General features: G+C 46.3%; 1 protein-coding gene across 1 annotated transcript; it reads right to left on the bottom strand.

The window, feature by feature from the left end:
• Positions 1-17162: 17162 nt before the first annotated feature.
• Positions 17163-54478, bottom strand: LOC124690287 (phosphoenolpyruvate carboxylase kinase 1-like). The gene is made up of 2 exons (XM_047223689.1): positions 53646-54478; positions 17163-17218 (listed from the first exon to the last, which is right to left on the bottom strand). The coding sequence occupies exons 1-2, from the start codon at positions 54460-54462 to the stop codon at positions 17163-17165; spliced, it is 873 nt and encodes a 290-aa protein (XP_047079645.1). The 5' UTR covers positions 54463-54478.
• Between the last annotated feature and the right edge of the window lie 17611 nt (positions 54479-72089).

A 72089-nucleotide genomic window follows, 5' to 3' on the forward strand; every position in this document is an offset into this window, starting at 1 on the left:
GTGACCATTTGCGTTATGGGTATCTTCGGCCCAACCTATTCTTTTCCTGACACCGTCAATCTCGGTAACGGCGGTTTAACGTCTCGTCGAGACCTGCCGCCGGTAAATACCGGTTCCCACGCGAGGTGTTGGTTCCTACGCACGACCCATAAACTGGCATGTTTCGCCGCTGTTACATGTGCGCGGGATGCGGCTTGCGTGTGTCGGCGTTTACCTCCATGATGTGGCTATATATGGTCGACGTCGGCGGGCGAGAAGGGCACAACTCAACATTAGAAATCATCCATGGCCGAGCACAACCGCGCCGGGGCTCACCATGTTCGGATGGCCCATCGCGCCTACCACGATGATTTGGACCTTGCCGCCCTCCACGCGATGGATGTGTTCGCGGAGGAGCAGACAACTGCGTACGGCCGCCAGGCCGAGAAGCTCAAGGCGGAGGAAGCGGCGATGGCGGAGGTTGCGGAGGCCAGGGCGAAGGCGGTGGTGGTGGATGCGGAAGAGTGGCAAAGGCCAGGACGGAGGTGGCAGCGACGATCATGCCCGACCTCTAGGCGAAGCTTGCGTAGGCTAGGGTGGAACTCGCGGCGGCGAGGGCGGAGATAGCACGGGCCCTGCCCGCCGATGCTATCGTCCACGACTTCAACGATGAGGACATCGACTTCCTCCCCGACGATTGTTGCGGTCAGAAACCCACCGGCGGGCAGCGACGGGCAACACCGTAGAGCCGAGAATCTCCCAGGACTGCGGCTGGCCCTGGTCCCTCCGAGCGACGGCCCGCAAAGCCTTCTGCACACACGTCCGATGCTGATGCAAGGGCGTGCCACCTGACCTATACCTGGTCGGAGAAGGTGTTGGATGATGCCTCGCGTAGTTTCTCGCATGGCATACACGTAAACGTTAAATACGAGCCTCGATCGGCTCTCGGGTTATCCCGTGAATCGGCTCAAAGAGCCGATCCACCCATGATGCGTACGAGGTGTACGATCGGATGGTGGTCCTGCTTGATCAAGATAAAGCTGAAGCGACCTACTACGATTTGGGGTTTTCACCGCACAATCGGAACGTCCTACTCGTGATTGGGCCTCGCGACCGCGCACGGTGATCGTAAGCCGATCCTAGACAGGGCCTAAAAACCAACACGAGGTTGATCCTCGGAACGTCCCGTCTAGGGCTAGCAAACGACACCCTACACGCCGCTGGATCCTCCAACCCTTTGTAAGGCCTAACAATGCAGATATTAAACTAATCCTTGAAGAACAAGGAGCAATCATAACGGATCGGATCTACTAAACAATGATCAAGCGGGGTGCCGCCCTTACACCCGTGACAGGCGTAAGGGCGGCTAGATGCCTAAGGGTTGCACGACGATAGCATATGATACGAAGAACAATGCTAACCCTAAAACACCTATGATAGCTACGTTGCTCGCCATCAAAAAGGCTTCAGTACGAGCAACGCATGGAGGACGAATAAACGTGTGCTGCCTAGATCGCAAGATGCGATCTAGGCAGCATGGTGCTTACCCGGAAGAAACCCTCGAGACGGGGGAGTTGGCGATGCGCCGAGATTGGTTTGTGGTGAACGTTGGTTGTTGTTTATTTCATAAACCCTAGATACATATTTATAGTCCGGGGGACTTTCTAATTCAGGCGTGCACCTAACCGTGCACGGGTAAAACTCTAACTTCTTAATTAAGATACGATCTACTATGTTACAGATACACGGGCAAACTAGCCCAAATTTGGTATAGAAGGCCGATTCATGTATTTCTTCCATGTATATTCTTCAAGCCTATCTCCAATCACGGCCCACCTCTGATCCGGTCAAATTCTGGTGATAACACATGCCCCCCTGGTTTTGGAAATGACATTTCCAAAATCATTACGCTTTTCCTTCGTCGGGTCATGTCGTGGTAGAGCAGAAACCGCCGCAGAATCCTTCATCATGATGCCTTGCCTCCTCCACTTCTCCGCGTGGCCTGACAACTTATTTTTTCTTCTTCTGTTGGGCACCACTTCCTCGGAAACTACTGTGGCATTGAACCTCCATTGTATCCTTTATTCAACCGCGTCGAGCAGTTCGCCCTTTAACCCTCCTGCTCCGTACTAGCCATCGGCAAAGAACCCCCATTCCTCCGTAGCCATGTCTTCTTCCTCCTCCTCCTCAAACCTCTCCGATGTATCATCTCCCTTCCGTGAGCCGACGCCAGAGTGGGGCTCGCTGGCGGCGCACGACGTCCTCATCCCAACAACGTGGGACAAGGAGGAGCACGGTTCCTCCATCTGGTCCGAGGATGACAAATCCTTGACCGACGGAGAGGACGACCTCCTATTCCTCGTCGACGGGGAGGAGGAGGCGGAGAGCGGGGACGAACGTTTCTCCTGGGACAGCTACACCTCCTCTGAGGAAGAGGTGGAGGGTGACGATGACGACTCCCTCGAAGGTTACCCACCGGCGAAGCGCCTCCGCGCCTGGTGGGACGACGACAGTGATGACGACGATGAGGAAGACGAGGCTCCCGTAGAAGGCTACGGGAGCAGCGATGAGGAGCCTATCAGCCAGCGCTGCCGGCGGCGGCAGTGACGATGGCGACGAGGGCAGCAACGGCCCTTAGATTAGGGACTAGTAGTAGCAGTCGGCTTTTGTTCTTTCTTCCCCGAGCAATCGGCTCTTTCTTTGTAAGAAATCCCACTATTAATGAAGAGAGTATTCCCCAATTAGTCTTACTTTCTTGTCGACGTCGCCGATTGTCAAAACGAAGTCGCTGTACAAAGAGCCGATGACAGGGCATCAACTTGCACTATAACCGCGATTGGAGGCCAAGCCGTTGCCTATCCACGCGGTCCAACAGGTCTAGTTTCCGTCCAAACCATCTCAAACGTGCAGATTGGACTCCTCAACAACCACCAGGATGACTTATCCCAAATATTATGATTGAGCTTGCCCCTCTACAGTCGATGACAATGCATCGGCTTTTATTATTCTGAAGTCGATGCCCGTGCATCGGCTGTACGCATACTGTTGTCCCTTCATGCTTGTATACTGAAGTCGATGTCTGTTCATCGGCTGTGATTTTTTTTACTGGCCGATTTTAAAATCGGCCTCCATATCTCACTGCCCATCCTCCCACATGCTTGGGAAATACTTCTTGAGATGTTGGCCATTGACGGCCACTGGGAACTTCACACCATCCAACTGTTCAAGCATGTAGGCATTGCCCTTCAGAACCTGGATGACTTTGTAAGGACCGTGCCAATTAGGAGACCATTTGCCGTATGCTTTATGTCTAGTTCCTAGTGGCAACACGGCTTCCCATACTAGATCACCAACTTGAAACTCCTTTGGTCTTACCTTTTTATTGTATGCCCGAGCTACCCTGGCTTTGTTCTCTTTAATCTTCTCTAACGACCAAAGTCTAAGTTCCGTTGCGTCCTCAATAGTGTCACTCATCAGGGTTGCATATTCCTCAGGTGTCAGGTCATTCTGAAACGTGACACGTCTTGACCCAGCCGTAATCTCCCAAGGTAATACGGCCTCCTGCCCATAGACAAGCTGGTACGGCGAAGTCTTTATAGCTCCATGGCATGACATGCGATAAGCCCACAAAGCCTCCGATAACGTCTCGTGCCACACCCTCGGGGTTCTCCTCGATCTTCCTCTTAATTAGCTTGATCAGGCTTTGATTGGATGCTTCAGCTTGCCCGTTGGCTTGAGCGTAGTATGGAGACGATCGGATTAGCTTAATCCCCATGTCATCGCAGAACTTTCTGAATTCTTTGGAGACAAAGGCCGAACCTCCATCGGTCGTGATGGTTTGGGGAATCCCGAACCTATGAATGACGTGTTCTTTGACAAATTGGATAACATCTTCCGATTTTACTTTCTTCATGGGTACGGCCTCCACCCATTTGGTGAAATAATCTGTAATGGCCGAATCCACTCGTGGTTTTTGCTTGACGGAGGATGTATCTTGCCGATCATATCCATGCCCCAACCTCGAAATGGCCAAGGTTTGATGATGGGGTTCATTGCCGACGCGGTACCATCTGGATTTTCCCAAACATTTGACACGCTTGGCATCCCTTGTAGTAGTTGAAGCAGTCTTCCAGCATGGTAGGCCAATAGAACCCTGATCACCTAATTAACCACTTCATCTTATGGGCCGATTGGTGAGTTCCACAGGCGCCTTCATGCACCTCATGTAAGAGCCGATTAGACTCAGTTGGTCCCAGACACTTAAGTAGTAACCCTTCCAACGTCCTGTAGAACATGTCATCTCCTATAAGGACATATTTCATAGCCTTATATCTTATCCTTTTGGGTGCCCCCGAGCCGAATCCTTCAAATAATTGAAGATATCGGTTCTCCAATCATCCTGTTCCAGGAACTGCACCTGAACTTCTGACCCGTCGGGTATGTCCTTGTATCCTGACGCCATCTGTGCGAGATCATTGGCATCGGTATTCTGAGACCTTGGGATCCAATTGAAATTGATGTACCGAAAATGTGTCATCAGCTCACGACACTCCACCCAATATGGAAAAAGTGATTCACTCTCGCACTTGTATTCTTCCGTGAGTTGAGCGATCACCAACTTCGAGTCTCCAAAAAGCTCCACTGCCTCTGCCCGGCTTCCAAAAGCAACTCCATCCCCTTGCGCACCGCCTCATACTCAGCAACATTGTTGGTGCAAGGGCGGATAGCTCGATGGCGAAAGAATATGTTGCCCCCCGAGGCTACACGAGCGAATGCCGATGCCACAACCATCGTCACAAGCCGATCCATCGAAGAACATAGCCCACGCACGTACGGATAGTGCCGCTATATTAGTGTTAATCCGCTCAGCTATAAGATCGGCCAACGCTTGTCCCTTGATCGCTTTCGCTGGCTGATACCGAAGGTCGAACTCCGTCGGCGCGAACATCCACTTACCAAGCCGGCCTTTCAAAACGAGGGCCGACGAGCATGTGCTTGACAACGTCCGACTTGCGGATGACGATGATCTCTGCCGTCAAAAGGATGTGGTGGAGCTTGGTGCAGGTGAAGAACATGCAAAGACAAAGCTTCTCGACCTCAGGATACCTTGTCTCCGCGTCCAACATCCTTCTGCTGAGGTAGAAGACGACCTTTTCAACACCCTCATGAAGTTGCACCACCACCGAAGCAATGGACGTGTCAGCTACTGACAAGTAGATATAGAACGGCCTGTCTTGTTGGGGTGGTGTTGGCGTCAGAAACCCACCGTCGGGCAACGACTGGCAACACAGGAGAGCCGGGAACAACTAGGGCTGCGGCTGGCCCCAGTCCCTCTGAGCGGCGGCCCGCAAAGCCTTCTGGTCACGCGCCCGATGCTGTCGTCGCAGGGCGTGCCACCTGACCTATACCTGGTCAGGAAGGTTTGGATGATGCCTCGCTTAGTTTCCTGCAGGGCACACACGTAAACGTTAAATACGAGCCTCGATCGGCTCTCAGGTTATCCTGTGAATCGGCTCAAAGAGCCGATCCACCCATGATTCGTACAAGGTGTCCGAATATATGGTGGTCCTGCTTGATCAAGATAAAGCTAATCTGATCTACGACGATTTAGGGTTTTCACCGCATAATCGGATCATCCTACTCACGATTGGGCCTCGCGCTCGCGTACGGTGATCGTAAGCCGATCCTAGACAGGGCCTAAAAACCAACACGAGGTTGATCCTCGGAACGTCCTGTCTAGGGCTAGCGAACTACACCCTACACGCCGCTGGATCCTCCAACCCTTTGTAAGGCCTAACTATTGCAGATGTTAAACTAATCCTTGAAGAATCAAGGAGCAACCATAACGGATCGAATCTACTAAATACTGATCAAGCGGGGTGCCGCCCTACACCTAAGATAGGCGTAAGGGCGGCTAGACATGCAAGGGTTGCACTACGATAGCATATTATACGAAGAACAATGCTAACCCTAACATGTCTAAGATAACTACGTTGCTCGCCATCAAAAAGGCTTCAGCACGAGCAACGCATGAACAACGGGGATAGGCTTGCTGCCTAGATCGCAAGATGCGATCTAGGCAGCATGGTGCTTACCGGTAGAAACCCTCGAGACGAAGGAGTTGGCGATGCGCCGAGATTTGTTTGTGGTGAACGTTGGTTGTTGTTTATTCCATAAACCCTAGGTACATATTTATAGTCCAGGGGACTTTCTAATGTGGGCGTGCACTAAACCGTGCACGGGCCAAACTCTATCTCCTAATCGACACGTATCCTAATATGTTACAGATACACGGGCTAACTAGCCCAAACTTCGCGCATAAAGGCCGATTCACATATTTCTTCTATATAGATTCTTCACGTCCATCTTTATCGCGGCCCACCTCTGACTCGGTCAAATTCTGGTGATAACACATGCCCCCCTGGTTTTGGAAATGACATTTCCAAAATCATTACGCCTTTCTTTTGTCGGGTCATGTCGTAGCAGAGCATAATGTTGCAGAATCTTCCATCATTTCGCTTCGCCTCCTGGGTTCTCTGCACGAATTGATAATTTCGGCACCACGTCCTCGAGAACCGTCACGGCATTAAATCCCCAATACTTCCCCTTTATTTATCTGTGCCGAACGGTTCGCTCGCTTCAACCCTTTGCTCTGTTCTATCCACCGGCGCCCCAAAAACCCTCCTCTTCGTAGCCATGTCTTCCTCTTCCTCCTCTCGCCTCGGGCCTCCCCCTCCAATCGTCGCCGAAGAACAAGAAAGAGGATGACCTCCACTCCGGGGCGAACCCCATCTCCTCCGACAAGGAGAAGAAAGAAGGAGAAGAAAAGAAGACCAAGGCCTCCCCTCCGCCGGGCTCCCGTCGAAGAAGCGCTCCCGCATGTGGGCGGACAGCGAGGACGACGATGACGACGAGGAAGGAGAAGAGGAGGAGGAGGAAGATGATTCCTCCTCCTCTGCTGGATATCCGCCGACGAAGCGCTTCCGCTCTTGGGCGGACAGCGAGGACGATAATGATGACGAGGAAGACGAAGCCCCGACCAAAGGCTGGGGCAGCAGCGACGAGGAGCTTCCTGGGAGCAGCGCCGACGACATAGACGACGGCGATGATGAGGACAACGACGGCTAGTAGAGCAGGACTAGTAGTAGCAGTGCACTAGGCACCAGATCCCTCTTTTGAGAGCCATCGGCTCTTCCTTGTAAAGCTGCTCCTTTGAACTAATGAAAATTGTTCTCCCGATTTGTCTTTCAATTAGTTCAATTTCATTCCTCCGTAGCCTTAGCAGTCTTCCTCCGCAAACAGCTCGGCGTTTTTGGAGAAGGCCGCGATACGGGGTCGGCCCGATGGAACTCCAATCGGCTCCCGAACAGAACATCCACCGGGCTCGCTGCCCCCCGAGTCTCGATCCGGGCGAGAAGGTAGTAAATCAGCCAAATGTGCCGCCATTGGCCTCGGGTCATAACGCGGAGCCAGCCGATTTTATCGTGAATCGGCTTCCCGCAGCGAGAGAGCCTTCAAGGTGAGCTGCCCCCGAGCTTCTTCGGTTTACTTCTGCGCCTTGCCGGCCGGATCGACTCCTTTCCTTTGGCGGATCTAATGCAATCCATCCTTGACCTGATCTGCACGTCCATGCTGCTCTTGGCATTGTTCTTGAAGAGAGGATCTGAACCATTAAATCACTCCATGGGGGAGTTCTTCTTCTTGCTCCATTGACCCTCTGCGCATAACATTTGTACCTCTGGAGTCGATGTCTGCTGCATCGGCTGTGCTAAAAAAAAAATTGAATTACGGCCGATTTATGTATCGGCCCCCATGCTTCAATACCCATCAAAGATTATCTTGAACTGCTGGGTATTAGGAAGACACTTCTGCTGCATATCCTCGTGTTTTGTCCACTCGGGTGCCCCCGAGCCGATTCACGCCGAGTAGCTCGCGAAATCGGCTCTAGACTAGCCAAGGCACTCTATATGAACGTCGGCTCTGCTAGGACCAGTGTGGCCTTCCTCCAGCTCATCAGCCGGCGTAAATCCATCTCCTATTAGGATGGCGTTGAACCAAGGCAGGACGGATGGTGAGGATAATTTTGGCCGATTGCTGGAATCGGCCTCCACGTTGCTTGTTCGATGAAGGTTTTGTAATGTTCCTCCATGAACTTTTTGGGGCCGATCACAAGGATCAGCCTCGCCATACTTGCTCATTGTTTTTGCTCTTGCTACTCGGTCAGGCCGGTAGATAAAACCAGCCCAATCTCTGACTTCAACATATTGGTGCGCTTGCTGTCGTCCACCTTGAGTGCATCGTGTAATCGTGGAGCACTAAGCATCGTCGGAAGGACGAGCACCATGTTTGTGCCAGCCGATGTCTCATCATCGGCTTTCTTTTGCTTGGGGCGCCACTCCTTTCTCTGTGGACGACCCTCTTCATCCAGGGTTCACTGAACTTTCGCAGCCAGATCAGGTCGTGCCTTCCTTAGCGTATGCAAGTATAACCTTTCAGCTTCCTCTAGGCCGCGCAATCGCTGAACCCTGCGCTTTTGGGAACGGCTGAGTCCGTCGGGGCACCACCTTGGCCGGTGATACCTGTCTTCTTCTTCTCCCTCGTCTTCCGAATCCTCGAGATCTTCCAACCGAGGTGACTCGAGCACATTTGCTTTGTGGCGGGAGAGGCCCTAGGCGCTTGAACACGGACATGTTGGCTGCCTCCTTCTTCTTCTCGGTTGCATTCTGGGCAATTGCCGATTGTGGGCAATCGGCTCATTCCTGAATCCCAGCGAGTGTACCGAAGAAGGGACTGTCCCAGTGCCTGTCCTCGTCGTTTCGTTCCCCTGATTTTTCCTTGGCACGGCGCTCGTGCTCCTCCTCATCGCGATCGTACCGCCGATGTCTTCTGGCTTCTCTAGCCAGACGATCTCTTTCATTATCAACGCTGGATCGTCGGCGCTGGTCATACTGACTCACATACTTGTTGAGGAGGTGATCAGAGAGAGGTCGCTGATATCTTATGTTCTTCACTTCTCCCTCTGTGACGTAGCGCTTGCCATCTTGACGGAGCCGATCGCTTGGAGCGGCTTCCTCTGTGTCTTTGCTATGAGAGCAGCTGCCCTCATCTCCGTCCTTACCAGAGTGGTGCCCAAGCTCTACCATGTTGATATTGCACGAGAAATCTGGCTGGCACCCTCCATGGTAAGCATACTCCACCATGTTAACGGCAGGAAAAGGGTGTGTGTCGACCTTCATGGCGTACTGGTTAAAAATCAACCGTCCATTTTCTATCGCCATTTGGATCTCGCTGCCGCCACACCCTGCGGTCGTTGGTGGTGTGGGAGAACGTGTTATGCCATTTGCGGTATGGCTTTCCGTTCAGCTCTTGCGCCGTGGGGATCTTGTGGCCTTCGGGTACCTTTATATGCTTCTCCGTGAGTAAGAGATCGAAAATCTGCTCAGCTTTGGTCACGTCGAAGTCGAACCCTTTTGGAGGAACTTGTGGTTTCACCCATTTACAGGACACGGGGTTTGTCGTCCGAGTCCATTCAGCCACTACTATCTCCTGATCTCCCATAGCACCTTCGTCTTCGTCTGCCTCAACCAGGGCCACCGCACGCTTGAATTTGTCCTGGTAAACATCTGGGTGGCGCTGTTCATATGCTGACAGCTTCTGCACCATGTGCGCCAACGAAGGGTAGTCTGCTTGGGAGGCCACGTCCTTAATCGATGATGAGAGACCCACCACCGCCAACTCGATTGCTTCTTTTTCACTTACGTGAACCGAAAAGCATCGGTTCCTAATGGTCCTGAAGCGCTGGATGTATTCTGCCACTGTTTCCCCGCGCTTCTGTCGTACTTGTGCAAGATCGGCAATGCAAGCCTCGGAAGCTTCTGAGTGGTACTGTAGGTGGAACTGCTCTTCCAACTGCTTCCAAGTCCGGATTGAGTTCGGTGGCAGCGATGCGTACCACCCGAAAGCCGATCCTGTGAGGGATCGTGCGAAGAACCTCACACGCAACTCGTCCGATGCTGAGATAGTGCCCAGCTGTGCCAAATATCGGCTCACATGCTCGATGGAGCTGGAACCATCCGATCCACTAAACTTTGTAAAGTCAGGGAGCCGATATTTGTGAGGTAGCGGAATCAATTCGTACTCGTTGGGGTACGGCTTGGTATAGCCGATTGTCCTCCTTTTCGGCATCATGCCGAATTGGTCTTTTAGGATCGTACAAATCTCATCCGCGGTGATGGCCGAACGCGATGGACCCTGAAGATTCGCAGGGGTGGCATACTTGGCCAGCCATGCTTGCTTTTCGAGTTCTGAGCCAACTGCAGGAGCTAAGCTCTGGAGGTTCGTCGGAGTGGCGTACTTAGCTAACCATGTTTGCTTTTCAAGATCTGCTCCTGACGTTCCTCCTGCTGTCCCAGAGGCCCTCGCTGTCGCAGCCTCGGTTCGAGAGTGCCCGAGTGCTGCCGTCCGGTATGTATGCGCACGCGTATCCGTGCGGGATCTCCTTAGGCGCCTCGGGCAGGAATTGGTAGTCACTAGGATCACCACCAATTTTGTAGACGACGTATGCCGATGAGTTCGGCACTCCTGGTGCTGCCCATGCGAGCGGCAGCGGTGGATGGGGCTGGAGTGGCATCTCCCCCGTGAAAGTCCCCAGAGCTGGCCCCGACGGAGAATACCGGTGGCTCATGATTTCCTGGACCACGCGCAGAGCGACACGCTCCAAGGTGTTCACCAGGCTTTCAGAGTGGCGGTGCAGCGAATGAGCAACCATGTAGTTGATCTCCTGACGCAGCGACCTGGTGCGTTCCTCTGACGGAGCGGATAGATCCACTCCATCGAGTGCGCCTTCAGGTGAGAACCCCTTCCACCTGACGCCATGGGAGCGGGTTCTGTGGAAAGAGCCGATGAGTTCGGCTTCGAGGACTGTCTTGATCTCGTCATGCTTCTTCTTGAGCTCATCAGGCAGATCCTCGTACTTGACCGGAGTGCTTTCCGCCATCTCAGATGTAGATGGCGATGCGGTGGATGTAGAAGATTGTCCCACCGGGCGTGCCAGAATGTGTTGGCGTCAGAAACCCACCGTCGGGCAACGACTGGCAACACAGGAGAGCCGGGAACAACTAGGGCTGCGGCTGGCCCCAGTCCCTCTGAGCGGCGGCCCGCAAAGCCTTCTGGTCACGCGCCCGATCGCTGTCGCAGGGCGTGCCACCGACCTATACCTGGTCGGGAAGGTGTGGATGATGCCTCGCTTAGTTTCCTGCAAGGCACACACGTAAACGTTAAATACGAGCCTCGATCGGCTCTCGGGTTATCTCGTGAATCGGCTCAAAGAGCCGATCCACCCATGATTCGTACAAGGTGTCCGAATATATGGTGGTCCTGCTTGATCAAGATAAAGCTAATCTGATCTACGACGATTTAGGGTTTTCACCGCATAATCGGATCATCCTACTCACGATTGGGCCTCGCGCTCGCGTACGGTGATCGTAAGCCGATCCTAGACAGGGCCTAAAAACCAACACGAGGTTGATCCTCGGAACGTCTCGTCTAGGGCTAGCGAACTACACCCTACACGCCGCTGGATCCTCCAACCCTTTGTAAGGCCTAACTATTGCAGATGTTAAACTAATCCTTGAAGAATCAAGGAGCAACCGTAACGGATCGAATCTACTAAATACTGATCAAGCGGGGTGCCGCCCCTACACCTAAGATAGGCGTAAGGGCGGCTAGACATGCAAGGGTTGCACTACGATAGCATATTATACGAAGAACAATGCTAACCCTAACATGTCTAAGATAACTACGTTGCTCGCCATCAAAAAGGCTTCAGCACGAGCAACGCATGAACAACGGGGATAGGCTTCTGCTGCCTAGATCGCAAGATGCGATCTAGGCAGCATGGTGCTTACCGGTAGAAACCCTCGAGACGAAGGAGTTGGCGATGCGCCGAGATTTGTTTGTGGTGAACGTTGGTTGTTGTTTATTCCATAAACCCTAGGTACATATTTATAGTCCAGGGGACTTTCTAATGTGGGCGTGCACTAAACCGTGCACGGGCCAAACTCTATCTCCTAATCGACACGTATCCTAATATGTTACAGATACACGGGCTAACTAGCCCAAACTTCGCGCATAAAGGCCGATTCACATATTTCTTCTATATAGATTCTTCACGTCCATCTTTATCGCGGCCCACCTCTGACTCGGTCAAATTCTGGTGATAACACATGCCCCCTGGTTTTGGAAATGACATTTCCAAAATCATTACGCCTTTCTTTCGTCGGGTCATGTCGTAGCAGAGCATAATGTTGCAGAATCTTCCATCATTTCGCTTCGCCTCCTGGGTTCTCTCGCACGAATTGATAATTTCGGCACCACGTCCTCGAGAACCGTCACGGCATTAAATCCCCAATACTTCCCCTTTATTTATCCGTGCCGAACGGTTCGCTCGCTTCAACCCTTTGCTCTGTTCTATCCACCGCGCCCCAAAAACCCTCCTCTTCCGTAGCCATGTCTTCCTCTTCCTCCTCTCGCCTCGGGCCTCCCCCTCCAATCGTCGCCGAAGAACAAGAAAGAGGTTGACCTCCACTCCGGGGCGAACCCCATCTCCTCTGACAAGGAGAAGAAAGAAGGAGAAGAAAAGAAGACCAAGGCCTCCCCCTCCGCCAGGCTCCCGTCGAAGAAGCGCTCCCGCATGTGGGCGGACAGCGAGGACGACGATGACGACGAGGAAGGAGAAGAGGAGGAGGAGGGAGATGATTCCTCCTCCTCTGCTGGATATCCGCCGACGAAGCGCTTCCGCTCTTGGGCGGACAGCGAGGACGATAATGATGACGAGGAAGACGAAGCCCCGACCAAAGGCTGGGGCAGCAGCGACGAGGAGCTTCCTGGGAGCAGCGCCGACGACATAGACGACGGCGATGATGAGGACAGCGACGACTAGTAGAGCAGGACTAGTAGTAGCAGTGCACTAGGCACCGAGATCCCTCTTTTGAGAGCCATCGGCTCTTCCTTGTAAAGCTGCTCCTTTGAACTAATGAAAATTGTTCTCCCGATTTGTCTTTCAATTAGTTCAATTTCATTCCTCCGTAGCCTTAGCAGTCTTCCTCTGCAAACAGCTCAGCGTTTTTGGAGAAGGCCGCGATACAGGGTCAGCCGATGGAACTCCAATCGGCTCCCGAACAGAACATCCACCAGGCCTGCTGCCCCCCGAGTCTCAGTCCAGGCGAGAAAGGTAGTAAATCAGCCAAATGTGCCGCCATTGGCCTCAGGTCATAACGCGGAGCCAGCCGATTTTATCAGGAATCGGCTTCCCAGAGCAGAGAGCCTTCAAGGTGAGCTGCCCCCCGAGCTTCTTCAGTTTACTTCCTGCGCCTTCAAGGTGAGCTGCCCCCCGAGATCGTGAAATATATAATTCATGGCTCTTTGATACGTTGCACCAGCATTCTTCAACCCAAAGGTCATGACCACATATTCAAACAAGCCTACTGCCCCTGGCACTCTGAATGCGGTCTTGTGTATATCTTCCGGAGCCATGAAGATCTGGTTATGGCCGGCGTTGCCATCCATGAAGCTTAACACCTTGTGGCCAGCAGCTGCATTGATCAATGTTTCGCCACGGGCATCGGATACTCATCTTTTGGAGTGGCTCGTTAAGATCTCGGAAATCGATGGCCACACGCCACCGGCCGTCTTTCTTTTCTACAGGAACGATATCGGAGATCCATTCAGCATACCCGCATGGCCTCGATGAACCCAGCGGCCAACATCTTCTCGATCTCTTTCTTGACCTCTTCCAGGATTTCGGCCTTCATCTGACGTGCTCGTTGTTGGAACGGCCGAAACCCTTTCTTAAGGGGAAGCCGATGTTCAATGATGCTCCTGTCCAACCCGGCATCTCCGTGTAATCCCATGCAAAGCAATCTGGGTATTCTTTTAGCGAGCTATCATCCGACCCCTAAGATGTGGATCTAACTTCTTGCTGATAAAGGTTGGTCGCGGCTTATCCCCAGGACCGATGTCGACTTCCTCTAGTTCGTCAGCCGATGTAAACCCATATCCTAGCTTTCCGTCCCCTGCGAGGTCGACATCAAATACAGGGAGAGCGTGTGGTACGGGTGATGCGGGCCGAACGCTGGAATCGGCCTTCATCTTGATTGTAACCAGGATTTTTTGGAGGTGTCGGGGCCGATCGCGTGGAACAGCTTCCTCCCGGTCTTCGCTGTGAGAGCAGCTGCCCTCGTCTCTGTCCTTACCAGGGTGGTGCCCGAGCCCTATCATGTTGATGTCGAACGAGAATCTCGGCTGGCACCCTCCAGGGTAAGTGCGCTCCACCATGTTAAAGGCGGATGCCGGTGAAATCGGCACTTCTGGTGCTGCCAACGCGAACGGCAGCGGCGGACGGGACTGGAGTGGCATCTCTCCTTGGTAAGTCCCCAGAGCTGGTCCCGATGGAGAATACCGATGGCTCATGATTTCCTGGATCACGCGCAGAGCGACACGCTCCAAAGTGTTCACCAGGCTCTCAGAGTGGCGGTGCAGCGAATGAGCCACCATGAAGTTGATCTCCTGACGCAGCGACCTGGTGCGTTCTTCCGACGGGGTGGACAGGTCCACTCCATCGAGCGCGCCATCAGGTGAGAACCCTTTCCACCTGATGCCATGTGAGCGGGTTCTGTGAAAAGAGCCGATGAGGTCGGCTTCGAGGACTGCCTTGATCTCGCCATGCTTCTTCTTGAGCTCGTCAGTCACATCCTCGTACTTGACCGGAGTGCCTTCCGCCATCTCAGATGTAGATGGCGATGCGGTGGATGTCGAAGATGGTCCCACCGGGCGTGCCAGAATGTGTTGCGGTCAGAAACCCACCGCCGGGCAGCGACGGGCAACACCGTAGAGCCGGGAATCTCCCAGGACTGCGGCTGGCCCTGGTCCCTCCGAGCGACGGCCCGCAAAGCCTTCTGCACACACGTCCGATGCTGATGCAAGGGCGTGCCACCTGACCTATACCTGGTCAGGAGGTGTTGGATGATGCCTCGCTTAGTTTCCTGCATGGCATACACGTAAACGTTAAATACGAGCCTCGATCGGCTCTCGGAGTTATCCGTGAATCGGCTCAAAGAGCCGATCCACCCATGATGCGTACGAGGTGTACGATCAGATGGTGGTCCTGCTTGATCAAGATAAAGCTGAAGCGACCTACTACGATTTGGGGTTTTCACCGCACAATCGGAACGTCCTACTCGTGATTGGGCCTCGCGACCGCGCACGGTGATCGTAAGCCGATCCTAGACAGGGCCTAAAAACCAACACGAGGTTGATCCTCGGAACGTCCTGTCTAGGTCTAGCAAACGACACCCTACACGCCGTTGGATCCTCCAACCCTTTGTAAGGCCTAACAATGCAGATATTAAACTAATCCTTGAAGAACAAGGAGCAATCATAACGGATCGGATCTACTAAACAATGATCAAGCGGGGTGTCGCCCTTACACCCGTGACAGGCGTAAGGGCGGCTAGATGCCTAAGGGTTGCACGACGATAGCATATGATACGAAGAACAATGCTAACCCTAAAACACCTATGATAACTACGTTTCTCGCCATCAAAAAGGCTTCAGTACGAGCAACGCATGGATGACGAATAAACGTGTGCTGCCTAGATCGCAAGATGCGATCTAGGCAGCATGGTGCTTACCCGGAAGAAACCCTCGAGACGGGGGAGTTGGCGATGCGCCGAGATTGGTTTGTGGTGAACGTTGGTTGTTGTTTATTTCATAAACCCTAGATACATATTTATAGTCCGGGGGACTTTCTAATTCAGGCGTGCACCTAACCGTGCACGGGTAAAACTCTAACTTCTTAATTAAGATACGATCTACTATGTTACAGATACACGGGCAAACTAGCCCAAATTTGGTATAGAAGGCCGATTCATGTATTTCTTCCATGTATATTCTTCAAGCCTATCTCCAATCACGGCCCACCTCTGATCCGGTCAAATTCTGGTGATAACAACGACATCGAACGCCGCCGGCGGGAGGAGGAAGCCTCCGGAAAGAGCCGCCGACGCGCCCGGTCCAAGCAGTCGCCTACCGGATGCGCTCCAACGACGGCGCCAACCCCTCAGGTCACGCCAATGGCCAGTAGTAGAACGCGTGACTCCGAATAACTCGGCCATAGTAGGCCGTGCAACGCCGAGTTGGTACGGGTTTAGGTTAACTCGACTAATCATCTCCGTAAATATGGTTCTTTAAACTTTTTGCTTACCTGTGTCACTACTATCAGCCCCGCGGATCCGGATACAATTTTGGACGTGACGCACGACCGTGCAGACGCAAACGTGGCCCATATTTGGGGTCCGTTTATGTATCGGCGCTATACTCAGATCGCTGGGTCTAAGTGCAAATACATTTTTCGACCGCGCGGTCACAAACGATCACTGCTCGTCTGTTTGCTTCGAAACACTGAATCTGAATGTTGACGCATTTACTGAATCTGAATATTGACGCATTTTTCGTTATAAACGATCGCGCGTCCATTTGCGTCAGGCTGCTGGCGATTGCCTGAGTCTACCCTAGAGCTTGAGCAGCCTCGTAGAGGAGAAGGCTCGCTGTCTTTGCATAGGATGACTGAAGAAGAATTTGCGCAACTTTGCGACCTCGCGAGTGGTGAGTGCGAGTGTTTACCATAAAGCTATCACCCGTACGGCGCGGGCCGGCCGAAAGTCACATGAGAAGCTCGGATTAATTAGAAGGGAAGCAAAGCATAAGCTAGGCTAGCTCATCTTATTCCAACACCGTTTGTACAAGACGTACATAGGTTCGAATATATACATACGACCTCCTGCATCATCTTCACGATTCTTGCAGCAACACACAACAGAAAGAAAAGGAGAAGGCGCTCTCTACATAAAGCTGGAGCAGAGCCTAAACCAGGGGTTAATTAAACACAGCACAGCACAGGACACCAAGAGCAGCTGCTCCTGCTCTTCCTCTACTACGATCACTCGATCTACCGCCGTAGCACGATACTGCAGCTGTATCTGCGCGGTGTCCTATTGTACAAAAACCGTATGAACAGCTTCAGCCGGCCGGCCGGCCGGCCTGTGTGTCTCGCCACTGATATCTCTTCTTCTCTACGGGCGGGCAGTCCAAGATCCGCGACGTCAAGTTCGCAACTGCTCTGAATCTCAGGTTGGCTGCTCCATGGCTCGGGATCCTCCGCCGCTCACGATCCACGGGTGGCCTGCATTATACAAACAAAAACAATGATTAATTCCAGCATCAAAACACAGATATACTAGAAAGTACGGCGCCCGGGTTTCCCGCGCCAGCGAGCTGGAACCAAAGGTTGGAGATATGGTTTATTTAAAAGTTATCCCAATGAAAGATCTACAACGCTTTGGAGTCAAAGGAAAGTTAAATCCGAGATACATTGGACCTTTCAAGATTCTAAGCCAGAACCGAGGATTAGCGTTTGAATTGGAATTACCCGAGAGGTTGGCCTTAGTACACAATATATTCCATGTTTCACAGCTTCGACAATGTCTGAAAGCACCAGCTGAACATGTGTCACATGAAGAATTGGATCTTCAATCAGATTTAACTTATGTGGAAAGACCAGCCAAGATTTTGGAAGAGAATTGGAAGCAACTTCGGAACAGAGCAATAAAGCATTACAAAGTATAGTGGAAACACCATCCCGAGAGGGAAGCTACCTGGGAAAAAGAGGAAGACCTGATAAAAGCATACACAGAGCTATTCAGGTATATTAACCCCAACTTCGGGACGAAGTTTTCATTAAGGGGGAAAGACTGTAATATCCCAGGATTCCAGACAATTGCGGGGTAGATTTAGGAAAGGGATGTGCATCTCATCATAAAATATGGGAAATTTCACGTTTTATTGCATATTACATCAAAAGGGGATCAAGTTTCTCTCTCGACACCATCTAGCGTTTAGGGTTTCGTGAGTGGGATAAACTTTGACATGATCTCTTTGCATTTAGGTTTTGCATATTAATTGTTCATCAACTTGTTTGGAATTGAAGCATGAAAAGGAAATGAGTTTGAATTAAAATTCAAACTCAAACAATTCAAATTGAATTAAATAATATATAATTCAAATCATAATATATAAAAATAAAAATAAAAGATAAATACATATATAATATAAAGCTCAACATAGAGAAAACTTGAGCTTTATTAATCAACACACATGATACATTGTCAATTACAATATTCCTTATATATTACAATAAATCAAATAATAATGAAAGAGATGAATAAAAGAAAATTACAAGTATCTAAAACTAAAACCCTAACTACTGTTCATCTTCTTGATCATGAAGATCATCTTGATGGTCTTGAAATCTTCCAAACCTGCACATCAAGAAAAACCACAGAATTACATTGCACCAAGTGGCAAAGCCACTTGGTACGTTAGAAATAAATCAAGCCATATATAAGCCTTGATCAGCCGAGCTGATCCACATCCAGGGAACAAGTCCCAACCAGCCCAAGAACACAGCTCACAAGGCTTGGTGCATGTCCAACACCACACATCCATTTAGGCTAGTCACCAAGTTAACAACACTTGCTGTCGACCAAGGAGCTCACCACAAGATGGTATAAAAGCTTTACATCTCCAAAACCCTAAAGTTCATCGACACAAGCACCAGGAGAAGTAGAACAGCAAGAACAGTAGAACAGTAGAGAGTATCATGTGCTTATTCCACCAAGAACAAGCAACTGTTGAGAAAGAAAGGGTGAAGCAGCTCACAGCAGTTCACAAACAAGGAGGACAAGGACAAGCACATCACCAGCCAAGCAACCACAGAAGCAAAACCTCTACATCAACAAACATCTAGGAGGTGGAGTGAGGTATACCAAAGATTCATGGGCAAGCACATGGTTTTGCTCATATTACACAACATATTCACAACACACACAAGCCATAGGGTAGAGCTGCCTTAATGCATCATCACTTGGTCCTAGACCATGTGATGCTCGCAAAAATAGGGAGAGGCCAGAGAAACAAATCCCAAAGGACCCAGGGTATCCTTGAAGAAGCTTGACTTGTCGAAAAGTTGTTTACGACAAAGTTCAAAGAGTTGACTATGATAAGATTAGATCTTCCGTAGCAATGCTTATAGTCTATGTGGATTATTCTAGTAATCACTACATATTTCTTTTATGAGATATGTTAGTAAGATGGCAAAATACATTACTTATCAGAAGTGTGTACTAAAGGTGTATACAAGATACAACCAAGAATTTTGCTGATCCATGGAATACTAGATAGGTATACAAACTTCAATTGGATGAAGTGAGTATCGCGGAGTTGGAATCTTCACCAGATGAAATAGTCAAAGAGTTTTTGATTTCATCAGAGACGATGAAGAGGCTTGCATTTGCAAGAAATTAAGTGGGAGCGCTGAGACATATTTATAATACTTTATGTAGATGACATATAGTTGGTTATAAATGATGTAATTATATACTTGATTAAAAAGGTTTCATTGAGAATTAACTTCAATGAAAGGATATGGACTGAAACAAATTTAGTGTCAAGATCTATGAAGATAGATTGAAACACATAAATAAGTTTAAGTCAAAGTACATATGATGGATATTGAAGTAGTTCAATATAGAAATATTAAGAAAATGTTCTTGTCATGTGTGTATCTGACACTCAATGAGTAAAAACACATGAGTGATTATAGATCACGAATAATATGTACACAATCAGATATCATGTGCTATAAAGTGTTATGAGCATATACCAGAATGATTCATATGATGATCATTGGACGACAGTAAAAATACCCTTGAGTACTTTAGAAGAACTAAGGATATATATATTTTTTTGTATGAAGAAATGACAAACAAATCGCTGTAAGGTGTTACACCGATATTGGTTTTGTCACATATAAAATATAATTTCAATCTCAAATTAGACTAAGTGTTGTTTAAAAGGTAGCACAATGAGCTAGAAGTTGTCTATGCTAGATTTAGAAGAGTTCTAAATATTGTGACGGATTCTACAAAAGAAGGCGAGTATGTCATTATTTTGACAATGACAAAGGATGTTAAGTCAAGAGGTTCTTTGAGAACTTGGTGAAGTTCCGACAGAGTCGAACTTTGAAGCTATATTGTGTGTGACAATATTAGTGACATATTTCGGATAGCGGAATTAAGGTTCCACCGGAAGATCAAACATATTTAATGCCGACTCATTTGGAAATGAGTGATGCGTTGAGACGCAAATGAATTACAAAATACATACGTTTCTGAGCGTGTCAGATCCGTTGACTAAAACCTCTCCCGTGAGCAATACATGATAAAGCACCGGAAGGCCAAGGTGTTATATCTTTACAAATGTAAACTAGATTATTGACTCTAGTGCAAGTGGGAGATCGAAGGAGATATGCCCTAGAGGCAATAATAAAGTGGTTATTATTTATATCTTTGTGTTTATGATAAATGTTTATATATCATGCTATAACCGTATTAACCGAAACATTAGTACATGTGTGATATGTAGACAAACAAAGAGTCCCTAGTATGCCTCTTAACTAGCTTGTTGATTAATGGATGATTAGTTTCATAATCATGAACATTGGATGTTATTAATAACAAGGTTATATCATTGTATGAATGATGTAATGGACACACCCAATTAAGCGTAGCATAAGATCTTGTCATTAAGTTATTTGCTATAAGCTTTCGATACATAGTTACCTAGTCCTTATGACCATGAGATCATATAAATCACTTATACCGGAAAGGTACTTTGATTACATCAAACGCCACTCGCGTAAATGGGTGGTTATAAAGGTGGGATTAAGTATCCGGAAAGTATGAGTTGAGGCATATGGATCAACGAGTGGGATTTGTCCATCCCGATAACGGATAGATATCCTCCGGGCCCTCTCGGTGGAATGTCGTCTAATGTCTTGCAAGCATATGAATAAGTTCATAAGAGACCACATACCACGGTACGAGTAAAGAGTACTTGTCAGGAGACGAGGTTGAACAAGGTATAGAGTGATACCGATGATCAAACCTCGGACAAGTAAAATATCGCGTGACAAAGGGAATTGGTATCGTATGTGAATGGTTCATTCGATCACTGAAGTAATCGTTGAATATGTGGGAGCCATTATGGATCTCCAGATCCCTCTATTGGTTATTGGTCGGAGTGAGTACTCAACCATGTCCGCATAGTTCACGAACCGTAGGGTGACACACTTAAAGTTGGATGTTGAAATGGTAGATCTTGACTATGGAATGGAGTTCGAATATTTGTTCGGAGTCTCGGATGAGATCCCGGACATCACGAGGAGTTCCGGAATGGTCCGGAGAATAAGATTCATATATATAGGAAGTCATATTCCAAGTTTGGAAATGATCCGGTGCATTTATGGCAGGTTCTAGAAGGTTCTAGAAAAGTCCGGAAAAATGGCACTATGGAAGGTGGAGTCCCGGAGGGACTCCACTAGCATGGCCGGCCAAACCCTAAAGGGGAGGAGTCCAAGGTGGACTCCACCTTGGTGGCCGGCCAGCCCCACCTCAAGGAAAGGTGGGAGTCCCACCTTGAGTAGGACTTCCCCCTTGAGTAGGTTTCCCACTTTTGGGAGGTTTTGTTGTTGGGGTCTTATTCGAAGACTTGGACTACAACTCTTGGGGCTTCCACCTATATAATGGGGGACAAGGGGAGGGTGGCCGGCCACTCTAGCCTCCAACCTTGGCTGCCCCCCTTTGTGGCCGGCGCCCAAGGCACCCCTCTCCCCAAACCCTAGCACCCCTCCTCCACTACTTCTCCCGCATATGCTTAGCGAAGCTCCGCCGGAGATCTCCATCGACACCGACACCACGCCGTCGTGCTGCCGGATTCAAGAGGAGCTACTACTTCCGCTGCCCGCTGGAACGGGGAGGTGGACGTCGTCTTCATCAACAACCGAACGTGTGACCGAGTACGGAGGTGCTGCCCGTTCGTGGCGCCGAAGCGATCGTGATCAAGATCTTCTACGCGCTTTTGCAAGCGGCAAGTGAACGTCTACCGCAGCAACAAGAGCCTCATCTTGTAGGCTTTGGAATCTCTTCAAGGGTGAGACTCGATATCCCCTCGTTGCTACCGTCTTCTAGATTGCATCTTGGCTTGGATTGCGTGTTCGCGGTAGGAAATTTTTTGTTTTCTATGCAACGTTATCCTACAGTAAAGTACTATACTTATCACTCTTGCATGAAAAAAATACTTTCATAAATTTGAATATGACTATGTGGTGAGCAATGGAACCATGGTATGAGTTCGGTGGAGGTTCCATTGCAATGGGTTTATATTCACATAGGGTTAACAACAAATGTCGTTCACTGATTCTTGTGTCGTAATACATGTGTTTACCATCAGATCTGTAGTGGGACGGAGTAGTCAGCTGTTCTTTTCCCTCTCGCATACCAACGGGTACAACTGCAGGTGGCCAGCATGTACATGCTTAAGAAGGGAGGAAGCCCCGGGGAAGAAACCCATTGCTTCTACTGCGGGATGTACCTATGAGGGATTGTAAGGGTTGTCTGGGTCGGTCTATCTATAGTGTAAAGGGCAGGGCATGGTAAATGTCCGGAACGGTCTACCATTATGGTATAGGGGAGGACATATTTCCTGGGTCGGTCTACCTATAGATAAAGGACAGGACAGACTTACAAAAGGGTGGGTATGCGGGGTCGCGGGAAGGCCTAGTGATTGGCTATGACTTATACCTGGCCTCACACCAAGGAAGTGTGGACGAGAACTAGACTCGGCTGGTAACAAGGATAAGTTCTCTTATGGGTAAAGTAACACACCTCTGCAGAGTGTATCAAATTGTGTTTTGTCACTCCCTGTTCCGGGTTTAGAACTGCGAACGCTGCTGGAAAGGAACTCCATGAAGTTCTAGGCACTCGGTGAAAGCTGGCGGACATAACTCTCCAGAATAAAAGTAACCCTTTGAAGAAATGTTTACAAAAACCTGCATTTTCTTAGACTTTCTAGTTCATGGCCGTACCTAGTTGATGTCTACGGGTGCTTCTATTCTTGTAGACAGTGTTGGGCCTCCAAGAGCAGAGGTTTGTAGAACAGCAACAAGTTTCCCTTAAGTGGATCACCCAAGGTTTATCGAACTCAGGGAGGAAGAGGACAAAGATATCCCCCTCAAGCAACCCTGCAATCATGATACAAGAAGTCTCTTGTGTCCCCAACACACCTAATACACTTGTCAGATGTATAGGTGCGCTAGTTCGGCGAAGAGATAGTGAGATGCAAATGATATGGATGAATATGAGTGGCAATAGCAATCTGAATAAATTATGGCAGCGAGTAAACATGCAACGGAACAGTAAACAAACGGAGATTCGATGTTTGAAAACAAGGCCTAGGGATCCTACTTTCACTAGTGGACACTCTAAACATTGATCACATAATAAAACCACTCTACACTCTCTTGTTGGATGATGAACACCACTAATTGTGTAGGGCTACAAGAGCACCTCAATGCCGGAGTTAACAAGCTCCACAACATTCGATATTCATATTTAAATAACCTTAGATTGCATGATAGACCAACGCAATCACACCGAGAACTAACATAGCATGCACACCGTCACCGACAGACTATGAAAGGGGGAATAAATTGCATCAATACCATCATAGTAATAGTTAACTTCATAATCTACAAGAGATCACAATCATAAACTACGCCAAGTACTACACGATGCACACACTGTCACCATTACATCATGGAGGAGGAATAGTCTACTTTAATAACATCACTAGAGTAGCACATAGATGATATTCAACTAGATCACAAAGAGAGAGATGAACCACATAGCTACAGCAGAGCCCTCAGCCCGGGGGTGAATTACTCCTCCTCATCATGGAGACAGCGATGGCGGTGAAGATGGCGGTGGAGATGGCGGTGGAGATGACTCCGGGGCAATTCCCCGTTCCGGCGGAGTGCCGGAACAGAGACTTCGTCCCCCGGATTGGAGTTTCGCGATGGTGGCGGCGTCCACGGAGTATTTCTGGATTTTCGTCAATTGGTGTCGGGTTTTTAGGTCACGAGGAGTTAAATAGGCGAAGAGGCGGAGTCGGAAGGGCGCCAGGGCTCCCTCCCCATAGGCCGGTGCGGCCAGGGTGGAGCCCGCGCGACCCTATTGTCTGGGGCCCCTGGGCCTCCTCTCCGGCTCCCCTTCGGTGTTCTGGTCCGTCTCGACGAATTAAGATATTTGGCTTTCGTTTCGTCGAATTCCGAGAATATTGCCCGAATAGCCTTCCTGGAATGAAAAACAGCAGAAAACAGCAACTGGCTCTTCGGCATCTCGTCAATAGGTTAGTTCCGGAAAACGCATAATAATGACATACAATGTGTATAAAACATGTGAGTATCATCATAAAATTAGCATGGAACATAAGAAATTATAGATACATTTGAGACGTATCAAGCATCCCCAAGCTTAGTTCCTACTCGCCCTCGAGTAGGTAAACGATAACAAAGATAATTTCTTAAGTGACATGCTATCATAATCTTGATCAATACAACTGTAAAGCACATGAGATGAATGCAGCGATTCGAAGCAATGATGAAGATAATGAGTAAACAAATGAATCATATAGCAAAGACTTTTCATGAATAATACTTTCAAGACAAGCATCAATAAGACTTGCATAAGAGTTACTAATAAAGCAATAAATTCAAAGTAAAGGCATTGAAGCAACACAAAGGAAGATATAAGTTTCAACGGTTGCTTTCAACTTCAACATATATATCTCATGGATAAATGTCAACACAAAGCAATATAACAAGTGCAATAAGTAAACATGTAAGAATCAATGCACACAATTAATACAAGTGTTTGCTTCTGGGTTAGAAAGAATAGGCAAACTGACTCAACAATAAAGTAAAAGATAAGCCCTTCGCAGAGGGAAGCATTGATTACTATATTTGTGCTAGAGCTTTTCATTTTGAAAATAAGAAACAATTTTGTCAATGGTAGTAATAAAGCATATGTGTTACATATAAGATATCGTATAAGTTGCTAGCCTCATGCATAGTATACCAATAGTGTTCGCACCTTGTCCTAATTAGCTTGGATTAACATGGATTATCATTGCATAGCATATGTTTCAACCAAGTGTCACAAAGGGGTACCTCTATGCCGCTTGTACAAAGGTCTAAGGAGAATGTTCGCATTGGATTTCTCGCTTTTGATTATTCTCAACTTAGACATCCATACCGGGACAACATAGACAACAGATAATGGACTCCTCTTTAATGCATAAGCATTCAACAACAGTTAATATTCTCATAGGAGATTGAGGATTAATTGTCCAAACTGAAACTTCCACCATGATTCATGGCTTTAGTTAGCGGCCCAATGTTCTTCTCTAACAATATGCATACTCAAACCATTTGATCATGAAAATCGCCCTTACTTCGAGACAAGACGAACATGCATAGCAACTCACATGATATTCAACAAAGGTGTAATAGTTGATGGCGTCCCCAGAAACATGGTTACCGCTCAACAAGCAACTTATAAGAAATAAGATACATAGCTACATATTCTTCACCACAATAGTTTTTAAGCTATTTTTCCCATGAGATATATATTGCAAAGACAAGGAATGAAGTTTTAAAGGTAGCACTCAAGTAATTTACTTTGGAATGGCAGAGAAATACCATGTAGTAGGTAGGTATGGTGGACACAAATGGCATGGTTATTGGCTCAAGGATTTGGTTGCACGAGAAGAATTCCTCTCAATACAAGGCTAAGCTAGCAAGGTTGTTTGAAGCAAACTCAAGTATAAAAGGTGCAGCAAAGCTCACATATGAACATATTGTAACAATTATAAGACTTTATATTGTCTCCTTGTTGTTCAAACACCTCAACCAGAAAATATCTAGACTCTAGAGAAACTAATCATGCAAACCAAATTTTAACAAGCTCTATGTAGTTATTCATTAATGAGTACAAGGTACATGATGCAAGAGCTTAAACATGATCTATATGAGCACAACAATTTCCAAGTATCACATTATTCAAGACATTATACCATTTACTACATGCGGCATTTTCCGTTTCCAACCAAATAACAATTAACGAAGCGGTTTCAACCTTCGCCATGAACATTATGAGCTAAGAACACATGTGTTCATATGAACCAGCGGAGCGTGTCTCTCTCCCACACAAGCATTTATTCAGAGAATGAAAATAAAAAAACAAAAATAAAAGCACACAGACGCTCCAAGTAAAGTACATAAGATGTGACCGAATAAAAATATAGTTTCAAGAGAAGAAACCTGATAAGTTGTCGATGAAGAAGGGGATGCCTTGGGCATCCCCAAGCTTAGATGCTTGAGTCTTCTTGAAATATGCAGGGATGAACCACGGGGGCATCCCCAAGCTTAGCCTTTTCACTCTTCTTGATCATAGTATACCATCCTCCTCTCTTGACCCTTGAAAACTTCCTCCACACCAAACTCGAAACAAACTCATTAGAGGGTTAGTGCATAATCAAAAATTCTCATATCCAGTGGTGACACAATCATTCTTAACACTTCTGGACATTGCTCAAAACTACTGGAAGGTAATGGAACAAAGAAATCCATCCAACACAGCGAAAGAGGCAATGCGAAATAAAAGGCAGAATCTGTCAAAACAGAACAGTTCGTAAAGACGAATTTTAAAGAGGCACCATACTTGCTCAGATGAAAATGCTCAAGTTGAATGAAAGTTGCGTAAATATCTGAGGATCATGCACGTAAATTGGCAGAATTTTCTGATTTACCTACAGAGAATCATACCCAAATTCGTGACAGCAAGAAATCTGTTTCTGCGCAGTAATCCAAATCTAGTATGAACCTTACTATCAAAGACTTTACTTGGCACAACAATGCAATAAAATAAAGATAAGGAGAGGTTTCTACAGTAGTAACAACTTCCAAGACACAACAAAACAGTAGCAAAATAAACACATGAGTTATGTCCCAAGAAGTGCTTTCTTTATAGCCATTAAGATGGGCTCAGCAATTTTAATGATGCACTCGCAAGACATAAGAGTTGAAGCAAAAGAGAGCATCAAAAAGCTAGTTCAAAACACATTTAAGTCTAACCCACTTCCTATGCATAGGAATCTTGTACACAAATGAATTCATGAAGAACAAAGTGACAAGCATAGGAAGATAAAACACGAGTAACTTCAAGATTCTCAACATGGAGAGGGGAAACTTAATATTATTAAGATGCATATTACCATGTTTCCCTCTCTCATAATAACTTCCAGTAGCATCATTGATGAAATCCACAATATAACCATCACTTAAAACATTCTTATCATGGTTCATATGCATAAAGGTATCATTAATTTTAGCATAAGAAGAGTTCTTCTCATTAATAGTAATTGGAGCAAGATTATTATCAAGAATTTGAACATGGTAAACAAGTTGCATACTAAAGGAATTGTTTTTAGCAATCCAATCATAACTATGACAAGTTTCATAAGGATAGTTGTAACCTATATCATAGCATTCTTTATAATAATCATCAAAGATTGGAGGCATAGTGTCATCATAAGAAATAGAATAGTTATCTTTCACAGTATGTTCATCTGTGATCATACCATCGTTGTTACTAGAAGGAGATGTATCAAACATATAATGATCAGTAGCAAAAGGATTTTCAAACACCTCATCCCCAGGCTTAGAGCTTTCTATATCATTATGGGAGGAAGCATGGATAGTACTGATACTATGGCAATTATTAACATCATCATTTTCAGAATTAGTTTCCCAGAGATTTCCAATATCAAAAGTAGTGTGCTCTTTCAAATCATGATCACTAATGTAGGTAAAGGACATAGGAAGATCATTGTACTCAGATTCATTATCATAATAATCATTAGGAGCAACATACTTACGGTTACCTATCGTTATCTCATACATGCGGGGATATGCCGTTACCTCTTTCTCTTTATTCCCCTTCTTCTTCTTCGTTCCCTTCTTCTTCTTCTTCTTTCTCCTCATTCCCTTCTTTAGCGGGGAGAGGCTTGATGAGGGGCTCCTCCACATAACCTGATCTGTTTCCAGAAACAATAGAAGAAACTTGGGAGGATTCCTCCTTTTCATTAATAAGTTCAAAACTCACAGAGGTCCTATCATATTTTGGCAAAGTGTCATCTTTTAAAATATTTTGTATGTAAGTATTTGTATGGCAATTATCAATGCAATAAGAAAAACACCCACGCAGGACATCATCAATATCAAGATCACTCATATGTAACAAAGAGATTTTTCTTGATAACTCTTCACACCACAAAAATAAAGTAAATTCGTCGTGCTGATTAGGAGTAATTTCATCACCACAATACAAATTTGCAGCACTCATGGGGTTCGAATTATCATTGGAGGAGCATTGAAAATTAAAATGACCCACTCTATGGCAAAGTTCACCAATAAAAGGATAGAGGGCACAAACTTTTTTACCAAGATCATCTAGAGCCCTAAACCACTTTCTAGTTTTTTCATTCCCATGATGGATACAATATTCATCTTCGATTTGATTAATTCCACAAGGTCTATGCATTCCACAAAAATTAACATGCTTATAAGAAATAGTATTTTCAGAAGTTTGGGCATGCTTATTGCAATCATTAATAACAATTTCATCCTTCTTGCAAGCGTCTTTGAAAGGTTCATGATACTTATCAAAATTCTTCCTAGGCAATTCAAAATGAGAGGCAAAAGCTTTATAAAGATTTGCAACAACTTGAGAGTCAAGACCATAAATAGAACTCATATTTCGAATTTTATCAGTATCCATAAAAGTTTCAATGCACTCATAATCATAATTTATACCTGACTCTTTACCTTTGTTGTTCTCCCATCCTTCAGTATTCTCCTGAATCCGATCAAGAAGGTCCCTTTTAAACTCTTCTCCATTGCGTGTAAATGATCCATAACAAGTAGTATCCATCAAAGTTTTATCTTGAAAAGAAAGTCTTGCATAGAAATTATCAATGATGATATTACCAGGAAGCTCATGATTGGGGCATTTGAGCATTAAAGACTTCAATCTCCCCCGTGCTTGGGCAATACTCTCTCCATCATGAGGCCAGAAATTATATATGCGGTTCCGGTCTTTGTGAATTTCACTTGGAGGATAGAATTTAGAGTAAAATAGAGGCACAATATCCTTCCAATCAAGAGAATGCCCATCCTTCAGCAGTTTGTACCAATGCAACGCTTTACCAGACAGCGACATAGAGAATAGTTTCTTCTTCACTTCATCCATAGAGATACCTGCACACTTGAATAACCCGCATAATTCATGCAAAAACAGTAAATGATCTCCAGGATGGACAGTTCCATCCCCTTCATAGCGATTATCCATAACACGTTCAAGAATTTTCATAGGTATTTTATACGGAATACTTTCATCAGGTGGATTTAAAATATCAGAAGAATCATTAGAGTTATCGCATATGGGAGATAAAGCATTATCAGAGCAAAATATTTCTTCCAAAGCTGAGGAGCAAAAAAGATTGTTTTTATATAAACTAGCTTCCCCAAGCTTAGACTTTTCCATAGCATTAGCAGTAATTGCATTCATACTAATAACATTGTTACTATCATGCAGATAAGGTTCCATAGGTTTTTTAATTTCGCATCAAACAATTCATATCTTAACTCAGGAAATAGATTAAAAAGCTCATTGTTGTTTTCCATTATACCTAGCTAGTGAAAAATAAAAACAAGAAACAAAAAGATGCAATTGCAGGATCTAAAGGAAATAGCTTCGAGCACACACACAACGGCGCCAGAAAAGTACTTTACCTGGGACCGGAGTATGAGTGCCTTTTACCTTTCCTCCCCGGCAACGGCGCCGTGAAAAGTGCTTGATGTCTACGGGTGCTTCTATTCTTGTAGAAAGTGTTGGGCCTCCAAGAGTAGAGGTTTGTAGAACAGCGAGCAAGTTTCCCTTAAGTGGATCACCCAAGGTTTATCGAACTCGGGGAGGAAGAGGACAAAGATATCCCTCTCAAGCAACCCCGCAATCACGATACAAGAAGTCTCTTGTGTCCCCAACACACCTAATACACTTGTCAGATGTATAGGTGCACTAGTTCGACGAAGAGATAGTGAGATGCAAATGATATGGATGAATATGAGTGGCAATAGCAATCTGAATAAATTATGGCAGCGAGTAAACATGCAACGGAACAGTAAACAAACGGAGATTCGATGTTTGGAAACAAGGCCTAGTGATCCTACTTTCACTAGTGGACACTCTCAACATTGATCACATAATAAAACCACTCTACACTCTCTTGTTGGATGATGAACACCACTAATTGTGTAGGGCTACAAGAGCACCTCAATGCCGGAGTTAACAAGCTCCACAACATTCGATATTCATATTTAAATAACCTTAGAGTGCATGATAGACCAACGCAATCACACCGAGAACTAACATAGCATGCACACCGTCACCGACAGACTATGAAAAGGGGGAATAAATTGCATCAATACCATCATAGTAATAGTTAACTTCATAATCTACAAGAGATCACAATCATAAACTACGCCAAGTACTACACGATGCACACACTGTCACCATTACATCATGGAGGAGGAATAGGCTACTTTAATAACATCACTAGAGTAGCACATAGATGATATTCAACTAGATCACAAAGAGAGAGATGAACCACATAGCTACAACAGAGCCCTCAGCCCCGGGGGTGAATTACTCCCTCCTCATCATGGAGACAGCGATGGCGGTGAAGATGGCGGTGGAGATGACTCCGGGGGCAATTCCTTGTTCCGGCAGGGTGCCGAAACAGAGACTTCTGTCCCCCGAATTGGAGTTTCGCGATGGTGGCGGCGCCCCTGGAGTCTTTCTGGAGTTTCGTCAATTGGTGTCGGGTTTTTAGGTCACGAGGAGTTAAATAGGCGAAGAGGCGGAGTCGGAAGGGCGCCAGAGCTCCCTCCCCATAGGCCGGCGCGGCCAGGGTGGAGCCCGCACGGCCCTATTGTCTAGGGCCCCTGGGCCTCCTCTTCGCCCCCCCCCCCTTCGGTGTTCTGGTCCGTCTCGACGAATTAAGATATTTGGCTTTCGTTTCGTCGAATTCCGAGAATATTGCCCGAACAGCCTTCCTGGAACCAAAAACAGCAGAAAACAGCAGAAAACAGCAACTGGCTCTTCGGCATCTCGTCAATAGGTTAGTTCCGGAAAATGCATAATAATGACATATAATGTGTATAAAACATGTGAGTATCATCATAAAAGTAGCATGGAACATAAGAAATTATAGATACGTTTGAGACGTATCACTAGTGCATAAAACACCTCTTTCCTATAATGAACTTGTTGAGTACGCTCGTACTCATCCCTCTTTAAATCCCATGCTTAGATTGCCCCGAGGAAGCCGACTACACGGAGGATGTCTACTACGAGGATACAGATCTCTCGGGAGGCTCAAAGGAGTGGACTACCTGATCGAATACGGAGCCAACGAGACTGAGGAGGAGGCATAAGCTAGTAGGTTACTGTAGTATTAGTCGGGCAGCACCAAACAATATAGAATAAGCTGCTTGAGTAGTAATTGTCCTAAGCCTAGTTCTACCGATAGTTCGTAGACTTTGTAGAGCCCAACTGGAACTCCCGAGTTATCCTCTACGGACCCAAGAGGAGGTCCCTTATGATGTACATATTTGGCTTGTAATAATATTAAGTGAGTAAGTTTGGACTAGCTATGTTTCTGTTGTACCACTCTGAGGGATGTGATATTTTCGAATTGGTACTTCGCTTATGTTATATCCACGGCCAGCATACTACAACATGCAGTGGTATGCAGGGTCACTGCAAAGAAGAAGCAATGGTGGGAGATGGAGGCGGAGGCGCGGGCAGCCCTCCGTGGTACCGACGACCCGGAGGAGTTCCCCGGCCAGAACTTCATCGTCGGCCGCTCCGTCGACGAGGACTACCGGCATATCGCGATGGACCCGTGGAAGGCGATGGTGTGGTCCGCCAGGGTCCACGGTGCCAACTTCGTCGACCTCGCCGGGCCTTCCGAGCTGCCGGCACCAAAGACGGAGAAGGCCGCCGACTGGTCCTTCGGGCCATCCAGCGACGACGGTGACGACCGGTAACAACGTGGACTTCAGCGCCTTCGACTCACGGCGCCGCTAGATTTTTATTAGTTTTTTCGTCTAAATTCGAGTTATTTTTGTATAAATTTCGTTCGAATTTCATATGAATATCGTTTTAAAATTTATATTGTAAGATTAAAATTCTATAGGGGCTAGCGTATGAAGAGTGCCAGTGCGGGAGCAGCATTCCCAAATAGAGGATGCTCTACTGGCGCCCCAATACAGCAGCGCTGGCGCTCCTGCCGCCGACAATTTAGGGGCAGCTGGTGGAGATACTCTGAGTTGCTTCAGTGTCGAGCTCTAGCTCAATTGGCGTAAGGGCATCTCCAGTGGTGTGCTGGCGTTTAGTTGGCGTGGGAGTTAGAAATCTTTGTGGAGTAACTTTTCTTCAGATCCCCGGCAACGGCGCCAGAAAAAGAGCTTGATTGCGCGTAGTTAACACGTCCGTTGGGAACCCCAAGAGGAAGGTATGATGCGCACAGTAGCAAGTTTTCCCTCAGAAAGAAACCAAGGTTTAATCGAACCAGTAGGAGTCAAGAAGCACGTTGAAGGTTGATGGCGGCGGGATGTAGTGCGACGCAACACCAGGGATTCCGGCGCCAACGTGGAACCTGCACAACACAACCAAAGTACTTTGCCCCAACGAAACAAGTGGAGGTTGTCAATCTCACCGGCTTGCTGTAACAAAGGATTAGATGTATAGTGTGGATGATGATTGTTTGCAGAAAACAAGTAGAACAAGTATTGCAGTAGATTGTATTCAATGTAAAAGAATGGACCGGGGTCCACAGTTCACTAGAGGTGTCTCTCCCATAAGATAAATAGCATGTTGGGTGAACAAATTACAGTCGGGCAATTGACAAATAGAGAGGGCATGACCATGCACATACATGATATGATGAGTATAGTGAGATTTACTTGGGCATTACGACAAAGTACATAGACCGCTATCCAAGCATGCATCTATGCCTAAAAAGTCCACCTTCGAGGTTATCATCCGAACCCCTTCCAGTATTAAGTTGCAAACAACGGACAATTGCATTAAGTATGGTGCGTAATGTAATCAATAACTACATCCTCGGACATAGCATCAATGTTTTATCCCTAGTGGCAACAAGCACATCCACAACCTTAGAACTTTCCGTCACTCGTCCTGCATTTAATGGAGGCATGAACCCACTATCGAGCATAAATACTCCCTCTTGGAGTTAAGAGTAAAAACTTGGCCGTAGCCTCTACTAATAACGGAGAGCATGCAAGATCATAAACAACACATAGGTAATAGATTGATAATCAACATAACATAATATTCTCTATCCATCGGATCCCGACAAACACAACATATAGCATTACGTATAGATGATCTTGATCATGTTAGGCAGCTCACAAGATCCGACAATGAAGCACATAAGGAGAAGATGACCATCTAGCTACTACTATGGACCCATAGTCCAGGGGTGAACTACTCACTCATCACTCCGGAGGCGACCATGGCGGTGAAGAGTCCTCCGGGAGATGATTCCCCTCTCCGGCAGGGTGCCGGAGGCGATCTCCTAAATCCCCCGAGATGGGATTGGCGGCGGCGGCGTCTCAGTAAGGTTTTCCGGATCGTGGCTCTCGGTACTGGGGGTTCGCGACGAAGACAATATATAGGCGGAAGGGCAGGTCAGGGGGCCACACGAGGGACCCACACGCCAGGGCCGCGCGGCCAGCACCTGGGCCGCGCCGCCCTGTTGTGGCGGCGCCTCATGACCCCACTTCGTAAGTCCTCCGGTCTTCTGGAAGCTTCGTGTAAAAATAGGCCCCTGGGCGTTGATTTCGTCCAATTCCGAGAATATTTCCTTACTAGGATTTCTGAAACCAAAAACAGCAGAAAACAACAACTGGCTCTTCGGCATCTCGTTAATAGGTTAGTGCCGGAAAATGCATAAATATGACATAAATTATGCATAAAACATGTAGATATCATCAATAATGTGGCATGGAACATAAGAAATTATCGATACGTCGGAGACGTATCAGCATCCCCAAGCTTAGTTCCTGCTCGTTCCGAGCAGGTAAACGATAACAAAGATAATTTCTGGAGTGACATGCCATCATAACCTTGATCATACTATTGTAAGCATATGTAATGAATGCAGCGATCAAAACAATGGTAATGACATGAGTAAACAACTGAATCATAAAGCAAAGACTTTTCATGAATAGTACTTTCAAGACAAGCATCAATAAGTCTTGCATAAGAGTTAACTCATAAAGCAATAAATCAAATTAAAGGTATTGAAGCAACACAAAGGAAGATTGAGTTTCAGCGGTTGCTTTCAACTTATAACATGTATATCTCATGGATATTGTCGATGTAAAGTAGTATAACAAGTGCAATATGCAAGTATGTAGGAATCAATGCACAGTTCACACAAGTGTTTGCTTCTTGAGGTGGAGAGAGATAGGTGAACTGACTCAACATAAAAGTAAAAGAAAGGCCCTTCGCAGAGGGAAGCATTGATTGCTATATTTGTGCTAGAGCTTTGGTTTTGACAACAAGAAACAATTTTGTCAACGGTAGTAATAAAGCATATGTATCATGTAAATTATATCTTACAAGTTGCAAGCCTCATGCATAGTATACTAATAGTGCCCGCACCTTGTCCTAATTAGCTTGGATTACCGGGATTATCATCGCAATACACATGTTTTAACCAAGTGTCACAAAGGGGTACCTCTATGCCGCATGTACAAAGGTCTAAGGAGAAAGCTCGCATTTGGATTTCTCGCTTTTGATTATTCTCAACCTAGACATCCATACCGGGACAACATAGACAACAAATAATGGACTCCTCTTTAATGCATAAGCATGTAGCAACAATTAATATTCTCATATGAGATTGAGGATATATGTCCAAAACTGAAACTTCCACCATGATTCATGGCTTTAGTTTGCGGCCCAATGTTCTTCTCTAACATTATGCATGCTCTAACCATTAAATGAGTGGTAAATCTCCATTACTTCAGACAAGACGGACATGCATAGCAACTCACATGATATTCAACAAAGAGTAGTTGATGGCGTCCCCAGGAACATGGTTATCGCACAACAAACAACTTAATAAGAGATAAAGTGCATAAGTACATATTCAATACCCCAATAGTTTTTAAGCTATTTGTCCCATGAGCTATATATTGCAAAGGTAAAGAATGGAAATTTTAAAGGTAGCACTCAAGCAATTTACTTTGGAATGGCGGAGAAATACCATGTAGTAGGTAGGTATGGTGGACACAAATGGCATAGTGGTTGGCTCAAGGATTTTGGATGCATGAGAAGTATTCCCTCTCGATACAAGGTTTAGGCTAGCAAGGTTATTTGAAACAAACACAAGGATGAACCGGTGCAGAAAAACTCACATAAAAGACATATTGTAAACATTATAAGACTCTACACCGTCTTCCTTGTTGTTCAAAACTCAATACTAGAAATTATCTAGACTTTAGAGAGACCAATTATGCAAACCAAATTTTAGCAAGATCTATGTATTTCTTCATTAATAGGTGCAAAGTATATGATGCAAGAGCTTAATCATGAGCACAACAATTGCCAAGTATCAAATTATTCAAGACATTTTAGAATTACTACATGTAGCATTTTCTGATTCCAACCATATAACAATTTAACGAAGAAGATTCAACCTTCGCCATGAATACTATGAGTAAAGCCTAAGGACATATTTGTCCATATGCAACAGCGGAGCGTGTCTCTCTCCCACACAATGAATGCTAGGATCCATTTTATTCAAAAAAAACAAAAACAAAAACAAACCGACGCTCCAAGCAAAGCACATAAGATGTGATGGAATAAAAACATAGTTTCAGGGGAGGAACCTGATAATGTTGTCGATGAAGAAGGGGATGCCTTGGGCATCCCCAAGATTAGACGCTTGAGTCTTCTTAAAATTTGCAGGGGTGAACCACTGGGGCATCCCCAAGCTTAGAGCTTTCACTCTCCTTGATCATATTGTATCATCTCCCTCTCATGATCCTTGAAAACTTCCTCCACACCAAACTCAAAACAACTCATTAGAGGGTTAGTGCACAATTAAAATTTACATGTTCAGAGGTGACATAATCATTCTTAACACTTCTGGACATTGCACAAGGCTACTGGACATTAATGGAACAAAGAAATTCATCCAACATAGCAAAAGAGGCAATGCGAAATAAAAGGCAGAATCTGTCAAAACAGAACAGTTCGTAAAGACGAATTTTATTGAGGCACCAGACTTGCTCAGATGAAAATTCTCAAATTGAATGAAAGTTGCGTACATATCTGAGGATCACTCACGTAAATTGGCATAATTTTCTGAGTTACCTACAGAGAACAAGACCCAGATTCGTGACAGCAAAGAAATCTGTTTCTGCGCAGTAATCCAAATCTAGTATGAACCTTACTATCAACGACTTTACTTGGCACAACAATGCACAAAACTAAGATAAGGAGAGGTTGCTACAGTAGTAACAACTTCCAAGACTCAAATATAAAATAAAAGTACTGTAGTAAAAACATGGGTTGTCTCCCATAAGCGCTTTTCTTTAACACCTTTCAGCTAGGCGCAGAAAGTGTATATCAAGTGTTATGAAGAGATGCGGTATCAACATTATCTTGGGCTTTACCCTTACCTTTCTTGTTATTTTTCTTACTCTTTGATTTAGGGAATATATGTCTACCTCCGGGTGTAGAGGTGAATTTTAGGGTGCCTTCTCCAATATCTATGACTGCTCCCAATAGTTTCAGCAGGGATCTTCCGAGTGTGATTTGTCCTGTTCCTGCACATTCAATAACAAGATAATCAATGGATATTGTTCTCCCAAGAACGGTTGTATGCACACCCGCAGCTATTCCTTTAGGAATTATAACAGAGTTATCAATAAGAGTTATTCCTTCTCCCCTTCAACGAATCCCCAAAGTTTCAAAGATTCATGAATACTCTTAGGCATTAGGCAAAATTCAGACATAATATCACAATTGGCATGAAGAGTTTGGTCACCGATAACAATTTTAATAGTAGGATCCCATAATGAAGGTTCGTAGTTCACTAAAACTTGATCAAGACGGTTACGAACATATCTATAATTTTCATTCAAGCGAGATGCACTTGTCTCAAGAGTGTTTAATCTGTTATAAATGCTAATAAGGGCTGAATCAAAGTTATTAGCTGAATCATGTGCTGCAACCAACTTCTTTATGGCATTAAAAGCTTGATCCCCATTGCAATGAAGGAAATCTCCTCCCACTACAGCATCCAAGGCATATCTATAGCGAATCATAAGACCAAAATAAAAATTACTAATGAGCAAACTTAGAGTCATTTGAGGTTCAGCTTTACGATAAGAAGTAAAAATTCTGGACCAAGCATCTTTAAAACTCTCCTCATCCCCTTGTTTAAAAGTGAAGACTAATTCCTCAGGTGAAGAAGTAACAAAGTGCAGAACTAGACATGGTAACAAAAGTAAAATGCAAGTAAATTTTTTTTTTGTGTTTTTGATATAGAGAACAAGACAGTAAATAAAGTAAAACTAGCAACTAATTTTTTTGTGTTTTGATATAATGTAGAAAACAAGAAAGTGAATAAAATAAAGCAAGACAAAAACAAAGTAAAGAGATTGGATTGTGGAGACTCCCCTTGCAGCGTGTCTTGATCTCCCCGGCAACGGCGCCAGAAAAAGAGCTGCTGGCGTGTAGTTGGCGTGGGAGTTAGAAATCTTTGTAGAGTAACTTTTCTTCAGATCCCCGGCAACGGCGCCAGAAAATGAGCTTGATTGCGTGTAGTTAACACGTCCGTTGGGAACCCCAAGAGGAAGGTATGATGCGCACAGTAGCAAGTTTTCCCTCAGAAAGAAACCAAGGTTTAATCGAACCAGTAGGAGTCAAGAAGCACGTTGAAGGTTGATGGCGGCGGGATGTAGTGCGACGCAACACCGGGGATTCCGGTGCCAACGTGGAACCCGCACAACACAACCAAAGTACTTTGCCCCAACGAAACAAAGTGAGGTTGTCAATCTCACCGGCTTGCTCGGAACAAAGGATTAGATGTATAGTGTGGATGATGATTGTTTGCGGAAAACGAGTAGAACAAGTATTGCGATAGATTGTATTCAATGTAAAAGAATGGACCGGGGTCCACAGTTCACTAGAGGTGTCTCTCCCATAAGATAAATAGCATGTTGGGTGAACAAATTACGGTCGGGCAATTGACAAATAGAGAGGGCATGACCATGCACATACATGATATGATGAGTATAGTGAGATTTAATTGGGCATTACAACAAAGTACATAGACCGCTATCCAGGCATGCATCTATGCCTAAAAAGTCCACCTTCGAGGTTATCATCCGAACCCCTTCCAGTATTAAGTTGCAAACAATGGACAATTGCATTATGTATGGTGCGTAATGTAATCAATAACTACATCCTCGGACATAGCATCAATGTTTTATCCCTAGTGGCAACAAGCACATCCACAACCTTAGAACTTTCGTCACTCTGTCCCGCATTTAATGGAGGCATGAACCCACTATCGAGCATAAATACTCCCTCTTGGAGTTAAGAGTAAAAACTTGGACAGAGCCTCTACTAATAACGGAGAGCATGCAAGATCATAAACAACACATAGGTAATAGATTGATAATCAACATAACATAATATTCTCTATCCATCGGATCCCGACAAACACAACATATAGCATTACAGATAGATGATCTTGATCATGTTAGGCAGCTCACAAGATCCGACAATGAAGCACATAAGGAGAAGACGACCATCTAGATATCGCTATGGACCCATAGTCCGGGGGTGAACTACTCACTCATCACTCCGGAGGTGACCATGGCGGTGAAGAGTCCTCCGGGAGATGATTCCCCTCTCCGGCGAGGGTGCCGGAGGCGATCTCCCGAATCCCCCAAGATGTGATTGGCGGCGGCGTCTCGATGAAGGTTTTCCGTATCGTGGCTCTCGTTATCGGGGGTTTCGCGACGAAGACTATATGTAGGCGGAAGGGCAGGTCAGGGGGCCACACGAGGGCCCCACACGCCAGGGCCGCGCGGCCGGCACTCGGGCCGCGCCGCCCTGTTGTGGCGGCGCCTCGTGGCCCCACTTCGTAAGTCCTCCGGTCTTCTGGAAGCTTCGTGTAAAAATAGGCCCCTGGGCGTTGATTTCGTCCAATTCCGAGAATATTTTCTTACTAGGATTTCTAAAACCAAAAACAGCAGAAAACAACAACTGGCTCTTCGGCATCTCGTTAATAGGTTAGTGCCGGAAAATGCATAAATATGACATAAAGTATGCATAAAACATGTAGATATCATCAATAATGTGGCATGGAACATAAGAAATTATCGATACGTGGTGCGACGCATTTTAGTGTCCGCGCTCGTCCGTTTGCGTCGGCCAAAATGGTCGAAATCGACCGCGCGTCCGTTTGCGTCGGGGGTGGCTCCAGCGGCACAAGTTTTTTGGCCAAATCATTTTTTTAATACATGAAACATAATTTACATAGCTAAAACATGAAAAAAAAACCTAACGCCTACTGCTGCTCCTCGTCACTGTCGAGCACGATGAGCTCCGGTATCACCCACGGCCAGTTGCCATCCGGGGAGCGTACGCCGGGCGCGCCGGAGGTGCTGGAGGTGGAGGCGCCCAGAGCTGCGGTTGTGGCGGCGGTGGAGGCGCCCAGAGCTGCGGCTGTGGCGGTGGTGGAGGCGCCCAGAGCTGCGGCTGTGGCGGCGGTGGAGGCGCCCAGGGATATGGTTGTGGCGGCGGTGGAGGAGGCGCCCAGGGCTGCGGCTGTGGCGGCGGTGGAGGAGGCGCCCGTGGCTGCGGTTGTGGCGCCGCCGAGTCTCGTAGTGCCGGTCGAAGGGCTTCATCCTCCGACGAGCCCGGCGGCATGACGCCGGTGGTGTACCGGGGCAGCGGTGGCTGCACAGGCGCGTCGTTCTCGGAGACGAGGACGCCGAGTTTCGCCATCTCGTCGTCCGTCATGTTCTCCGGGAACTCGAAAACGCGGCCCTCCGCCACGGCCTGCTGCCATTCGTGGAAGACTGCCGCGACGTAGTCATCGTTGTCGTCCTTCACCTCCTCGTTATGGTACGCGAGCGCCTCGATGTAGTCGTCCTCTTCGTCGTAGGCGGCGTAGGCGTCGTTGTCGTCATTGTGCTGCGCGCGCGTCGCCGCCTGCTGACGACGCCTCGGCGCCTCCTGCCTTCGTGGACGAGTTGGCGGTGCAGCCCCGAAGGGAAAATCCCTGTCGCCCATGAAGCCCGCCCTTCTTCTCTTATCCATCTCGGTTGTCAGATACGTACGCCAACTGTCGGAGTCGATGGCGTACGCCGGATCGGCGCGGAGGTCCGGCGGCAGGTACCACCTCCTTCGCCGGATCTCCGCGGTCCGATCAGGCTCGCGCGCAGGGACGGGAGGGATGGGCACCCGGCGGCAGCTGAGCCGCTAGCCGCCAGGCAGTTGCACGCCCGACCAGGCCTCGCACGGCACCCATTTGCTGTGCATGAGCCTCCCTAGCGTGACGGGGAGCGGCACCCTCTTGCTGCCACTGCCGGAGGCCTCGGACTCGTTCTTCTTCCCCATGGCGCTGCGGCGGTGGTGGTGCGAGTGGAGGTGTGGGGGAAGGAGGAACGCGACCGGTGGTCTTTTAAGGGCGGCCGCGCGCGGGATACGATGCCATTGAAGGCGGCGCAGAAGCCCATCCGCCACCCGCCAGTGCGCGTGCAAAACAGGCAGCCGCGCCATTGATGGCGAAGGCTGCGGCGCAGACGCGGAACCGCTGACCACCGAAGCGATACCCTCGATGCAGACTCGCTGCCAGGCGGGCCCGGTGGGGAAGCGAGCGGTCACTTTGCGCGTCGGCCGAGCGTCCGCAGATACGCAAACTGGCGCATATTTGCGGCAGTTTTGCGTCTTCGTGGACGGCCCGGTCACTTTGTGTTACGCCGCTGGAGAGGGTGCCAGACGCAATTTCGGTCCACGCGAACGCAAACGGTCTCTGTCACGCCGCTGGAGATGCGCTAATGATGCTGCTATAGATAAGGAAGATAGACGTGCATACAATCCCTCCACTCCGGGGAATGGTAGGTAGCTAGGTACCTCAAATTGTATTCTAGTTTACGGAGCGCAATCATGGTGTTGAGGATAAGGGCGGGTCGGAGGACGAAGACTCGACTTCTTGAGTCGTGACAGCCAGGAACGGGCCCAAGCAAAGGCCAAAGGTAAGCTGTACCCGCACTCCCTTTGTACTCGAGCGATCGTGTCCACCTCCGCTGGCAGCGTCACCGTACGGAGCACCACCACGTGCTGTGCCGGTCGGTGAGCCGCACCTGGCACCCCTCAACGTGACATGCTAACGTGTCCTGCGCTTCTGTCCTGCTCCCATCGATCACATGGGAGAGAGGCCAGCGCCCCACGCGAAATGTTCCTTGGATGATAGCAGCAAGCAAGAAAATCGACATGCAGTATATGTAGGAGTACGTAAACATTATTCTGGTTTCGGACAAGTACGTATCAATGCTTCACGTAATACGTGTTAGTTTGGCTGAAACGATGCCTCTCCCTGGCTCGTGTTCCGTGTTTATATAGGGTAGAAAGAGCCTCTACCGTGGCAATATATAAGGCGTATATATGGTGGAGTACTACTCCATACCGTACAACGTGATACATAGGGTATGTCTAACAGCCCCCCTTAATCTAAACTTATCTGAAGATTTAGATTATGTCTAAATTCTCTCAAGTTTGCAACCGGTAAAGCCTTGGTAAAACCATCAGCAATTTGATCTTTGCTTGATATGAACTTGACCTCAAGTTGTTTGCGTGCCACTCGTTCACGAACAAAGTGGAAATCAATTTCAATGTATTTTGTACGGGCATGAAATACAGGATTTGCAGACAAATAGGTAGCTCCTAAATTGTCACACCAAAGTCGTGGGCGTTCTCTTAACCTCACACCAAGTTCTTTGAGAAGAGATTCAACCCAAATAAGCTCAGTGGTAGCATTGGCTAGTGCTTTATATTCAGACTTACGTGCTTGATCCGGAGATCGTAGGCTGTTTTCCGGAACTCCATGAAACCAGATTTGGTCCTACAAAAATAGCAAAACCTCCCGTAGATCTCCCGTCATCCAAGTCTCCAGCCTAATCTGCATCCGTAAAGGCACTTAATAAAGTAGAGCGTGACTTCGAAAAGTAATACCAAGCCTTGATGTATCGGAGACATAACGAAGAATTCTTTTCACCGCTGTCCAGGTGAGAGGTCATGGGAGCATGTAGATATTGGCAAACCTTGTTAACTGAGAAAGACAAGTCTCGGGCGAGTCAAAGTGAGATACTGGAGAGCACCCACAATGCTGCGGTAGCGTGTGCTATCTTCAGTGCCGAGAGGTTCCCCCTCAGTGAGAGATAGCTTGTCGATAGAGGAAAGAGGTGTGGGTGCAGCCTTGCAGTCCTTCATACCAACCTTGTCTAGTAAATCAGAGGCATACTTATGCTGAGTGAGGACTAACCCATCTGGTGTATGAGCAACTTCAATACCAAGAAAGAAGTGCAGTCGTCCAAGATCATTGATTGCAAAGTGCACATTGAGTTCCTTGAGCAAGATGGCAATGGCTTGATTTGAGGAGCTAGTCACAATAATGTCATCAACATATATGAGGACATAAATCATAACATCACGCTTGTGATAAAGGAACAAAGATGTATCAGCTTTAGAAGGAATGAACCCAAGGACATGCAGTTTAGAGCTCAAGCGAGAAAACCAAGCACGAGGAGCTTGCTTGAGTCCATATAAGGCTTTGTCAAGCTTGCAAATGTGGTGAGGAGCACGGGGATCTTCAAAACCAGGGGGTTGCTTCATATACACATCCTCTTCCAGAACACCATGTAGAAACGCGTTCTTTACATCTAGCTGCCGAAGACTCCAGCCTCGAGAGAGAGACAGGGCTAAAACAGTGTGAATAGTAGCTGCTTTAACAACCGGGCTGAAGGTGTCTTCATAATCAATACCAAACCGTTTCTTGAACCCTTTTGCGACGAGGCAAGCCTTATAGCGGTCAATAGAACCATCAGAGCGTCGCTTGATGCGATATACCCACTTGCAATCTATGATATTTTTGTGAGAGCCACGGGGAACAAGATGCCATGTATGATTATTTATGAGAGCACCATATTCTTCTTCCATAGCATGACGCCATTGAGGATGATCAAGGGCCTCAGAAGTAGTGCGAGGCTCCCCTGTGGATGTTAGAAGACCATAACGAACAGTACCATCTTTGTAAATTTTCGGGTTGCGTATACCTTGTTGGAGGCGAGTGCGCACTCCCAGTTGTGGCGGAGCCACAGGAGCAGAGATCGTAGAGGATCCCGGCGGGGGTGACGAGGCCGCACTGTCGTTGCTGGCGTCAGTGTCGGAGACAGTGGCGGCAGAGGAGGGTGTGGCGGGCTCCGCTTGGTCTGGAGTTGGGGCCGTGCTGCGGCTGCTGTCGGCGGAGGCGACAGCAGGGGACCCAGACGGGTCAGGCGAGGCGCGTGGCGTGGCCGGACTGGAGGGAGTCCGGGGCGTGGCCGAGGGAGAGATTCTCCCGCCCTCGGGAGCAGCAGCGACGCGGCGACCAGGTGCGGTGGGCGAGCGATCCGAGGTGGATTCTGGCGGCGCATTGGCACGTAGTGGCGACGGCGGGGCAACTTCAAATGACTCTCCCGAGTCCATTTCTTCACCATTTTCAACAAAATTTGGATCAGACTGATCAGTAGCAAGAGTACTATCATCTGAGTGTGGAATATCTTGAGGTTCCTGGCCATGGTTAGTCATCACAGGTATAATAGGCAAAGGCATGTGGTCATCAGTTTGTGCATCCCCAACATTGGTAGGTGTATCATGGGGAAGCAAAAGAATGTCATTGCGAAGACGACGACCTGCATTAGGATGCAAGTCAGCGAAAGGGAAAATACGCTCATCAAAGACCACATCACGAGATATGTAAACACGTCCCGTGGAGACATCTAGACATTTGACACCCTTATGAAGGGGACTATAGCCCAAGAAGACACATTTGGTGGAGCGGAAGGCGAGTTTGCGCTTGTTGTAAGGTCGAAGATTGGGCCAACAGGCGCAACCAAAAACACGAAGAGATTCATAGTTGGGTTTGGAGTGCATAAGTCGTTCAACAGGAGTGTCAAAATTGATGACTTTGCTGGGTAGGAGGTTAATCAAAAAAGTAGCGGTAAGAAAAGCCTCATCCCAGAATTTTAATGGCATGGATGAATTGGCAAGAAGGGACAAGCCAATTTCAACTATATGGCGATGTTTGCGTTCAGCGGAGCCATTTTGTTGATGAGCATGTGGACAAGAAACATGATGGACAATGCCACATTTTTGGAAGAAACTGTTGAGTTTTACATATTCACCACCCCAATCAGTTTGCATGGTTTTAATCTTTCTTTCAAATTTTCTTTCAACAAATTTCTGAAAATTGAGAAAGACTTGGAACACTTCAGAACGGTTCTTAAGCAAGTAAATCCAAGTGAACTTGCTATAATCATCAATAAAACTCACATAGTACTCATGTTTGCCAGCAGAAACAGGTGTTGGTCCCCATACATCAGAGAATACTTGTTCCAAAGGAACAGTGGAGACACTAGTAGAGATGGGGTATGGCAATTGGTGACTCTTAGCTAGTTGACATGCATCACAGACATATGGATTTATTTCTGGAGAATAAGAGAGTTCATTTTTTCTAAGTATTTGCTGCACCACAAAAGATGACGGATGACCTAAACGACGATGCCATGTGGAGGAGGATGGCTTTATTGTAACGAAGACTTCCTTGTGTGCCCCACTAGGAACAGGAACTAGCGGGTACAGACCACCAATGCACAGCCCTTTAAACAGAACCGTCCTTATTGCCTGGTCCTTGATCAAAAATAAGAAAGGATGAAACTCAATGTAAACGCCGTTATCAAGGGTAAGTCTATGAACTGAAAGAAGATTTTTGGATGCAGCAGGGACATGTAGCACATTTTTAAGATGCAAAGTACTAGGTGGGGTACGCAAAACTGAATGACCAACATGAGAGATTTGCATACCATGACCATTGGCGGTGTGAACTTGTTCGCGGCCCTTGTACTTGTCCTGTGTAGTGAGCTTGTTCAACTCAGCAGTGATATGATCCGTGGCACCAGTGTCCGGGTACCGGTTGGTGTCAACTCCATAGGAAGCAACATGAGCAGATTTTTCCTTGCGATCACTATCATCATCGAAATCATCACGATCTTTGTCCTGGTAGCGCCACCAGCACTCATTGGCAGGATGCCCATAGATCTTGCAGATTTGGCACTCGACTTCAACAAATGGTGTAGGAGCACGGTTCTGGCGACGGCGACCATCACGCCGGCCATTGCCATCATCACGACGACGTCGAGAGCCATCGTCACCACGGCCACGAGGACCGCGGTCGTCATCGCGGCGGTAGCCGCGGTCATCATCGCGGCGGTAGCCACGGTCATCGTCGCGGCGGGAGCCACGATCATCAGTGCGGCGAGGGCCGCGGTCATCGTCACGGCGGTTGCCGTCACCACGGCCACGGGGGGCGCGATCATCATCATCAGCACGGCCTCGCGGGCGAGAGTCACCGCGTCCTTGGCGAGCAATGTTCACAGAGGAGGTGAAGGTGTCACCAGTATCGTGCAGCATGCTGTGGCGCTGATCATGTGCAAGCAGCTGGTCATAGAGAGCATCAGTGGTGAGGCCGGGCTGGCCATTGGAAGAGGTGTCATTGTAGGATCCATCAAGGCCATTGAGAATATAGTTGACAAGTTCACTCTCATCGATGGTCTTGCCAAGCGCAACGAGCTCAGCGCCAAAACCCTTCATCTTGGCAAAGTATTGAGCCATGGTGAGGGAGTTCTTCTTGGTGTTATTCAGAGCACCACGGAGTGCGTTGACCTTGGATGGCGAGGCAGTGGAGAACATCCTGGTGATGGCGGACCAGATGGCCGCAGTGGTCTCCAGGCCGAAGACATGAGGGAGGAGCTCATGCGACAGGGAGTTGAGCAAGTAGCTAGCAACAGCCTGATCACGCGCAATCCAGGCAGCGTAGGCCGGGTTGGTGATGGAGACCTCCTTGCCGTCGGAGTCCTTGGAGGATAGCATCTTGGCGGGGGCGCAGTCAGTGCCGTCGAGGAGGCCCATGACCATGGCGCCGCGGATGGCGGGAAACACCAGCGTCTTCCAGAAGAGGAAGTTCGAGCGGGTGAGCTTTGTTGTCGGCGGAGCGCCAAGCATGGCGCCGATGGAAACCATGGAGGAGGAAGCCATCAGGGCGGGGGAGCGGCGGCCTTGGGATCAGCTGAGGCGGCGGCTAGGTCGTGGATGTAAGGCGGCGGCCGTAGCGACGCTAGGGCTGCGGCAGGATCGTAGGTTTTGGGTCGTGGCGGCGGCCGTAGATGAGACTAGGCAGCAGCAGGCGGCGGCGGTGCACGGCACGGCGGCGGCAGATCGTGGGTTTTGGATCGTGGCGGCGGCCGTAGATGGGACTAGGCAGCAGCAGGTCGTGGGTTTTGGGTCGTAGCGGCGGCGGTGCACAGCACGGCGGCGGCGGGTCGTGAGCGTGATCGTAGGCAGCGGCGGCGGCCAGAAGAGGCGGCGGCGGCGGATTTTTTTTTTTGTCTAGGGATCGTGTTCGGCGGCTAGGGTTGGAAGAGGTAGCTCTGATACCATGTTAGTTTGGCTGAAACGATGCCTCTCCCTGGCTCGTGTTCCGTGTTTATATAGGGTAGAAAAAGCCTCTACCGTGGCAATACATAAGGCATATATACGGGTGGAGTACTACTCCATACCGTACAACGTGATACATAGGGTATGTCTAACAATACGCACACATGATCCTGTTTTCTATCAGAGCGCGCGGAAGATAACACGGGCCACGTGGACAATATAACATGTCCATGTATCGACGTATCGTGTCACGTACTCCATACTGTCCTCGCGAGTCGCGATATCTATGGACGAAAGAGCATGGATTGTTGTATGTCAGGCACATACAAAATCCAGTCGTCGAAAGAAGCTCGTATTCCTCCCAGGCGACCACGCTAACATGAAGTCATGTGCTCCCAGCACGGTTCATGTTCTACCGATGAGACTAAGAAATTAAAGAATCGTCAGAGACACCTGAGTACCTGACTATTATACAGTATTTAATTTCCAAGCATCTCCAGGGGTATCAAAATAGTATACGCACTTTGGAACTGCGATCGAGAAGATTAGGTGAGGGCGGCCTAGTTGGTGAAAGCTGGTGTCGCGATCGGTCAATCAAGTTGGTCCGGTCATCTTTCCATTTCCCTGTTAGCACTGACCTTAATTGTTGTGCACGTATTCTAGAAGGATCATTCAGTATATCCCATCTGTTTCGAAATAAGTGTGAGAGTGATGTTTTAGTTTCTTATGGATATGCTCTCTTCTGAGATGTCAGAAAACTCAAAATGATATATAAATCCTCGTGCACATCTCCGAATGATACGTGTGCGCAAAATCTTTCCATACAAATTGACCTGTCATTTTGTGAGACATGTATTGTCTTCCTATATCGACCACAGAAAAAATATGGATTTTTCGAGGAACTGGACGAATGCACATATCTCTCTTCCGTTTTCAAATTACTCCTTTGAAATGTCTGAAAATTTGAAATAAAAAACCCATGTATACATCTTCAAATTCTACATGCTCATAACACATTTTGATGAAAATCGGCTTGACCTTATGTCCGTGTACAAAATATAAAATTTAGTGCTAAAAATAGGGCATTTTGTGAGGCATGTTTTCCCTATTTAATCAATTGTAAAAAAATATCGCTTTTCGTGAAACTAGATGGATGCACATGGATTGTCGCGATGTACATGCAATTTTTTTTATAATTCAAAATATATTTTCTTGGTGGAGGAAAGTATATCCACCCTGGGAGCCGAATTAAATTTGCGTCGTCGGTTTATTGAAGTGCCGACGCATGTATACGTTAAAAGACATCTAGAGATATCTACGTATATGTAAACAACCGTCTAAGTCTTTTGTTTCTTTTTTAGATACTCGTATTTCTTCTAATTTGAGTAGCCTAGGGATTTCGTTGGGTAGTCGTAATGACGAGATTTCTGTTTCGGCTAATGTGTTGAGACAAACGGAGCTTGACCGTTTAACGGTTGCCTCGAATGACTCCACTGGGCCTGAAACGGCGATTATAGACGATGATGAAGATGATGACATCCTTGATGGTCAAATTCTCTCGGCTATAATTGGCAACATTTCAGAAGTTGATCTAGAACATGCGGAGCTTAGTTCTGATTTGCAAGCATCCGAACGTGGTTCTCGATCATCGGCTGGAAAGAAATCTCGTAGGTATGGCAAGAACTTTAAATCTAAAATAGTTTCTCGATGAATGGCATGTTCCGGAATAGCAGAGGTCTTCGCGACTTGGCTAAGCATTCCCACATTGCTGATGGTTGTAGAGACTATGATTTAGATTTTCTTGCTATATCGGAGGCGGGTAGGCGAAATTTCTCTCAAAGTTTTCTCGACCGTTTGTCGGGCGGGATTAACTTTCAGTGGTTCTCTCGCCCGCCACGAGGTAGGTCAGGAGGCATTTTACTTGGCGTCCGCATAGACACCATGACCGTCTTGGCTAGTTCCGATGGAGAGTATCATATTAAACTCGACATTCGGAATAAAGCCGACGGTTTCGTGTGAGTCCGGTTGCCTGTGTATGGTGCCGCCCAAGAAGAGTTTAAGGCTGACTTTTTACGTGAGTTGGTAAACCTTACAAAGGATAATCCCTACCCGATTTTAATCGGAGGTGATTTTAATTTGTTGAGGTTTCCTCATGAGGAAAGTAAAGGCCGTTTTGATGGTCATTGGCCTTTCTTGTTCAACGCTGTCATTGATAGCCTTGACTTAAGAGAGGTGTTTATGACTGGTCGACAGTTTACTTGGACGAACAGCTTGCCGGAGCCCACATACGAGAAACTAGATCGCGTATTGATGGATAAACTGTCTGACCACGCTCCCATCCTTTTAACCACCGGGAATCCCACACCCGTTCGTAAACGGCCGTTCAAATTTGAACTTGGCTGGTTATATCGAGAGGGATTTCATGATATGGTTAAAAGGGTTTGGGACAGACCGGTCGGGGGGAGTACGCCATTTTGAGATGGAATAATAAAATGCGTTCTATGCGCAAACATCTATCTGGTTGGGCTGCCCATACGGCTAGTATTCTTAAAAAAGAGAAGTCTCGCTTATCAACTGTGATTGATGAGCTTGAGGCTGTTGCGGAGACTAGACCCCAGTCTACACATGAGATTGAGCTTAAAAATCAATCCAATGAACAGATGGCGGGTCTTCTTCGCGAAGAGGAGCTCAAATGGTATCAACGATCCAAAGCTCAATTCATCTTGGAAGGAGACTCGAATACGCGGTATTTCCATGGCTTAGCTAATGGGAGACACCGGAAAAAACGTATTCACTCTCTTATTCAAGATGAAGGGTTGATTGAAGGCCATGAGCAACTCAAGTCTTACATTACTAATTATTATAAGGGTCTGTTTGGTCCTCCGGAGGAAAGTACTTTCTCTCTTAACGAGGACTTAACGGATGATATACCCCAAGGTTCTTTGGAAGAAAATGGCTTGCTAACCGCACCTTATACCGAGGAAGAGGTTAAGAAGGCAGTTTTCCAAATGGAATGTAACAAAGCACCGGGTCCGGATGGGTTTCCAGCAGAGTTTTATCAAACTTTCCGGGATACTATTAAATCGGACCTTCTAGATTTGTTCAGTGATTTACACATTGGACAACTAGAATTATTTCGTCTAAATTTTGGTGAAGTTATCTTGTTACCGAAAATTAATGAGGCAGAAAGGATCCAACAATATAGACTCATTTGCCTATTAAATGTAAGTTTCAAGATTTTCACGAAAGTGGCCACCATTAGACTTAATACGGTTGCAGATCATGTTGTTTTACCATCGCAGACAGCCTTTATGCAAGGACGTAATATCCTTGATGGAGTGGCGGTTTTGCATGAGACTGGTACATGAGATGCATTCTAAGAAATTAAATGGGGTTATTTTAAAGCTTGATTTTGAGAAGGCGTAAGATAAAGTTAAATGGTCTTTCCTTCAACGGACACTCGAGATGAAAGGTTTTTCGCCTGAGTGGCGAGCTCTAATTCATGACTTCGTGTATGGAGGTAGTGTTGCAATCCGGGTTAATGATGACACCGGACACTACTTCCAAACACGAAAAGGGTTACGCCAGGGAGATCCGCTATCTCCGATGTTATTTAACATCGTAGCGGATATGTTGGCGGTACTCATAGAGAGAGCCAAGTTCGATGGTCGGATTGAAGGTGTGATTCCACATCTGGTTGATGGTGCCTTATCTATCCTTCAATACGCTGATGATACAATTCTGTTTATGGATCATGATCTTGAAAAAGCTCGAAATCTGAAATTAATTTTAGCAGCTTTTGAGCAATTATCAGGATTGAAAATTAACTTCCATAAAAGTGAATTGTTCTGCTTCGGTGATGCCCAAGACGATGTAGCTCTGTATACAGAGTTATTTGGTTGTGGGCAAGGCCAATTTCCGATTCGCTATTTGGGTATTCCGATTCACTATCGGAGACTGACAATTGCGGAATGGAAATTAGTGGAAGAAAGATTACAAAAACGCCTCAGTAGTTGGAAAGGTAAATTGTTGTCCCTGGGTGGAAGATTGGTACTCATTAATTCAAGTACTAACTAATATGGTACCGTATATGTTATCATTCTTCATCCTACCAAAAGGAATTTCTGCATAAACTCGATTATTATCGATCCAGATTCTTTTGGCAAGGGGACAACGAGAAAAAGAAATATCGGCTGGTTAAATGGAATATAGTTTGTAGTCCCAAAGATCAAGGAGGGCTTGGAGTTCATGACCTGAAGGTCAAGAATTCAGCTCTCCTGGGTAAATGGCTTTTTTAGCTACTTAGTGAGGATGGGATTTGGCAAACTATACTTTGGAGAAAATACATCGGCTCGAAGACATTATCTCAGGTGGTTTGGAAACCTGGGGATTCACACTTCTGGGCTGGTCTTATGGCGACAAAAAATGTTTTTTTTTCGACATGGGACTTTCTCCATTAAGAATGGAGCGCAGATACATTTTTGGGAAGATGCTTGGCTAGACAATGCACCCCTATGTGAACAGTATCCCGCTTTGTATAGAATTGCGCGTCGCCAAGGTGATACCATTGCAACCGTAATGGCTACCTCACCCCCGAATGTGACGTTCAGATGAATTTCGATGGAACCTCCACGTAGATGGTTCTTTTTCTGTAAAATCTTTATACAATGCGATGCTACTTTCTGATTTACCAGTTGATAATAATAAGAAAATTTGGAAGATGAAGATACCATTAAAAATTAAAAATTTTGGATGGTATCTTCGTCGAGGGTTATTCTCACCAAAGACAATCTTGTTAAGCGGAATTGGCACGGAAGTACACGATGTGTTTTTTGTCATCATGATGAAACTATCAATCATTTATTCTTCCAGTGCCAATTTGCGAGATCTATATGGTCGAGTCATCCAAGTAGCGTCTACCTTGTATCCTCCGACTAGTGTCGCTAATGTCTTTGGCAATTGGCTTCATGGTATCAGCTCAAGGTTTAAAATGCTTCTTAGGATGGGGGCGCTAGCGATTATCCGGGCGCTCCGGCTATGTAGAAATGACAAGATCTTTAACGATAAAAATTGCTCTTTGTTGCAGGTTATCTACGGATGCACGGGTATTCTCCGTTCGTGGTTACCTCTTCGGCGTGTGGAGAACCGAGACCACGTTTACGGAGGTATGTACACGGTTGGAGGATACGGCGAGGGATACTTTTTCCCTACATGGGTGGCAGCATAGTCTACGGATAGTTGCTCCACCTAGCTCTTAGGCGTTATATGATTCATCGTTTCGATATGTATTTCGCCTATTTTTATTTTTCTGCAACTTTGGTCACTTGAGACAACGAACGGCTGTGTGCATCCTGGTTATGCAGAGGCTGGATGTAATTACTTTTTGAAGTAATAAAGCATCTTTTATCGAAAAAATGTAAACAAAGTTGTGGCGCTTATTTTGTTACGGAGTGTTGCTAGTCGCAGCAGCTAGGGAGGTGAGGCTGTTGCTGCGAACGTATTTGTTCCGTCCAGAAAGGAGTCAATCCAAGGATAAGCTATCACGCTTCGTCCAACCGCTTATGGTACAAGTCAAGAGCGTGCGAGGCGGAGTCGCCCACGTTGGAGCCACACGACGCCGTACGTCCGTCCACGTTCACCGTACCGCGCCCGGCGGCGAAGAAAGCGCGGCCGGCGACAGCTGTCCTAGACGGAATATGCTGGATCCGGCGACGCGACCGAGGCCGCCGAGCCTGACAAGTCGCTCGACCGAGTGGTGGAAGTGGAACAGAGACAGAAAAACAGGGCAACTTGGACGTCTCTGTTAGCCGGTCATCGTCATTTTTCCTTTCATTTGGTGCGGAAAACAGTGACAATAATGTGGCATCCTGGAAGAGTTGTACTTGTACACTTGTACTGTAGAGTACTCCGTTTCCTGAGTCTGTTTCTCGTTTCGTATGCTCCTACTGGAGCTAGAGCCGCATGGAGGAGAAGAAGCTTTTGTAGAATTTCGATGATTACTGTCTTTGCATAGGATGACTGAAGAACATTTTGCGCAACTTGGCAACTTCGAGTGCGACTGTTTACCTTAAAGCATTCCGTACGGCGCGGCGCGGCCGAAAGGCACATGACAATCAACGGTTAATTAGAAGGGAAGCAAAGCATAAGCTAGGATAGGCTAGCTCATCTTATTCAAACATCATTTGTACAAGACGTACATAGGTTCGAATATATACATACAACCATCTGATACATCCTCACGACTCTTGCAGCAACACACAACAACAAAAAGAACAGGAGAAGGCGCTCTCTAGATAAAGCTAAGAGCAGGGCCTAAACCAGGGGTTAATTAAACACTGCTCTTCCTCTACTAAGATTACTCGATCTACCGCCGTAGCGCGATACTGCAACCGTATCTGCGCGGCGTTGTATTTTACAAAAACTGTATTGACAGGGTCGGCCGGTCCGCCGGTGTGTCTCGCCGCCGATATCTCTACTTCTCCACGGAGCCCAAGGTCTTGGACGTCTAGTTCGCCTCTGCTTTGGATCTCGGGTCGACTCGATCGCCGCCGTTCAGGTTGGCTGCTCCATGGCTCGGGATCCTCCGCCGCTCACGATCCACGGATGGCCTGCATTAAACGAAATGTTAACTCCTGGATCAAAACCCAAAACCAGATAGAAACTCCCAGAGCAGACTTGATGCGCCGCCGGTTCAAATAGGCAGGGATTCGCATGTATGCTTACGTAGAACTTGCTCGGCGGAGAAGCGCCTCCACTCGTCGCGGCACATCATGCGCCTCATGAGGTCCTTGGCGGCCGGGGACACGCCGGAGAACAGCCTGGGAGGGAACCTGACGCTGCCCCGCATCACCGCCGACAGCACGTCCTTGGCCGTCTCGCCGCCGAACGGGAGCGCGCCGCCGGAGAGCAGCACGTACATCACCACCCCGGCGCTCCACACGTCCGCCTTCTCGCCGTAGTCCTCGCCCGACACCACCTCGGGGGCCACGTAGTGCGGCGTGCCCACCAGACCCTCCGCGCGGCGGCCGCCCCCGATCCACGCCGCCGACCCGAAGTCCGCGAGCCGCGCGCGTGGGGACACGTCCTCACCATCCTCCTCGACATCATCGAGGACGATGTTGTCGGGCTTGACGTCGCGGTGGGCGACCCCGCGCCGGTGGCAGAGGGCGAGCGCCTGGGCCACCTGCGCGACGATGTCGGCGGCGACGGGCTCCGGCACGGGCGCGCCGCGGCGGCGGCGGACCCAGTCGAGCAGGTCCGGGCCGGAGCAGAGGTCCATGACCGTGTGGGTCCAGGCGTCGTCCTCGTAGACCGCGTGCGTCTGCACGGCGCCCGGGTTGCCCGCGCCGGCGAGCTGGGCCAGCTTCGGCTCCAGCTCCGCCAGCTCCCGGTCGAGGTCGTCGGCCAGGCCGGAGCGGTCCACGGACTTGACGGCGAAGGGCTCGCCGGTGGAGCGCGAGACGCAGCGGCGGACGACGCCGAACCGACCGCGGCCGAGCTCCTGCCCAATCTCGTAGTCCCTGTTTAGGTCTGCACTCATACTTCAGTGATTTTTCCCTGTGAGTTTCTGGTAAGCCGGAACCGATGGGAGGGGGCGGTCTATTTATCGACGCGGCACGGCCTACGGGCTACCGGAATATTCGCATCCTGCCCGTCCGATCCGCGGCGGACAGAGCTTCAGTAACTTCATGATTTCAAGTCTCACCGTGACTTGGTGGTAGCATCCACCATTTATCTTAGATCCAACACTCCAGATTGTCTCTCACTTCGAGAGGAAATTGCACATAACACCATATGTTAGGGCATGTTTTGCACAGAACCACAACCATATCTTGTTTTTGCACAGAACACCATATTTTGTTCTAATTGTTGCACAAAACACTAAATAGGGATATTAGCTCTTTTGACACACATTTAGGCCGATGGGTTGGTTATGTGCTGCCCGCGGACGGCAACGTGTATGCGCGCATCCTCTCGGAAAATCCTCGAGCCCGCCCATTAGTGGCCGAGGGAGGTGACGAGACGTGGGCCCACGCGCACGTACAAACGTCGGCTGGTCTTAATAAATGAATCAAATCACTTGTCATTCCCACGCACACGCGCTAGCTGATCTTAATAACCAGGCGTGGGTGCCGGTGTCGGCCATCCTGTTGCGCAGCTCTGGGTGCCGCCCGAAGATCCTCCGCAGCCAAGCCCACCTCCCGCTGGATCTACAGCGGGAACCGGTGTACACCTTCGACTCCCCGACGTGGAGCCGTTGGTTTGAAGCCCAGCACGACACTCGGCGGTAGATGATCGAGGCGCACCTCGAGGGCCTCGACGATGATGATGTCAGCAACGAGGCCTATGAGGCGTACCAACCGCTGCCACCTCTTCCCGTGAAGGAAGAGGAGTACGTGCCAACGAAAGACGAGTGTTCAGGGTACACCTTTCCTACGATGCACCACGAACTCCACGAGGAGCGCGCCCGATGGATTGGCCTCGAGGCGTCGCAGCAGGCATTGCCACCACCATCGTCGCCTACGCCGGAGAACCTACCTTCCCCCTTGACCATTTTGCCCCTGGACCAGGGGCGGGCCCTAGTATTGAGAATGAAAAACTGGATTCATTCCAGAGGAGGGAGGCGACGACGATGGTCGGAGACCGAGATGGTGGTGGCAGGGTCGAACAGTAGGAAGAGTTATGCGGCAGGTCCTAGTCGGGGTCCATGCCGGAGTCCACGTATGTATTGTCAGTGGGCTTATGGGACTAATTATGTATCAAACGAGGTAACGACCCTACTTAGTGTTTTGTGCAACAGTTACAACAAAATATGGTGTTCTGTGCAAAAACAAGTCATGGTTGTGGTTCCTTGCAAAACATGCCCCAACATATGGTGTTATGTGCAATTTCCTCTCACTTCGAACTAAAAAACTAAAAGTATTCAAAAAAAATTGAAAATTTTGGAGTAAATTGCAAATGCCTTGTTTTGAAACCTGGGAAAATTTCATCCCATTCGGATAACTAACTTGTGATTAAATATATTTTTACGTTTTCGAGCACCAGTGTAAACTAAATACCTATTTTAATCACAAACCTTTGAGTCAAATGAAATGAAACTTCACCAGAATACAAATCAAAACATGCAGGATTTACTAGAATTTTTTCAAAATTTTCCAAGCATTTTTACATATTTAGTTTAAATTTTAAGTTAATCAGGTACGTTGGATGAGAGATGGATGGTGGATGTTGTCACCAAGTCACGGTGAGACTTGAAAGCATCAAGTCACCGAAGCTCTATCCATCCGCGGCACCGCATTTGCTCTTGTTCCCGTTTTTGCCCTCGAGGTCATGCCTGTCGTGTGGACAAGAAACCAGGTTAGGTTCGTCATAGTAGTATCATAATTTTTTTTGGCGCATATATTTTGTTTGCCAATAAAAGAGATAATCAAGTACACAGTATATTATTAGTTCCAAGAAAAGAAAAAGGAAACTAAATATGTATACAAGCATACTAATGACAGAATATCACGAGTCCAGCTGTGAATACGTCAAACAAGCAGAAATCCTTACAAACACTATAAAAAGCCTAATAAAGAAAGTATTATACCGATACAAAATATGCACTTATACCAGCCAAGCTGTCACCTTGACCGTCGCTGAATGGGAGCCACTCTGACTTAACTACGAGGTTATCAAGTGTAGAATAGTCTGGATGCTTCTACAGGTATTTCTGGGTAGCCACTGGCTAGTGGGGCCAATGAATCAATGATGCGTCCCTAATAACAAATACTCCGCTGGAGTACATACATAATGCAAGCAACTAACGTTTGAAACTATATGTGTTGTCCAGATTCAAAAATGTTCGGTTGACGAAAACAGTAAGCCCCATGACCTCATCAGCATATATTTTACATTCATCGAGAAAAAATGCGGAAGAAAAATCGTGAGAGTAGGTCGTACGAACCCTATAATTTAAGAACAATTTCGTAATTAAATGTTATATAAGAGATATTCCTTTAGCCACTTGATCTTATCAAATGTTAAGCTACAAATGGAATCTGATTAGGTTAGCCGAATGACATTGTTGTTGTCTGCTAACAGAAACAATACTGTATCTTATCACAACTTGCATCTGCTTATCTGCTGTGCGCCCACGTTAGGTGGACAGCTCGACGCAGACGGCTTTAATTCGGTAGGGCCTCCCTCCCACTGGGACTGGGCGGAGCATTAAATGGCGATAAGCAGATACGCCAATGCGTGGGCCAGCTGTAACGTCGCTTTGAAGTAACGGCTTTTCGCGAGGGCCTGCGGCCGTTCCAGCGGGGACCCTTTCCGGACGCCCAAAGTACGGCCCAGCGCTACCGAGAACCCTCCCTGGCGATCGACCGCCCCGCGCGGTTGGTTTCTTGGCGCGGAGCGCTCGCGGGAGCGACGCAATTCCCTTTCCGTTTTTGTCGTTTTCCGTAAATCTCGCGCGCATTTAATTCGTCGCGTCCTATTAACTCCGCGCATTTAATTATTTCCATAAATATCGCGCATTTGATTCGCACTAATTTAACGCATTTAATTCTTTCCACAAAACCCACGACCCACACATTTAATTCGCATCAATCTCGTGCCTTTAATTTTCTGCCATGCACGATTAGATATATTTCCTTTTTTCTTATCCTAGCGTGATTTTAGTTACTTTTTTTTGGAAACTTCCATTTTTACAATTCCCTTTTTTTTTGTTACTATGTAAGCTGATTCATGTTTCTTTTAACCAACTATTAAAATTCCCTTTTTCGGGCTTGTGGTTTTTTAGGGGGGAAATAACGGGTGGGAGATTCACTTGCAACTCAAATAAACTACCACTTGCTACTCAAATTAAGTACCATTTTAAGTTGTAAGGTAAACAAAATTTGCTAAAATATTCTAAATTTAAAATAAACTTTTAGGGTTGCTAGGCATTTATATTTACCTTTGAAACATAACGGGCACCGGGTTGATAACTTGTAAACAAAAAAAAGAGTCGCTAAAATATTCTAAATAAAATTAATTTTTTAGGGTTGATAGTTATTTATTTTTACTATTGATAAATAACGGGTCACCGGTTGATAGCTTGCAAACTAAAAAAGAGTCACAAAAATATTCTAAATGAAATATTTTTTTAGGTTTGGTAGTTATTCATATTTACCGGTGATAAATAACGGGGCACCAGGTTGATAGCTTGTAAATTAAAAATGATCACTAAATATTCTAAATAAAATACTTTTTAGGGTTGATAGTTATTTATTTTTACCATTGATAAATAACGGGTCATCGGGTTGATAGTTTGCAAACTAAAAAAGAGTCACTAAAATATTCTAAATGCAATATTTTTTAGAGTTGGTAGTTATTCATATTTACCGGTGATAAATAACGGACACCGGGTTGATAACTTGTAAATTAAAAATAATCTCTAAATATTCTAAATAAAATACTTTTTAGGGTTCATAATTATTCACATTTACCATTGATAAATAACGAGAAATAGGGTTGATAATTTGTAAGATAAATAGTCGCTAAAATATTCTAAATGAAATTAGTTTTTTGGGATGATAACTTTTCCCATTTACTGTTGATAAATAACGAGAAATGGGGTTGATAATTTGTAAGATAAATAGTCGCTAAAATATTCTAAATGAAATTAGTTTTTTGGGATGATAACTTTTCCCATTTACTCGTTGATAAATAACGAGAAAAGAGGTTGATAAATTGTAAGATAAATAGTTGCTATAATATTCTAAATAAAATTAGTTTTTTGGGATGATAACTTTTCACATTTACCGTTGATAAATAACGAGAAAATGGGTTGATAAATTGTAAGATAAATAGTCGCTAAAATACTCTAAATGAACTTAGTTTTTTGGGACGATAACTTTTCACATGTACCGTTCATAAATAATGGCAGAGGGGGTTGATAAATTATGAGCTAAAGATATTCCCAAAATATTATATATGAAATTAGTTTTTCGGGTCGATAACTTTTTCACTTTTACCGTTGATAAATAAGGGGACGATGGTTGATAAATTGTAAGCTAAAAAAGTCACTAAAATATTTTCTAAGTGAAATTAGGTGTTCATGTCGATAACTTTTCACATTTACTTTTGACAAATAACGGGACAAATGGTTGATAAATTATAAGCTAAAAAATCGCTAAAATATTCTAAGTGAAATTAGTTTTACGTGTCGACAACTTTTCACATTTACCATTGATAAATAACGGGACGAGGGATTGATAAATTGTATGCTAAAAAAGTTGATAAAATATTCTAAATGAAATTAGCTTTTCAGGTCGATAAGTTTTCACATTTATCATTGATAAATAATGATTAGAACGGTTGATAATTTGTGAGTTAAATCAGAGTTATTTTTGAAAACTAAAATGTTTTCAGATCCATAATTAGGTGAGATTGTGGCTGACACCAACAATTTTCGTTCTCGCACGCATCATACTGCATTTTTAATCGTGAATTGTGTAAAATTAATTGATCAAGAATCATAATTTGAAAACCGACGCAAGTGATCAAAACGGTGGGCCTCACAATCACTATTTAATTCGTTTTTTTCCAGTTTTTCTACTTTAAAACGCGTTTACCATTTTTGGTTGTTTACCGGTTTAGTTATACTACAAAAGCATGTTCGCATGATTTGTATCACGAGCCAACGGTAGACCAGTTGGTCTGCGCGCGGGTGTGAAGCACTCAAGCTGCAGGTCGCGGGATCGAATCCCGCCTCCGCGTTTATTTTTCGAGCGCTGGCTTTTGGCCGAAAATGGAATAGAACAATGTCGGAAATCGAGCGCTGGTTTCAAAGAGCTCCGCGTTTATTTTTCGAGCGCTGGCTTTTGGCCGAAAATGGAATAGAACAATGTCGGAAATCGAGCGCTGGTTTCAAAGAGAGCGCTCGAGCGCTAGGTAGGGTCGCCCCAGCGCTACCACCAATCGTGGCGTCCCACATTGGCTCCGTGACGCGGCTTGGCCAGTGAGACCGTGACGCGTGGGCTCGGTGGGGCCGGTGGATCCCGTTCCGACGGTGACGGATCCCCGTCGCTGTGCAGAAACGGGAGCGGACTGTTACGGGAGACGGTTGATACGAAGGGGCGGTTATATAAGTCGTGCCGTACGTATACGTGGCCGGCGCAGCGGCCGGCCCACGTGGTGCCTCCGGTTCTGCTCCGCGTAGCGCGCCGATCCCGCGACGTGTTCGCCGGGGCTCCCAATTAGGTAGGATCATAGGATCAACCCAAAAAAAACATACTTTGAACAGGCGAAAAAATCAGAAAATAATAAGCAACATGCATATAGGTTGTATCTACAACTCCAAGAAATTTCAGCTTAAAATCTGATCTACACTTGGAGAAACAAAAAAGACAATTCTATTGTGAATAGTGTCAGATCTGGTTGAGTAGTATTTCACACTATTCACACTCAGATTTATCTTTTTTGTCTCTCCAAATGTATGTCGAATTTGAAGTTGCAAATTTTTGGCGTTGCATATATAACATAGATGTGTGTTGTGATTTTTTTTCAGATTTTTTGAACATGTTTTGTCTTTGCAAAAAAATTGTTCTCATAGATCCTATCTAAGACATGATCCTATCCAAGTCTTCCCCGTCTTTCTCAGCTCTGTGCGCCCGGCCGTGTATGTTATACTCCCTCCGAGTCCCACCAAAATAGTCTCGTGTTGTCAAAATTTAGATGCTTTCGAGCACTATCTAGTACTCCCTCCGGTCGGATTTAATCGACGCGGAGGGAGGTCTGCTCGTTCGTGCGTTTAGCAGGAGGATGCGTCAATTATTTCCGTCTAGAGGTAGTAGTAGATAGATACATTTAAATTTTAATAAAGTTAAAATAATTTTGGTAGAATGGACGAAGTACTATCAATACTTCACACTGATAACCAACCTCCAGTCCACCAAAGTTCAAACCTCAAGTTTAACATTTATGTATCTCATAAAGACGGAATATTCATTCACTGGGAGGTGACGTTATCGTCGACAGCGAGACGCTCGTGGTGACTTCGTTCATTTTAAGATCTAATCTGCCGGCTCAGTATTTTGAGGTGCTCATAGGGGTAGGGGGATTGTGCTTCAGTGACTTTGTCAGCCCACAAAGTCACTGACTTTGTGTCACTTACAAGTGGGGCCATGTGGGACCCTTCATTATGTGGATCCCACATGGCCCCACTTGTAAGTGACACAAAGTCAGTGACTTTGTGGGCTGACGAAGTCACTGAAGCACAATCCGGGGTAGGGTGTGTGTGTGCGCATTCATAGAGGTGAGTGTATGCGCGTGTATGTGAATGACTACATTTGTACTGTGTTTCTAAAAAAAAAATGAATACTTCACATTGTATATCAAAGATCCTTTTATTTTAGATGTATATATAGGAGTATCTTCGAGTAATCTCAATGGTTTCCTCCCCCATCGATTTTTTTTGGTGTACATATGGAAATCTCGAAATGCTAAGTTGCATCGTTAGGCTAGTACCGGCGGGGCCCGGGCAAGTGGGTGTGCGCACGTTGATGAGTAAAGGACAAGGAGAGTTCAGTTGGAGTAGTTGTTCTTCGAAGCTGGCCGGCGTGGAACGAGACGTGGCTTCGGTGTTCTTGTTAGGATAGGCTCCTTTACGTCGGAGTTGTAATTTCGGTGGTGGATGTCTTCGGACGAGTCTGGAGTGGAGTTCGATCTACGCTCGTTGTTCGCAGCACGATTATTATAAAGATAAGGTACGCCTTTGACATACTCTCCAAAAAAAAATAAAGGACCGACGTCACCCCTGGCGCACGGCAAAGTGAAGAACATTAGAAATGGTGATCATGCTAATTTTAAGCCAATGATGAGTATGTGAACATCAGAATCACATCAATATAACCAACAGCGGAACCACAACAAGTCGGAGTCAGGCTCCCGGTGAGATGCTCCGCTTTCTCGAGTCGCCCCATTCAAGGGACCGCGGGCGAAACTCTATCCCCACAATCTGACCAGCCCCCCCCCCTCAAGCTTTCGCGGGACAAGGCCATGCGGAACCGGTGAAGGAGTCGGCAGGATCTCACGCCTACCGACTTAGAATGGGCTGCAGGGAGGGATCCACCCCTCTGGCCAGGGCATCACCGTTGGAGCTCGTTGCTCTGTGACAGCATTGGCCCGTGCTCCCGTGCGGCGCCACCATGCTCTCCTGCTACTCGACCGGTGGGTGAGGCAAGGCTGTCGGCGTGACTGGCCCAACCAATTTTGGCAAAAAGGGTTTAGTTAGACTGGTGCCCTCCCCGGTGGTCGACTGCACCAATCTAGTGGTGTGGTGGAACATATGAGTTAGGGTTACGGTTCCCAGTCCGGTGGTCTCGGCAACTTGACGCCATCGTTCTAGGGCGGGCGGCACTCGCGATCGAGCGACTAGTGCAGGTGTTGTTGTGGTAGCACCGTTCCCTCGCCACCACCTTGCCACTTCTTGGTGGGGCGCCGTGTCTGTGCTGAGGATGGGACAGCATGGATAGACCAGTTCGAGATCTTGTAGTTGTGTTTGTCTAGATGTGTGGGGCTAGTATTGGCGACGAGCTTGACGCAGATGACTGGGCTCTTCGTCACCTCGTCCCCTTGGGCTGCCAGTACTCGTGGTTGTGTTGCCGGAGGTGTTGGCTCTGCTTCCCCTCCGTAGTCTCATGGCGGTTGTCGGCTTCTGGTTTTTAGTGGGGTATCGTGCAAGGCCTTAGCCAATGTGGGTGACGACAACGTCCTTGACGTCGTGTTCCTTCTTGGTGGTGCCACCAAATGCCCCTCCTTTCTGGTAGCTGGATCATGCCTCCGTGTTCAACTTGCGCGCTTCTCTGGTGGTGCAAGGTTCTGTTCATCGTCCTTAGGCACGCCCTTTTCACCTTCTTTGAGCTTGCCGCAACATTGTTTCCATGGATACTTTTACACGTTGTCCTGCCCAGTTTTGGTGGCCTCCTAGATACCCAAGGGGTTTCCCAGGCCGGCGTCATGCCACGGGCGATACTGGTGATTTCTTCCTTCTTTCGTGTATTCAGTGTGTTGCTGGATAAATGTCAAGGTTGTGTGTTTACGGGTGGTGGTTAGGTTTGGGCGTAAGCTATGCAAGGCCTCCGCTGGTTCGGGTAACAACGATGTCCTTGGACGCGGCTCTCCTCCTTGGAGGCATCTCCATCTATCCCTTGGCCGTCATTGTGTTTCTTTTTTTATTTTTGTAGGTGCTATCGTTGTATTCCTGATCAGTTGATGATTTTATTAAATTAAAGTTGGGCTTTCGAGACGGTCAAATATTTCACAGATAATAAATAGCTTGGCCGGTCGATAGATCCATGACCACATGCGTCTGCAGATTCATAAGTCAACGAACGAAACAAATAATTGGAGGGTTCCATATTTCTGCTTATCACTCACGTCGTCGTGCCTTCATGTCTGCTAGCCCATGTTTCAACGTATCACTTCGACCGGTAGCTCAGGTGAGCTCACGCGTGACGCTGCGGTAGTCTCCTTTCCTGCCTCGCTGGCCGTGTGCCACGACCGGCGTACGTGACGCGCTCTCGGGTCTCGTCTAGCCGCCGTGAACAGGTGTATACCAGCTGCACACGAAGAAGTCTGAATTCTGAAACAATTTTACGGATTGACCGTCACGGCACGCCATGTCGCCATAGAGATCCAGATCCAAATAGAGCAGCCTCGATCTCAGTATGACCGGCCAGAGGACTGAGAGTAACTTCACTAGTAACTAAGTGTCCAACTCAACAAATTTGTTTATGTGGCAGAGAATTAATGAGGAGAGAGGAGGATGGAGTAACATGGCGATTTGCACAAAAATAACCCTTTTATGAAAGAAATGCACAAAATAACCTCCCGGCCAAACTATTTCACATTACTAACCCTTTTGTGTGGCGCCTACGCGAGGGGAGCCACACTTCACTGTGTGGCGCCCATGAGATGGGCGCCACACATCTTGCCTGCGTGGCGTGCATGAGCGTGCGTGGCATACAGCTGCCAACGTGGAAGCATGTGTGGCGCCCATGACAAGGGCGCCACACTACTCTTTATAAATAAGCGTTGTCTAGAGTTGACAGAACATAGTGGTAGCTTAGCTGGGTGAACTCTTTGGTGTGAACCAGTAAGTCTTGAGTTCAAACCCCCAAACCACTCGATTTTATTTTTTCTTTTTAAAATTATGCTAGACATTGTAGTATGTTCTAAAATATAGAACCCAGCTCCGTATTGTTTCTAAAACTTTTTATCATTTTTTAAATCATTGTAGGAGTCCAAAATAAAACATACCGCCTCCTATTTGTTTTAATTGATACACATGTACATAGCGTGGCGGATCTGCTTATTAGAGAAACAAACGCAAGCTAAACCATTGCTATTAGTTTAACATAACATGCATATATATATATGAAGTCATCAAACCAAACCTTTGTGAAGCAAATCTTTGTATACAGAAATGTGTCCCCGTGCCTTGGCGAGCCGTGGATGGACAGTGTACAGATTTTGGCAAGCTTAGTGCGTACAGAAATGCATATTGTGGTTCAGCGGATCCTACAACATACCGAGTTTGCTCAAATGTGTATATGTTGTGGAGAAGGAGAAACCCAAAGCCGAGTAGTTCTGCCTCCCTCTCACGGTGTATGGTTCTCTAGTTCAATCTTGAGATAATTTTGTAGTGCCACACTCAGTTTTTCTCCCTTAACCAATTTGCGTGGTTTACCATGTAGGACGTACCACACTCAGTTTTTATTGCTCCAGAACGTATGTATTGATGTATAAAACCTTTGTGAAGCAAACTAACGTTAGTGTACATCAATATATACTTCTAATTGCAAGATTTTAATTGATCCTGAAACTATAACTTAACTTCTAATTGCAAGCATGGGTGTAAATTTTATGTTGGTTCTATTGACATTATGTGTTTGCACAAGCTTGTTTTATGGAATCCTTTCATACTGTGTGGCCTCCTTACAGATTTAATTGTACATGACTGCACACATTGTACACCAATTTCTTATGAGGTTCAGGAGATATGCGATTTTCCAATATACTGGATGGTTTTATTCTTGCATGTATAAGTATGAAAATTATATTGTATCTTGCATTCTGATTACCGTTTTTCAGATGGCCATTTGGACCTTAAGGAAGAGACTGTTCCTCCGAAAAATTGTCTCCATTTCTACATGCTCTATTATTTTATATTTAGTGTTTATTTCAAATCATTACACCAACCATAATCAGCTACTTCATATTTTGTTTTGCATCAGTGAGATGAGGAGATGGCGAGATTCAGAGATTTGCAAAACTAAGTTAAGTAGTTTATAATCTCATTACCATGTATTTTTAAAAATCGTGCATAATTTCTGACCTTTTTGGCCATCTACGTTAATTTATTATACTTAGCAAATAGAGGCTCCTTTCAAGCCTCCAAAAATTACTAGAAAATCTTTCTTTACGTTCATGTCACTTTTGTATACATAATTTTGTGGGAATTCACTTTCAACTAAATTAGCTAAACAGAAGTTTGTGGGAACTCACTTGAATACATTAGCCTCAATAATTTAATTGAGCTGGTAATAATTTTTAAATTTCAGGTTTACAATGCGCCAGATATTGATCATTTACTACTGGCATATTGAGTATACATACAAAATGAAGTTCATGTGAAGTGTCCCAGAGTTAAGCATTGTCTTTCAACGTAGTCAATTTGTTGGTAGTCTTCAAGCCTCAATAATTTAATTGAGCTGGTAATAATTTTTAAATTTCAGGTTTACAATGCGCCAGATATTAATCATTTACTACTGGCATATTGAGTATACATACAAAATGAAGTTCATGTGAAGTGTCCCAGAGTTGAGCATTGTCTTTCAACGTAGTCAATTTGTTGGTAGTCTTCAAGCCTCAATAATTTAATTGAGCTGGTAATAATTTTTAAATTTCAGGTTTACAATGCGCCAGATATTAATCATTTACTACTGGCATATTGAGTATACATACAAAATGAAGTTCATGTGAAGTGTCCCAGAGTTGAGCATTGTCTTTCAACGTAGTCAATTTGTTGGTAGCCTTCAAGTCTCATACACGGATAATGTTTTTATAGACTGCATATACATTGTCTACAATGATTTAAAAAATGATAAAAAGTTTTAAAAACAATACGAAGCTGGGTTCTATATTTTAGAACAAACTACAATGTCTAGCATAATTTTAAAAAGAAAAAATAAAATCGAGTGGTTTGGGGGTTTGAACTCAAGACTTACAGGTTCACACCAAAGAGTTCACCCAGCTAAGCTACCACTATGTTCTGTCAAATCTAGACAACGCTTATTTATAAAGAGTAGTGTGGCGCCCTTGCCATGGGCGCCACACATGCTTCCACGTTGGCAGCTGTCGGCCACGCACGCTCATGCACGCCACGCAGGCAAGATGTGTGGCGCCCATCTCATGGGCGCCACACAGTGAAGTGTGGCTCCCCTCGCATAGGCGCCACACAAAAGGGTTAGTAATGTGAAATAGTTTGGTCAGGAGGTTATTTTGTGCATTTCTTTCATAAAAGGGTTATTTTTGTGCAAATCGCCGAGTAACATAGCTAGTTTAATAGTATAGTCAGCTGCTGGCTATAAGCCATGTGCCATGTCATTTGTAGCTAACATAAAGCCAACATGTACAATAGTGAGTTATAATTATGTACTACTTTATCAATGGATGGTCCATATTTCACTCTCTTAAAGTGCCTAGAAGCATGTGCTAGAGCTGACTCTTGCATGAGAGCCCACTCCTCTTCTCTCTCCTCCTCTATCTCCTCCAACTAAGCATGAATATATTATTTTAACCCTTATAGTCAGCTGACTAAGACTTATTATACTTGCTCTAAGTATATAAGCTAACTAATGAAGACATATATGATACTACTTTGATGTTACTAACCACTATGAAGGTAGTAACATATAGTAGTAACATGTGCATATTAGAGCAGTTCCAATAGTATAGCCAATTGTTGGCTATAACAAGATGTCATATCATTTGTAGTCATCATATAGCTAACATGTACAATAGTTGGCTATAAGAATGTAGTACTTTACTAATATATGACCCACTTTTCACTCTCACAAGGTGCCTAGGAGCACGTGCAAGAGCTGGCTATTGCATAGTAGCCCACCTCCCTTCTCTCTCCTCTTCTCTCTCCTCCAACTCATCTAAAATATTATTTTTAATGTTTTATAGTCAGCTGACTGGACTCTATTGTATTTGCTCTTAGTACTCTATGTTACTTCCCACTATAACTAGTTAAGCAACATCTTCCGGTCATGTGTCGCCCATATTGTGACAAGCCAAGCCAGTCAACAGATCTTATGGTAATAATGCTGCTGCATGTGCACTCACGTGTGGAACGTTAATGTCCCATGTTAGAGACGGACTTCGTTCGGTTGAATTCATCACTCAATTCCAATTTCTCCCATCGATTCTTTCATAATCGTCAATCTATTCCAATTTCTTTCTTCCTTCTCTTTTAGAATGCACAATAGTCGGATGTACGTGTCCGTTTTTCTCCAGCACATGCATACACCTGTTCTGACCACTCTCATGGTGATTGGTTCCCGTGGCTGGCCTTCCGCGACTCCATTGAGAAGGCGAGGGCTCGCTCGGAACGATCCTATTCTCGCAGGCGGTCCATATATTTACTCTGGGCATAACACTCGAATCCCGAATCTCGAACCCGAAATTCTCGATCCCGAACCCGTATATCCCGAACGCGAAAAAACCGATCATCTAATCGGGAAGGTGTTTTGAATTCCCGAATTTGTTTCAGAAATTTTGGGCCTATAGCGTTGGCACCCGAATATCCCTAATATCCCGAGAAGCCCATTAATAATTGTAGTTTAGAAAGCGCAGACGCCTGAACCCAGCCCAAGTGGAGAGAGCTAGGCAGATGGAGTAACCCTAGAGGCCTGATATCACGACCGCACAAGTCGCACGCAGCCTCTCCTCCATTTTCCCAATCCCCATCCTACCGTCTCCTCTAGGATCCAGCCGCGTCTACTACCTCACCTAGAACTTAACATATGAAGGAAAACTACTAGACTTCGGCCGATTGATTTGCTACCTAGGGGATTCGTTCCTTATGTGACCTGGAAGAGGAGTGGGGGCGGCTCGCGTGCGCAATTCCCTCACCGCCGTCCCGCAGAACAGCTCGCGCAGCTCCCTCGCCGTCGTCCTCTCCTCCTCGACATAGCTCCCCGTCGTCCTCGACACTCCATCTTCCTCGCCCCGTTGTTGAGGCTAGCAGGTTGCACCTTCGGCGAACAGCGCTTCCATTGAAAGACACTGCTTCTTGCCATGATTTTTTATGTCACTATGTAATTTTGGGTTATTCAGGAATTCCTGATCCCGAACCCGAATTGTCGGGAATCAAATATTTCAATGCATTTTCGGGTGTTATTTTCTAAAACCCAAATTATAATTTTTCCCGAATTTCCCGTCCCGAAATCAAACCTAAGGTGAATTAATCTAGAAAATTCATAAATTAGTAAACCTGGTCGACATAAATTCAGGGCTTATCACTTATTTTATACTAAATTATTTTACTTCTTTATACTCACTCTTTCCGCATACAATTTTAAATGATACAATTTTCTTATTTATTCGAAAATCATAACACTCTAATTAATTAGAGAAGTTGATCGAAGATTTTGCTATAGAATGTTAGGAAGGTATCATTTTGGTTTCCTTTTTTGAGATAATGTGTTGAACTAAAATATTTTTCTTCTTTGATAAAAAAAAGTACAAAATTATATGTCCTATGGATTTATTTTTATAATTTAGATGAACTTCAATTGTATGTATGTGTTTGTGTCTATTTTATCGTCAAATATCATGGTATGGAGCTTTTAGGTTGAAAGAGACTTCAAGAGTACACAATTTTAAGTGTTAGTAAGTAGCAGAGAATATCGTAAATATAATAAATGGAAGAATCTAGAGTATATAAAACATCTACAAGTGATATTCCACATAAGTAGTGGCAACGCTGCAAAAATACAGTAGTCACTAGTGGAGAAGAGGCCTTTGGTCCCAAGCAAATGACCCAGTGCTGAACCAAACCGGGTCCAATGGTGGCATTGGTCCCGGTTCGTTTCTGCCCAGGACGACCCCACCCGCTGGAGCTTGTCCGGTAGTGGCCTTTAGACCCGGTTTGTAATACAAACCGGGACTAAAGGGTCCACCGCAGGGCGCGGCAGGCCGTGTCAGTCGTGGGGAACCCTTTAGTCCCGGTTTGTAATACAAACCGGGTCCAAAGGCCCCGCCTCTGGCTACATAACCTTGCCCCTGCCCAAGTGTGAGCCACACTTAGCCATTTTTTCACTTTCTTCACAAGAGGGGTGTATTGCTCTCCTCTCTTCTTCACATGCACAAGAGGTGTTCGATGAAATGCTTAAGAGGATTTGCCACTTGAGTTTACACAAATCAAACCACACTTAACTTGCTTTTTTCTTCTTCATCGAGGTTAACAACTTTATCCTTTTCATCCGCAATTGATAAAATGCATGTGTATATATACATCGTGATGTTCCGTAATGGTTTTGATCAACTTAATTATATCATGCGGATGAATCGGCAATGGATGTACATTGACCGACGGTTTGACGAGTTCACTCTGCGGGCCTGGATAATTTTATGGCCGTGGCGAAGGCAAACAAACATGGTGGCTTCATGTATTGTCCATGTGTGGACTGCAAGAATACCGTAAATTACGCTCACTCGAGTCTCATTCACAGCCACCTTCCGCGATCCGGTTTCATGCCCAGCTACTATTGTTGGACCAAGCACGGAGAAAGAGGGGTTATGATGGAAGACAATGAAGAAGAGGAAGAGGATGATGACGGTTATCCCAATTTCCCCGAATACGATGATACCGCGAAGGCAATGAAGACAATGAAGTAGAAGATCAAGAGGCACCGGATGAGCCTGCCGATGATGATCTTGGTCGGGCCATTGCCGATGCAAGGAGAGAATGTGAAACCGAAAAGGAAAGGTTGGCCTTCGACAAGATGATAGAAGATCACAACAAATTGTTATACCCAACTTGCGAAGATGGCCATAAAAGCTAGGCGAGCACGCTGGAATTGTTGCAATGGAAGGCGGAGAACGGTGTCACCGACTCAGGATTTGGAAAGTTGCCGACAATAATTAAGAGGAAGCTTCCAAGGGGTAACGAATTGCCCGCCGATACGTACGAAGCGAAGAAGATTGTCTCGCCCTCTAGGATTAGATGTGCAAAAGATACATGCATGCATTAATGATCGCATCCTCTACCGCGGTGAGTACGAGAATTTGGATGCATGTCCGGTGTGCACTCGCATTGCGGTATAAGATCGACGAGATGACCCCGGTGATGTTGAGGGCGAGCGCCCCAAGAAGAGGGTTCCTGCCAAGGTTATGTGGTATGCTCCTATAATACCACGGCTGAAACGCTTGTTCGGGAATAAAGAGCACGCTAGGTTGTTGCGATGGCACAAAGAAGACCGTAAGAAAGACGTGATGTTGAGGCACCCCGCCGATGGATCCCAATGGAGAAAAATCGATAGAGAGTTCCCAAACTTTGCACATGATGCAAGGAACTTAAGGTTTGGTCTAAGTACGGATGGCATGAATCCTTTTGGAGAGCAGAGCTGCAGCCATAGCACCCGGCCTCGTGACTCTTTGTATATATAACCTTCCTCCTTGGTTGTGCATGAAGCGGAAGTTTATTATGATGCCGGTGCTCATACAAGGCCCGAAGCAACCCGGGAACGACATTGATGTGTACCCGAAGCCATTAGTCGAAGAACTTCTACAGTCTGTGGTCCCTAGCAGGTGTACGTGTGTGGGACGAGCACAAGCGTGGAGGAATTTGACCTAAGAGCGATGCTTTTCGTAACCATCAATGACTGGCCTGCTCTTGGTAACATTTCGGGACAGTCAAACAAGGGATACAATGCATGCACACACCGTTTACATGAGCTCGAAGGTGATTATTTGGAAAAAGGTCGAAGGTCGTGTACCTGGGGCATCGTCGATTTCTTAGGATTACCCATCCCGTAAGAAAGAAAGGCAAGCATTACGACGGTGAGGCTGATCACCGGAGGAAGCCTCCCCATCGTGATGGTGTTGATATATTTGGTATGGTCAAGGATTTAGATGTAATATTTGGAAAGGGTCCTGGCGGACGGTCTGTTCCGAATGACGCTGCCGGACACGCGCCCATGTGGAAGAAGAAATCTATTTTTTGGGAGCTAGAATATTGGAAAGTCTTAGAAGTCCGCTCTTCAATCGATGTGATGCACGTGACGAAGAATCTTTGCGTGAACCTCGCTAGGCTTTCCGGGCGTGTACGGGAAAACAAAAGATACACCGAAGCACGGGAGGACCAAGCAACGTTGGAAAGATCCCAAAAATCGCATGAGAGAGTTAAAGGACGTCATTTATCCAGCTACGCTCTTACAAAAGCGAGAGAAGGAAATATTTTTTGAATGTCATAGCAGTATCAAGGTCCCGTCCGGCTTCTCCTCCAATATAAAGGGAATAATAAATATGGAGAAGAAAACATTCCAGTAACCCGAAGTCTCATGACCGTCACGTGATAATGACACGGCTTGCTTCCGATTGCATTGAGGGGGCTTCTACCGGAAAATGTTCGACTCCCCATTGTGAAGCTATGTGCATTCCTCAATGCAATTTCTCGAAGGTAATAAACCCGTAAATTCTACCGAGGTTGCGTAATGATGTGGTCCAATGTCTCGTTAGTTTTGAGCCGGTGTTCCCACCATCCTTCTTCAATATTATGACACATCTCCTCGTTCACCCGGTCGATGAGATTTCCATTCTCGGTCCCGTGTTTCTACACAATATGTTCCCCTTCGAGAGGTTCATGGGAGTCTTGAAGAAATATGTTCATAACCGTGCTAGGCCGAAGGAAGCATCTCCAAGGGCTATGGAACGGAGGAGGTCATTGAATTCCGTGTTGACTTTATTCCGACCTTAAGCCGATTGGTGTTCCTGAATCGCGGCATGAAGGGAGACTAAGTGGAAAAGGCACGCTAGGAAGGAAATCAATGATATGTAGGGACGAGATTTCTTTGACTCAAGCACACTACACAGTTCTACAAAGTTCCACCATGGTGGCTCCGTATA

The sequence above is a fragment of the Lolium rigidum genome, chromosome 2 (assembly GCF_022539505.1).
Source record: "Lolium rigidum isolate FL_2022 chromosome 2, APGP_CSIRO_Lrig_0.1, whole genome shotgun sequence".
Classification (NCBI taxonomy): Eukaryota; Viridiplantae; Streptophyta; class Magnoliopsida; order Poales; family Poaceae; genus Lolium; species Lolium rigidum.

Coding starts and splice junctions, on each gene's coding strand:
- LOC124690287 (XM_047223689.1), bottom strand. CDS start 54,462: ATGAGTGCAGACCTAAACAGGGACTACGAGATTGGGCAGGAGCTCGGC. Junction 17,219..53,645: donor CTCCGCCGAGCAAGTTCTAC/GTAAGCATACAT, acceptor TGTATAATGCAG/GCCACCCGTGGATCGTGAGC.